The sequence below is a fragment of the Eubalaena glacialis genome, chromosome 13 (genome assembly GCF_028564815.1).
Source record: "Eubalaena glacialis isolate mEubGla1 chromosome 13, mEubGla1.1.hap2.+ XY, whole genome shotgun sequence".
In the NCBI taxonomy this organism is placed as follows: domain Eukaryota; kingdom Metazoa; phylum Chordata; class Mammalia; order Artiodactyla; family Balaenidae; genus Eubalaena; species Eubalaena glacialis.
Genome location: NC_083728.1, coordinates 7625793 through 7697881, shown reverse-complemented (window position 1 = coordinate 7697881; position 72089 = coordinate 7625793). Strand labels below are relative to the sequence as shown.

General features: G+C 39.8%; 2 pseudogenes; one reads left to right on the top strand and one right to left on the bottom strand.

Annotated features, from left to right (window-relative positions):
- Positions 1–38981: 38981 nt before the first annotated feature.
- On the bottom strand, positions 38982–40446 carry LOC133103350 (adenylyl cyclase-associated protein 1-like; annotated as a pseudogene).
- An 8353-nt stretch (positions 40447–48799) lies between these two features.
- LOC133104000 (plexin-A1-like) lies at positions 48800–49679 on the top strand (annotated as a pseudogene).
- Positions 49680–72089: the final 22410 nt, after the last annotated feature.

The window sequence follows — 72089 nt, the reverse complement described above, 5'->3', positions numbered from 1 at the left end:
TATTGAGGGAAGTTTGTTTGTGTAATACCCGGTAGTCAAGGAGAAAGTTATTTATGGTATGTGTTTAAAAATAATTATATAAGATCATAAACATAACAATTTTTTCTTTTGACTAGGTAAATTAAACTGGTTTTCATTAAAAGTTAATTAATGTACTGTACTTCTGGAGAATAATATAGATATTAGTCAATACATATAATTTATGGATTTTAATTGTAAAAAAAAATAGAAACGCCAAGTCACTTATCATAATGTTCTATTTAAGTATGTTAGACTGTTAATTTATTTCACTTTTCTGCTACTACTGATATAAAAATATTTGAACTTTGTTTAAGAAGCAGCATCCGCATATTGTTCTGATGAAATACCTTTAGTCTGATTTGCTTCATTCACCAACTAAAAATGTATATAAATAGTGATATTTAGTGAAAATTTAATGTGAAAACCAATTTATAATAAACACCTAGCTGGACATGTTCCTGAATGGGTACATTACACTTCTTATTATAGAGGAAAGAAACTAAAAAACAATGTCGAGAAATCCAACCTGTCAGATCAGTAAATGGCCATCTACTTTCAAGAAGCTGAGGTTACACATAAAATACGTATTCTCGGACTTCCCTGGTGGCGCAGTGGTTAAGAATCCGCCTGCCAATGCAGGGGACATGGGTTCAAGACCTGGTCCGGGAAGATCCCACATGCCATGGAGCAACTAAGCCTGTGTGCCACAACTACTGAGCCTGCGCTGTAGAGCACATGAGCCACAACTACTGAGCCCACACGCCGCAACTACTGAAGCCCACGTGCCTAGAGCCTGTGCTCCGCAACAAGAGAAGCCACCACAATGAGAAGCCCGCGCACCGCAACGAGGAGTAGCCCCGCTCGCGGCAACTAGAGAAAGCCCGCGCACAGCAACAGAGACCCAATGCAGCCAAAAATAAATAAATAAATTTATTTAAAAAAAAAATTTCGGATAATAAGAAACCAGAGCCCCGTCTGTTCATCCTCACGGAACAAATAAATAGTCTCTCTGAATTTGGAGAGTAAGTGGTCATCGGAGATTTTTATTTTCATAAATACATTTTTAACCTCGCAAATAAGATAATGTTCACATAATTCAAAGGAATAAAGACCAAAACAAGGTATTCAGTTCAAACTTTGGTCAGCAACCATTTACCCACGAGCCTTTCCAGACAATAAAGTAGTAATTTGTAAAATAATGTATTTCAGCATCAGGTTCCTGTATACAAAACAAAAGGCATTTTCACAATCCTCCGGGACAGTCCCTTTTTCTCGTGTTGAACTTTCTGTCAACCTGCTTTGAGCTGCAGGCTGTTGGAACAAAATTATTCACTACAACTCCAAAGGGCTCCCCACTCTACATAATGATACCATTTTACAACTGGCATTTGCTGGGATAAATCTACCTTGGAACAGCTGACTTGTCAGTCAGTACTGAGGAAAGGTCAGCCCTACAATCAAAGAGAAGGCTCCTTGCAGTGTAAGATCTGAAGGCTTTTATGAGACTTTTTAATTAATAGCATAACATGTACTGAAAGATGCTTAAGCTAAAGCAAAATAGGTTGTTTTTCGTTATGTTTTCATTTGTCGTTCTGTTGGTAGAGGGTAGAGCAGACCTTCTTGATGTTCCCGAGCATGTTAGAGTGAAATTTGTAGGAGCAGTGCAATGACACAGGCACAGAACAGATGAGTTTTACAGTCTAAAGTTGATAAACTTACAATTAACTTAGGACACTGTAATGCCATTTTTTTTTCTATGTGTATTTAGTGATGATGTTTGGCCATCAGGTCAACTATGGATCAATGAGAAATTCCATTTCTTAGGTCTCTTTCCCATTATTCTGCACATACTTTGCTCTGGGGACATTGCTAACTGGTTGATCAACCTGTAGGTCAGAGAGAGATAAATGAGGTTATTGTGTAGGGCAGAGTCGAAAAACTATGACCCCACCCACCCCCAGGCCAAACCTGGCCTCCCAGCCACATGATTTTTGTAAATAATGTTTTATTGGAACGTAGCCATACCCATTCATTCACTTATTTTTTGTAGCTTTGTTTGCTCTACAAGAGCAGAGTTGAAGAGTTGCAAGAAAGCCCCTCTGGCCCACAACTCTAAAAGATTTACTGTCTAGCCCACTGAAGAAAAAGTTTATTGACTTGGTGTAAAGTGATAACATTTCCCTGTTAGCTGGGTTATGTCCCAGTAATGCCTTCCTATGAAGATGTCCAAGAAACTCTCCTCAGAAAGGGAACATTTAAGTAAAAATAAATACACCTGACCTTTGAGCAACAAGGGTTTGAACCATACGGGTCCACTTACACGCAGATATTTTTCAATAGTAAATACTACAGTGCTGCATGGTCTGTGGTTGGTTGAATCCAACCATGGTAGATGCAGAGAAACTACAGATACAGGAGGGCCAACTATAAGTTATATGCAGATTAATTCCTGTGTTGTTCAAGGGTCAACTGTACATTATATCTATTTTGGGGAGACCATTACTTCAGATACTTCTAGGTTTCCCCAGTGTTCTATCTTCCTACCTGCATCAATAAAGATTACACCTTTCCTACACACACAGTTTTCATTGGGATTATGACTGTTAAGAATAAGGACTAAATTCCCAACCTGCCTTACAGATAGATTTGACCAGGTGACCAACTTTGACCAAAGGACACAAGCTCATGTTATGAATGCAATTTCTGCTAAGTTCGGTACATGCCTTTTTGTTTTCCTCGCATTTTTTCTGCTGGTTGGAACATGGACATTATGGTGAGGCCAGCAACCTTCCTGGACTTTGTTAACAAGGAACACACCATCAGGAAGATGGGTTAGAAATCTGCGAGCTTCTTGGATTCTTAGCAGGGATTGCCATGCCAGCTCTGAACCACTGATCTCAGACTCTTTCTTTCTTCGTTCCTTCCTCCCTCCCTCTTTCCCTCCCTTCCTTCCTTCCCTTCCTTCCCTTCCTTCCTTCCTTCCTTCCTTCCTTCCTCTTCTTCTTTTTTTTTTTTTTTAGCATAGCAGGTTGAAACTACATGGATTTAAGTCATTGCTGATTTAAATTTTGAATTCCATGGTGCTAAATGGAAATTTACTTTAGTGTGTGTAGCTGGTGCTTATTAAGTCTGCACTTTGGCCTTTCCTTTCTGGCACTTCCTTCCTCTTTCCCCTCCATCTACATGGATACAGCAAGAACATTTATTATTATAAATTGAGATACCCCCTTGACAGAGTTGATTGCACCAAGAGTGGGCAGAAGACCCTAATGAGGCCAAACTTGTCTGGGAATTGTTTCTGCTGGAAAACTAGGAAGCCTCTCATAACCATATTTTCTAATATCTGAACTTGGAATAGGAGTCAGAGAAAGTCTATATGAAAAAAAAAGAGAGTTGTAAAAATGTAATTGGGAGAACACTTATGAAAGGAAAAATCCTGCGAACTTGAAATCCCTGCTTTCATTTCGTCTTTCCATTTCTTCTGGTACCATGATACACACCCATCTTTAGTGGGTAAAGTTATTCATTTACCAATTCAGAATTGAGAAGAGATGTAACTTTCTGTATTGTTTTCCTATACCTAAAATTAAATTCTGTTTTGAGAACCATTCCTGCCAGGTCATAGAAACTTTTTTTTTTTTTTAAACTTATATAACTGTGCCTTGATTTATTTATTTATTTATTTATTTATTTATGGCTGTGTTGGGTCTTCGTTTCTGTGCGAGGGCTTTCTTCTAGTTGTGGCAAGCGGGGGCCACTCTTCATCGCGGTGCGCGGGCCTCTCACTGTCGCGGCCTCTCTTGTTGCGGAGCACAGGCTCCAGACGCACAGGCTCAGTAATTGTGGCTCACGGGCCCAGTTGCTCCGCGGCATGTGGGATCTTCCCAGACCAGGGCTTGAACCTGTGTCCCCTGCATTGGCAGGCAGATTCTCAACCACTGCGCCACCAGGGAAGCCCTCTTTTTATATTTTAATTTAATTAATTAATTTTTTTTACACAGCAGGTTCTTATTAGTTATCTATTTTATACATATTAGTGTATATATGTCAATCCCAATCTCCCAATTCATCCCACCACCACCCCCACCCCCGCTTTACCCCCTTTGTGTCCATACATTTGTTCTCTACATCTGTCTCTATTTCTGCCTTGCAAACCAGTTCATTGTACCATTTTTCTAGATTCCATATATATGCATTAATATACGATATTTGTTTTTCTCCTTCTGACTTACTTCACTCTGTATGACAGTCTCTATACATGTCTCTACAAATGACCCAATATCATTCCTTTTTATGGCTGAGTAATATTCCATTGTATATATGTACAACATCTTCTTTATCCATTTGTCTGTCAATGGGCATTTAGGTTGCTTCCATGACCTGGCTATTGTAAATAGGGCTGCAATGAACATTGGGGTGCATGTGTCTTTTGAATTTTGGTTTTCTCTGGTTATATGCCCAGGAGTGGGATTGCTGGGTCATATGGTAATTCTATTTTTAGTTTTTTAAGTAACCTCCATACTGTTCTCCATAGTGGCTGTATCAATTTACACTCCCACCAACAGTGCAAGAGGTTTCCCTTTTCTCCAAACCCTCTCCAGCATTTGTTGTTTGTAGATTTTCTGATGATGCCCATTCTAACTGGTGTGAGATGACACCTCATTGTGGTTTTGATTTGCATTTCTCTAATGATTAGTGATGTTGAGCATCCTTTCATTGGTTTGTTGGCAATCTGTATATCTTTTTTGGAGAAATGTCTATTTAGGTCTTCTGCCCAGTTTTGGATTGGGTTGTTTGTTTTTTTGATATTGAGCTGCATGAGCTGCTTATATATTTTGGAGATTAATCCTTTGTCAGTTGCTTCATTTGCAAATATTTTCTCCCATTCTGAGGGTTGTCTTTCTATCTTGTTTATGGTTTCCTTTGCTGTGCAAAAGCTTTTAAGTTTCATTTGGTTCCATTTGTTTATTTTTATTTTTATTTCCAATACTCTTAAGAGGTGGATCAAAAAAGATCTTGCTGTGATTTATGTCAAAGAGTGTTCTTCCTATGTTTTCCACTGAGCGTTTTATAGTGTCTGGTCTTACATTTAGGTCTCTAATCCATTTCGAGTTTATTTTTGTGTATGGTGTTAGGGAGTGTTCTAATTTCATTCTTTTACATGTAGCTGTCCATTTCCCCCAGCACCACTTGTTAAAGAGGCTGTCTTTTCTCCATTGTATGTCCTTACCTCCTTTGTCAAAGATAAAGTGACCATATGTGCATGGGATTATCTCTGGGCTTTCTATTCTGTTCCATTGATCTATGTTTCTGTTTTTGTGCCAGTACCATACTGTCTTGATTACTGTAGATTTGTAGTATAGTCTGAAGTCAGGGAGTCTGATTCCTCCAGCTCTGTTTTTCTTTCTCAAGATTGCTTTGGCTATTCGGAGTCTTTTGTGTCTCCATACAAATTTTGAGATTTTTTCTTCTTGTTCCATAAAAAATGCCATTGGTAATTTGATAGGGATTGCATTGAATCTGTAATTGCTTTGGGCAGTATAGTCATTTTCACAATATTGATTCTTCCAATCCAAGAACATGGTATATCTCTCCATCTGTTTGTATCATCTCTGTTTTCTTTCATCAGTGTCTTATAGTTTTCTGAGTACAGGTCTTTTACCTCCTGAGGTAGGTTTATTCCTAGGTATTTTATTCTTTTTGTTGCAATGGTGAATGGGATTGTTTCATTAATTTCTCTTTCTGAGCTTTCATTGTTAGTGTATAGGAATGCAAGAGATTTCTGTGCATTAGTTTTGTATCCTGCAACTTTACCAAATTCATTGATTAGCTCTAGTAGTTCTCTGGTGGTATCTTTAGGATCTTCTACGTATAGTATCGTGTCATCAGCAAACAGTGACAGTTTTACGTCTTCTTTTTGAATTTGTATTCCTTTTATTTCTTTTTCTTCTCTGATTGCCATTGCTAGGACTTCCAAAACTATGTTGAATAATAATGGCAAGAGTGGCCATCTTTGTCTTTTTCCTCATAGAGGAAATGCTTTCGGTTTTTCACCATTGAGAATGATGTTTGCTGTGGGTTTGTCATATATGGCCTTTATTATGTTGAGGTAAGGTCTCTCTATGTCCATTTTCTAGAGAGTTGTTGTCATAAATGGGTGTTGAATTTTGTCAAAAGCTTTTTCAGCATCTATTGAGATGAACATATGGTGTTTATTCTTCAGTTTGTTAATATGGTGTATCACATTGATTGATTTGCGTATATTGAAGAATCCTTGCATCCCTGGGATAAACCCCACTTGATCATGGTGTATGATCCTTTTAATGTGCTGTTGGATTCTGTTTGCTAGTGTTTGGTGGAGGATTTTTGCATGTATGTTCATCAGTGATATTGGCCTGTAGTTTTCTTTTTTTGTGACATCTTTGTCTGGTTTTGATATCAGGGTGATGGTGGCCTCATAGAATGAGTTTGGGAGTGCTCCTTCCTCTCCAATTTTTGGAAGAGTTTGAGAAGGATGGGTGTTAGCGCTTCTCTAAATGTTTGATAGAATTCACCTGTGAAGCCATCTGATCCTAGACTTCTGTTTGTTGGAAGATTTTTAATCACAGTTTCAATTTCATTACTTGTGATTGGTCTATTCATGTTTTCTATTTCTTCCTGGTTCAGTTGGAAAGTTATACCTTTCTAAGAATTTGTCCATTTCTTCCAGATTGTCCATTTTATTGGCATAGAGTTGCTTGTAGTAGTGTCTTATGATGCTTTGTATTTCTGCAGTGTCCATTGTAACTTCTCCTTTTTCATTTCTAATTTTATTGATTTGAGTCCTCTCCCTCTTTTTCTTGATGAGTCTGGCTAAAGGTTTATCAATTTTGTTTATCTTCTCAAAGAACCAGCTTTTAGTTTTATTGGGCTTTGATATTGTTTTCTTTGTTTCTATTTCATTTATTTCTGCTTTGATCGTTATTTCTTTCCTTCTGTTAATTTTGGGTTTTTTTTTTTCTTCTTTCTCTAATTGCTTTAGGTGTAAGGTTAGGTTGTTTATTTGAGATGTTTCTTGTTTCTTGAGGTAGGATTGTATTGCTATAAACTTCCCTCTTAGAACAGCTTTTGCTGCATCCCATAGGTTTTGGATCATCGTGTTTTTGTTGTCATTTGTCTCTAGGTATTTTTTGATTTCTTCAGTGATCTCTTGGTTATTTAGTAACATATTGTTTAGCCTCCATGTGTTTGTGTTTTTTACGTTTTTTTCCCCCTGTAATTTATTTCTAATCTCATAACGTTGTGGTCAGAAAAGATGCTTGATATGATGTCAGTTTTCTTAAATTTACCGAGGCTTGATTGGTGACCAAAGATGTGATCTATCCTGGAGAATGTGCCATGTGCACTTGAGAAGAAAGTGTAATCTGCTGTTTTCGGAGAAATGTCCTATAAACATCAGTTAAATCTGTCTGGTCTATTGTGTCATTTAAAGCTTATGTTTCCTTATTAATTTTCTGAGTGGATGATCTGTCCATTGGTGTGAGATGTTAAAGTCCCCAACTATTATGGTGTTACTGTCAATTTCCTCTTTTTTAGCTGTTAGCATTTGCCTTATGTATTGAGGTGCTCCTATGTTGGGTGCATATATATTTATAATTGTTATATCTTCTTCTTGGATTGATCCCTTGATCATTATGTAGTGTCCTTCCTTGTCTCTTGTAACATTCTTTATTTTAAAGTCTATTTTATCTGATATGAGTATTGCTACTCCAGCTTTCTTTTGATTTCCATTTGCATGGAATATCTTTTTCCATCCCCTCACTTTCAGTCTGTATGTGTCCCTAGGTCTGAAGTGGGTCTCTTGTAGAAAGCATATATATGGGTCTTATTTTTGTATCCATTCAGCGAGACTGTGTCTTTTGGTTGGAGCATTTAATCCATTCACGTTTAAGGTAATTATTGACATGTATGTTCCTATTACCATTTTCTTAATTGTTTTGGGTTTGTTTTTGTAGCTACTTTTCTTCTCTTGTGTTTCCCACTTAGAGAAGTTCCTTTAGCATTTGTTGTAGAGCTGGTTTGGTGGTGCTGAGTTCTCTTAGCTTTTGCTTGTCTGTAAAGCTATAGATTTCTCTGTCGAATCTGAATGAGATCCTTGCCAGGTAGAGTAATCTTGCTTGTAGGTTCTTCCCTTTCATCACTTTAAATATATCATGCCACTCTCTTCTGGCTTGTAGAGTTTCTGCTGAGAAATCAGTTTTTAACCATATGGGCGTTCCCTTGTATATTATTTGTCATTTTTCCCTTGTTGCTTTTAATAATTTTTCTTTGTCTTTAATTTTTGTCAATTTGATTACTGTGTGTCTCAGCATGTTTCTCCTTGTGTTTATCCTGCCTGGCACTCTGCATTTCCTGGACTTGGGTGGCTATTTCCTTTCCCATGTTAGGGAAGTTTTTGACTGTAATGTCTTCAAATATTTTCTCAGGTCCTTTGTCTCTCTCTTCTCCTTCAGGAGCCCCTATAATGCAAATGTTGTTGTGTTTAATGCTGTCCCAGAGGTCTTTTAGGCTGTCTTCATTTCTTTTCATTCTTTTTTCTTTATTCTGTTCCGCAGCAGTGAATTCCACCATTCTGTCTTCCAGTTCACTTATCCATTCTTCTGCCTCAGTTATTCTGCTATTGATTCTTTCTGGTGTATTTTTCATTTCAGTTATTGTATTGTTCATCTCTGTTTCTTTGTTTTTTAATTCTTTTAAGTGTTCTTTAATTCTTCTAGGTTTATGTTAAGCATTTCTTGCATCTTCTCGATCTTTGCCTCCATTCTTTTTCTGAGGTTCTGGATCATCTTCACTATCATTATTCTGAATTGTTTTTCTGGAAGGTTGCCTATCTCCACTTCATTTAGTTGTTTCTCTGGGGTTTTATCTTATTCCTTCATCTGGTACATAGTCCTCTGCCTTTTCATTTTAACTATCTTTCTGTGAATGTAGTTTTTGTTCCACAGGCTGCAGGATTGTAGTTCTTGCTTCTGCTGTGTGCCCTCTGGTGGATGAGGCTATCTAAGAGGCTTATGCAAGCTTCCTGATGGGAGGGACTGGTGGTGGATAGAACTGGGTGTTGCTCTTGTGGGCAGAGCTCAGTAAAACTTTAATCCACTTGTCTGCTGATGGGTGGGGCTGAGTTCCCTCCCTGTTGATTGTTTGGCCTGAGGTGACCCAGCACTGGAGCCTGCAGGCTCTTTGGTGGAGCTAATGGTGGACTCTGGGAGGGCTCACACCAAGGAGTACTTCCCAGAACTTCTGCTGCCAGTATCCTTGTCCCCATAGTAAGCCACTGTCACCTAACGCCTCTGCAGGAGACCCTCCAACACTAGCAGGTAGGTCTGGTTCAGTCTCCTATGAGGTCACTGCTCCTTCCCCCGGGTCCTGATGCACACACTACTCTGTGTGTGCCCTTCAAGAGTGGAGTCTCTGTTTCCCCAAGTCCTGTCGAAGTCCTGCGATCAAATCCTGCTAGCCTTCAAAGTCTGATTCTCTGGGAATTCCTCCTCCCATTGCCAGACCCCCAGGTTGGGAAGCCTGACGTGAGGCTCAGAGCCTTCACTCCAGTGGGTGGACTTCTATGGTATAATTGTTCTCCAGTTTGTGAGTCACCCACCCAGCAGTTATGGGATTTGACTTTACTGTGATTGTGCCCCTCCTACCTTCTCATTGCGGCTTCTCCTTTGTCTTTGGATGTGGGGTATCTTTTTTGGTGAGTTCCAGTGTCTTCCTGTCGATGATTGTTCAGCAGTTAGTTGTGATTCCGGTGCTCTCGCAAGAGGGAGTGGACACACGTCCTTCTACTCCACCATCTTGAACCAATCTCTCCAGGCCATAGAAACTTAATTTCAAGCATTTCAAGGTTTCCCAATTCTTTTTGTATGGGGTTGCATCTCACTTCCTGGAGTTTCCTGTAAAGTGTTGGAGACTGTGGTTTCTCAGTCAGCGCCTTGGTCCACGTTGAAATATGCCTACACAGCATCATTCTTAAATTTAATGGTTGGTGGTATCAATTGCCCTGTATTCCCTTTGTAGCAAATTGTATATCCATCATCATTGAGTTGAATGAAATCCATTGTAGTGTTGTTTTTTACTCCAAAATGTTTTCTTGGGATAACCAGCATTATACATTTTCTAACCCAGTGATTCTTACATTTTGATGGGCACGTGAATCACCTCAATATCTTGCTAAATGTGATTTAGCTAAATGCTAAATGCAAAATGTGATTCAGTAATTATGGGGTGGGGTTGAGTTCCTGCATTTCTCACAAGCTGCCACGTGATATTCATTCTGATGGTCCTTGGCCCACAATTGGAATAGCAATGTTTTAACACATGTGTAAACATGAAACGTCCCTTTGCTTTATACCTAGTTATATACATCTTAGGCTTCTTAATGAATGCATCTCAGTTCCTCAAAATAGGCCATTCAATATATTTTTTTTTATAAGTTTTGTGTTCATTTTTGTCACTACAAACTGAAAGCATCTATAGTTTAAGTAATGTATTTTTTTAATCTTCTTACTTACCGTGCTGTATGATGTCTTTCGGCAGACAGTAAAATATTGTACTGAGTCAGGATGAATATATTCAAGTATAGATTCTACTGTACTCAAAATATGTCCTTGAGTCAAATTCACTTCTTGAGTTTATTTTCTAGTTACTGGGGGTGACATTTGCCCCATTTATTCCCACAGTGTTGTGAGGTTGTGAAGGGGAATAGTAGACATGAGAACACGCTTTCAGAAAAAGTGCCATTGAACCTTACCTTTCTAGTTGATGCTCTTTGGCAACTGGCAGCTGTACATTTCCAGCTGTTTTCACTGCTCCTACTGTGACCCCAGAGTGTTGGAAATCTTGCTCGTGAAAATACTGAATTACATCTTCCTTTGTGACTTCACAGTCACTGCCAATGTCTTATTTAGATGGGCTCTGGTTTGTGTAAACAGGCCAATAAATAGTTTGTTCTGAATCTTTCCTCTGGGAATTTTCCTTAGAACTGCAGCCTAACATCTCATTTCAAAGGGGGCAAGGAGGGGGCTGAGTCAAGATGGCAGACTAGGAGGATGCAGAGTTCACGTCTCCGCACAACTAGGGCACCTACCAGACACCGGTGGGGGACCACAGATACTTAAAGGGATGGGAGGAACCCTCAGTGACTGGGTAGGACGTGGGGGGGAGTGAGGGGGGAGGAGAAGTGGAGGCAGGATGGGACCTGCGCCCCTGAAGGGCGGCTGGGGGAGGGGAAGGGATCCCACGCCTGGAGGGGGAAAGGGGGGACCATTGGGAGGGTAGAGGATCAAAAGGGAGGGTGGCCAGTGTTTCCCCTGCCCACTTGGGCCCCTGGGAGCCTGCTGAGATCCTGGGCCTGATCCTTTGCCCACTGAGCCCCCCTCCAGCCATGCCTGTCCTGAGGGAGTGAGAGGGAGGGAAGGGAGAGGAAAAGTAAAGGCCAGACCTATGGGACTGGCACCCCTGAGGGGCGGCTGGTGGAGGGGAGGAGTTCCTACACCCAGAGGGGTCCACCCACAGTTAGAGGCCCAGCAGCGACGTGGAGACCCTGAGGGGTGGTGGAGGAATGGAAGGGAATATGGCCAGCTCTTTCCCTGCCCACTTGGGCACCAGGGAGCCTGTTGGGCTCCCGGGCCTAATCCTCTGCCCTCGGAGCCTCCTTCCTGCTGTGCAGAGCCCAAGCGCCACCCCTCCACCCCCACCCAGGGCCCTACTTTTACACGTGGCACTCGGCACTTGGGGGCCCCCTCTGAGACCCCCACAAACCATGCTGGGGCTAACCCACACCCACACACCCGAATAGCCAAAGCAATCTTGAGAAAGAATAACGGAGCTGGAGGAATCAGGCTCCCAGACGTCAGACTATACTACAAAGCTACAATAATCAAGACAGTATGGTACTGGCACAAAACCAGAAATATAGATCAATGGAACAGGATAGAAAGCCCAGAGATAAACCCACACACATATGGTCACCTTATCTTTGATAAAGGAGGCAAGAATATACAATGGAGAAAAGACAACCTCTTCAATAAGTGGTGCTGGGAAAACTGGACAGCTACATGTAAAAAAATGAAATTAGAACACTCCCTAACACCATACACAAAAATAAACTCAAAATGGATTAAAGACCTAAATGTAAGGCCAGACACTGTCAAACTCTTAGAGGAAAACATAGGCAGAACACTCTATGACATAAATTACAGCAAGATCCTTTTTGACCCACCTCCTAGAGAAATGGAAATAAAAACAAAAATCAACAAATGGGACCTAATGAAACTAAAAAGCTTTTTGCACAGCAAAGGAAACCATAAACAAGACAAAAAGACAACCCTCAGAATGGGAGAAAATATTTGTAAATGAAGCAACTGACAAAGGATTAATCTCCAAGATTTACAAGCAGCTCATGCAGCTCAATATCAAAAAAACAAACAACCCAATCCAAAAATGGGCAGAAGACCTAAATAGACATTTCTCCAAAGAAGACATACAGGTGGCCAACAAACCAATGAAAGGATGCTCAACATCACTAATCATTAGAGAAATGCAAATCAAAACCACAATGAGGTATCACCTCACACCAGTCAGAATGGCCATCTTGAAAAAATCTAGAAACAATAAATGCTGGAGAGGGTGTGGAGAAAAGGGAACCCTCTTGCACTGTTGGTGGGACTGTAAATTGATACATCCACTATGGAGAGCAGTATGGAGGTTCCTTGAAAAACTAAAAATAGAACTACCGTATGACCCAGCAATCCCACTCCTGGGCATATACCCAGAGAAAACCATAGTTCAAAAAGAGTCATGTACAACAATGTTCATTACAGCACTATTTATAATAGCTGAGACATGGAAGCAACCTAAATGTCTATCAACATATGAATGGATAAAGACGATGTGTCACATACATACAATGGAATATTACTCAGCCATAAAAAGGAATGAAATTGAGTTATTTGTAGTGAGGTGGATGGACCTAGAGACTGTCATACAGAGTGAAGTAAGTCAGAAGAGAAAAACAAATACCGTATGCTGATACATATATATGGAAACTAAAAAAGCGGTACTGATGAACCTAGTGGCAGGGCAGGAATAAAGACGCAGATGTAAAGAACGGACTTGCAGACACAGTGGGGGAAGGGGAAGCTGGGACAAAGTGAGAGAGTGGCATGGACATATATACACTACCGAATGTAAAATAGATAGCTAGTGGGGAGCTGCTGCATAGCACAGGGAAATCAGCTCGGTGCTTTGTGACCACCTAGAGGGGTGGGATAGGGAGGGTGGGTGGGAGGCTCAAGAGGGAGGGGATATGGGGATATATGTATATATATAGCTGATTCACTTTGTTGTACAGAACAAACTGACACAACATTGTAAAGCAATTATACTCCAATAAAGATGTGAAAAAAAAGGGAGGGCAAGGAAAACATAAGCTACTGAAGGGCACTGCATTATTTTTTTAATGTACAACTTAAAAACATTGCATCTGGTTTGTATAGAAACACATCTGTCTGTGCAACTGTCGCAGTGGGTCATGCTCTGTACATGCGCAAGTGGTCACACATAGGATCCATGTGGCTCTGCTTGGTATTTCTGGGGTTTGGAAACCATAGCCACGAATGCTCTTCCTTGTATAATACCTACCTTTTGATGCTAAAGATTCTATATTAAAGTAAAGCAAAAGTAGGTTTGTATATCCTTATTTCCAAGTCAGTTATTGCTGCTGAAGTCTGGTAAACCAGTTATAAAGCCAAGCCAAGCAGATAAATAATCAAAGCAATAACAAACATGCAGGCATTTTCTCCTCTGCCTGCCACATCAGAGAGTAGCACAGCAAAAGCCCTTCTGATTGTTTGGTTTCAATTTTAAAAAGGTACAGCTTTCTCAGCCCCTTTAGAAGGCAGAGATGAGAAAATGTCATCTGACCCAGAAAGTAGAGTTACAGCTACATTGTTTGATCAAGAATGAAGAAGGAGGCCTCTGGGGTGGTGTTCAGTAGCCAAGACAACAGTCTTTTTCAGCACTAAATGCCCTACAGCTGCAGTCAGCAGTGCCTTGGGCAAGGCAAAACATCTGGCATTCTGCTTCTACTGCTGCTGCTGGCACTTTGCTGGCAGCCACAGGATCCTTCCTTCCTAACCTGGGGAAGTCACAAACTCACCAGGATTCACAAAAGATTTTTTAGAGGTTTTCATCAATTTCTTGAATTGTGCACCCATGCCATTGACTGTTTTATTGTTCTCAAATATGATCTATGAAGGTAGATTTAGATTTTACACAACCCATTGTTATATGAGTTCCCTGCCATTCCTAATTTGCTCATTCATTTATTCAAGGAATATTCATTGAGAGCCAATATTCCTACATTTATTGGTAGAGATATATAGATGCAGAAGATACAAAGGTAAAATAGACAAGATGCCCTCCCAGAGGAGCAGTGCTGTCATACCTACATTCCCACGGGGAACTCAGACACCCCGCCCTCCAGTGTGGTGACAAGGCTGACCACTTTTTTTGTCTGAATAGGCACAAACTTTTTGTGAGTACTCCATTTGAGGCCCAGTTTACATCTAGTCTCTCAAATTCTGCAGACACATCGGCTCATTCAAGCCTTTGTCCATATTTTTTAAAGTTATTTTCAACCCTTTCTCTAATATCTAGGAACTCTGGGGACCCTGCAGTGCAGGAGTGCTTGTGCATCAAGACACAGGGGTCTTCAGAACAGAAATGTCAGGTCTGGATCAAGGGTGCCTCCATTCTCTACTCCTTTGTCCATGGTAGACATTGGTGAGAGTTTAGCATACACTTCCTCACTGAACTTCAGCACTGCCTTTGACCTATTCTCAACATACTGGTCCAGGCAGCCAAATAAATTAGTACTGACCCAGGAGATGAAATCTATGTGTCATCCTTGCTTGGAATCCTTTAGGTCTTTTCCTACTCCTTGGATGGTCCCATTGATCTACATCCATAACTGAGTATTCACAGCACCCACAGATGCAAAGCCCCATAAAATCACTCAGATCTTATCCATTTGGATCCCAGAAGGCACTGTTGTCATCAGTACCTGATGACTTCATTTTAGGATAAATCCAGTCTCTGTAAACTCCATCCATAGCCGCAAGTTCCACAACCTCAAGTCCTTTTAAACCTTGGTCTTATACTCACACTCAAGAATCCCCAGCCTTTATTACTTGCAGTACACTAGCTGGCCAAACAAATCACACCAAGTTAGTTGAATTATTGTTCACATCACAGTTTAATACAGGTTGGTGGGATGTGTTGGAGGGGAGGGCCTCTACTCCATAACATCATTCAGGCACCCAAGCCCTTGCAACCAACGAGCGTTGTTATCTTCCAGGGTCTCAGAGTCATCTACCAGATCTCCTCCATTGAGCCAGTGAGGAAAGAGAAAGAAGGTGGGGAATCACACATAGTATTTTTTAGGGTTGAGGCCCTGGAAGTGACATGCATCATTTCCACCACATTCCACTCACTTAACTGCAGGGGACACTAAGAAATAATGCCTAATAATTCGACTAAACTAGACAGGCTATTCTAGGTGACAAATAATTCCACAGATTCTTGACATAAGAGAAGTTAATTTACCATTTGCAGAAATTCTAACACGTAGGATCGGCCTAAAAACAGTTGGACAACCCTCTAGGACAGTTTGCCTCCATGCAGTGACTGACGATCCAGAATGCTTTCATCTTGTGGATCTACATCATGGTCTCCATGGTTACTTCCAAAGGGAAAGAAAAAATGTAAAGATATACACCAGGTTTAAATGCCTCAAACTGAGAAGCAACACACCTCACTCTGCCCACATTTTTTGCCTAGAAATAGTCATGTGACCTTACCTAACTGCATAGGGGTCTGGAAGGAAGTCTTCATGTGCCCAGGAAGGAGAGGAGTACATGGTGGTCACTAGGTACTCTGCCACATGTGGACTAAATGTGTCCTTAGGAGGAGATGGAAAGAGAATGTGGTAAACACAGCATTGCCTCAGCCACAAGGCATCTCTTTCCCTCTTCTCTCATAATGTCCTAGAAGACCTTGAGCCTATTAAAAAAAAGAAACAATATATATAATTTTAATAAATGCCAAGTGCTAACTGGAAAGTAATTAGGATGTAACTTTTTAAAGAAACTGATATTATGTGATTTTTCAAAAAGTGACTATTTTTAAGCATATCCTGGTTTCAGAGTTTGCAGTTTGAAGGTATGCATAAAAGAGAAATTTCTTGGTCAAAAATGAGATAAACCTAATTTGAACAGTCGTGAGCGAACAAAGGGATTTTACTCGTTCGCGTAGTTGAAAGCTCTTGGCATGGCTGGATCCAGGTGCATAAATGATATTGTCATGAATCTGTGCCTTACCCTCTTCCAGCCCTGTTTTCCGCTTGCAGGATTCACTCTCAAACAGGCTGTCCTTAAGTTGTGGCAAGACAGCTACCAACAGCTTCCGGCAGCCCCTGGGAAGAGAGAGTGTGTCTCCCCCAGTGATTATAACAAAAGTTGGGGAGATGATGCTCACCGAACTGCAGTAGGGGAGCTGTCCATTCATTTAACCGATAATAGGTAATAGAATAGACATAGATAATAGATAATAGAATTGGCCGGGTTTGAAATCAAGTGTTATATCATCCCCATCTAAGCTGCAAAATAGAGATGGGAGGCAAGTAGTTTCCCAAAGGAAAACCTGATTGTTAACCAGAAAACAGAACCAAAAATACCCACACAGTGTTCCACTGTATGACAAAAATAGGAGGAGATTGCCTTGCTGTCTAATTAGGGTCTTGTGGTGACTTTCCCACCCAAAAAAGACACTGTGGCCCAGAGTCTGATCATCAGATTTGCAGATCTAAAGACCCCATTTGTTGTCGCTGCAAGAGACATTTGGTCTCTGGGATAATGGCTGGTGCCAACCCACCTCGTAGGGACTGATCCGTAAACTAGAACTCTGGCTTGTTCATGTCCCTAAGAAATATAACTTCTTAGTGGACCAGAAAAATTTCAGCTACACTGACCAGCTTCTTGTCAGCTACACTGACCAGCTACACTGACCAGCTCCTTATATATTAGTTGAGCATGAAATCAGACTCGGGAAATTAGTTATATAAGGACATGGTGTGACATATAACTGTTATTGCCCAATAAACACATTCCAGAGTCATGACATACCTGCGTGGAAGGCTGTCATTCAAATAGGCTCATCTGCACACTCCTCTCCACACCCACCTGGGTGACTATTGCTAAATTTTGCCCTCTGACGTTGTAATTCCTATCACTGTATTTTCACAAGGGCCATTTCCTTTCATTGACACCTTATTTAACTGAATTGTCTTCATTTGCTTTTTGATTAGGTAACAGTCCATTAATAATTACTAAAAAGTTAATAAGACAAAGCATCAGAAATCTCAGCTTCTGTATTGATTACAAGTGTTTAAATAGCCACTTATGAGAATTTTCTCTCGAATTTCCAAGCATTATAATTGGTTAAGCTCTTTAAAATCAATATAGTAAGCAGAAAATACTTCCTGGATTTTCATGTTTTCAGAGTCTTGCCTTTCTTCCTGGAATTGTCCAAACCACATTGGTGAAGTTTGTCAATTGAGAATTTTCTCTTTTTATATTTGAAACAAGTTCAAAATGAGGTTATAAAGTATGATCATTATTTTGATACCATTTCAAACTTACATCAGGTCTCAGGAATAGTACAAGCAACTTCCCTTTATCCTTTTCCCACATTCATCGATTGTTTATATTTTGCCCCACTAGCTTTATCGTTCTCTCTCTACAGGGTTAGTTGAAAACATTGTGCCCTTTTCCCTAGATTCTACAGAGTGCATGTCCTAAAAACAAGGACCTTTCTTACATAGCTGTAGTACAATGATCGAAATCAGAAAATTTAACTGTGGAACAATGCTATTATGTAATCAACAGTTTGTTTAATTTTTTGAAATTGCTCCAATGATGTTATTTTTAAGCTATTTTCTCGCTGGCTCAGGTTATATCCAGTATCATGCATTGGATTTAGTCATCTCTTCTTTTTGGAATTCCTTATCGCTGAACAGTTGCATTGCCTTTTTCTGTCATTTCTGACGTTGAGCTTTTTGAAGAGTATAAATCTAGTTATTTTGTAGAATCTCGCTCAATTTGGGTTTTTTTCTGACTTTTTTGCATAAATTAGATTCAAGTTGTATACTTTTTGTGCATCTTGTTCTGTCTTTTTTACTGCATCATGTTAGGATGGCCATGATATTGGTTTGTCCCAATTTTGATGGCAATTTTGATCACTACCTTAAGATGGTGTCAAGGTTAAGATGGTGTCCATCAGATTTCTCCATTGTAAAGTTAATTTCCTTTCTGTTTGTAGTTAAATAATTTGGGGAGAAGGTTTTTTTGAGATTATGTACAAATCCTGTTTCTAATATCGGCTTCCTCTTTTACTCCTCCCAATAACTTGTGTCAAGTAAGTACACGTATTCTTAGTCCATTTGATATGTGAGTGAATGGAAGCAAACGGGTTAAAGGAATTGTCCTAACATATGCTAGATATGGGGTTAGAACCCAGTTTTTGTATTCCTTTATGTGACATTTCTCCCACTTACTTTTTGTACAAAATCTTGGTCACCTGCTCTGCTGCTTTAGAACATAACATCTTATATTTGGAACAACTTTGGAGGGTCAGTTAAACCTGGGATGGAGCTTGACTGTCACTTGTGGGCTGTGTAATCTTTGTAAAGTTTTATAAAATTCTGAATCTCAGCTTCTTCTCCATAAAAAGAGATAATATTACTCAACTTTCAATGTTGTTTTGGGATTAAATGAGACTATATTTTTCTCATGCACTAACATAACATCTATAATACAGTAAGTGGTTAATAAATGTGGATCCTTTCTCCTCTTGATTCCTTCAGTTTTTTTTTCTCTTCTTGGTTTTTAAATGAATAACATTTGCTAGGCTCTGTTTATATTCTGGGGATGTAAACCATTAGTTTTTGCTGAAACAGAAAGAGAGGGAACATTCACTGACAAAGTGAAGCTGTGGGTCTTGTAGGTATGGGGGAGAAGAGAGTGCCGGCTAGAAGAAACAACAAGATCAAAGGACCTGGATGGTCGTATTCTTGACATCTTTGAGGAAGAATAAGGAAGTCAGTATGGCTGGAGCAGAATAAGTGAGCTGAGAATGAGAAGGATGAGATCAAAGAGGTAGTTGGGGCCAGATTGTATATGTCAACATCAGAGCTGGAGGTTTATTCTTAGGGAGATGAAAGACACTGTAGGATTTGAGGCAGAAAAGTGATTGGTTCCTTCTCTTATTTTAAATGAATCACGGTTGTGTGTTGAACTGTGTCACCCAATAAGATATGTTCAAGTCCTAATCCCCAGTGTTTGGAAATAAGGTTTTTGTAGATGTAATCAAGTTAAAATAAGATCATACTAGATTAAAGTGGGACCTAATCTAGTATAACTGCTATCCTTGTAAGAAGAGGGAAATCTGAATGCAGAGATGAAGACCATGTGAAGAATGAGGCAGGGATTCGAATGATGCATCTACAGGCCAAGGAACACCAAGAATTGCTGGTAACTACTAGAAGCTGAAAGAGCAAGGAAGAATTCTTCCTTAGAGCCTTCAGAGGGACTGTAGCCCTGCCAAAACCTTAATTTGGGACTTATAGACTCCATAACTGTGAGAAAACACATTTCCTTTGTTTTAAGCCACCTAGTTTGTGGTAATTTGTCATAGCAGCACATGTTATGGAAGATTATAGAGGACAGGTGTGGAAGCAGGGGGCTATTGCATTGTCTGTATGAAAGACAAGGGTGACATGAACTAAGGCAGTAGAGATGGAGATGCAAGATGTGGCCAGACTCTGGTTATGTTTTGTAGGTAGATAAACTGTACTTGGCATTGGATTGGGTGGCCCAAGCCAGGAACACTTTCCAGTGAAAGGAAGTGCTACTAATAATAACACAGGGACAACAGGCAGAATCTAGGGTGTGTGATTATTGAACTGATGAACTGAATGTAAAAATGTGAAAGAGAAGAGTCAAGAATGACTCTAAGATTTGACCTAAAGTCTGGGATGAATAGAGTTAACCACTTATGAGATGAGGAAGACCACAGAAGGAGTGGTATGGAGAAGGAAATCATAAATTCAGTTTGAGATCTGTTAAAATTTGAGATATCTATTAGACAGCACAAGTGGAGAACTGAGTAGGCAGTTAGATGAAGGAGCCTGGTGTCCAAAGGGAAAAGTTCAGTGTAGATATATAAGTTGGGTTGTTAATAATGATATTTAAAGCCATGAAACTGTAGGAGATCTAAAAACCTAGAGAATGAATGATAGAGAAGGTAATGAGTCCTCCATATTTTCCTAGTAATTATTAGACTGCCAAAGACAATAGGAGGTGCTTCTGTTTATATCTGTTGATTGTTTGAAGGTGAAAACATAATAAATTTTGATAAGTTGAATCAAATTTGTTCAATTTGAACAATTTGTTAATTTGAAACAAGAGATTTGTTCTTTATATTGGTAATGCTCAGTGTTAAGGTGCCGGGGAATTATTCTAGATAAGTGTTAAATATCAAATTGCTGCCCCTCAATCCCATGCATTCTGTTTCCATAGCTACAAGATGAGGTCCAGAATTCTTAGTTTGTGAAAAATAAAGTAAGAAATTGTGATGCAGGGAATCACAGGCTACGTTTTTAGAGACACTTCTTTGACAAATTTCTCTGGTTAAGTTTTCTCTTGTAGTATTCACACCCAATTTGTATGTTGTGTGTGTTCAAGTTTTTGTGCATTTGATTTTCTTAAATTGTGCCACTACCATAGCAGCTGCCTGAATCCTATAAACAATCTCAGGATGACAAATGTGTATAAAAATGATGTCAGTATTTCTGAATTTGTAAATCTGTCTTGAACAGAGAAGCTACAGTAAAACAAGTGAGTGATGTAAGGTTGGGTGAAAAAGGGTCAAGAGGATGAGAGCCATCCACTGTCTAGCCATGCTCAGTATCAGACATCCCTCCCATGATTCTGCACACCAGGAAATGCAGCTGAGAATTGCCCAGCCTGGAAATGTAAGAGCCCCCATCTCGTACTTTTGATTTCCTTTTTCCATCTGCTTCTTGTGCCTCTTTGAAATATGTTGGCTCTATTTTACCTACAGCTCTAGCAATTCCAAATTGATTCCTAATCAGAAACGCAGCATGACTCCCTCCAAACTCTGTCTATTGGTAATTGGCTCTTTTTATATTAATACAATCCCCATGAAAATATATTAAAAATGTGGTACAGTAACAGCAGAGTATCTACAACTTCAATTACATTAAAATGCTCTTAATGGGAGAGACCTTCAAGACGGCAGAGGAGTAAGACGTGGAGATCAACTTCTGCCGCACATATGCATCAGAAATACATCTACATTTGGAACAACTCCTACAGAACACCTACTGAACGCTGGCAGAAGACCTCAGACTTCCCAAAAGACGCCCTCAGGCGACCTACACGCAGAGGTGGGGCCAATCCAAAGCTGAACCCCAGGAGCTGTGTGAACAAAGAAGAGAAAGGGAAATTTCTCCCAGCAGCCTCAGGAGCAGCAGATTAAATCTCCACAATCAACTTGATGTACACTGCATCTCTGGAATACCTGAATAGACAACGAATCATCCCAAAATTGAGGTGGTGGACTTTGAGAGCAACTGTAGACTTGGGGTTTGCTTTTTGCATCTAATTTGTTTCTGGTTTTATGTTTATCTTAGTTTAGTATTTAGAGTTTATTATCACTGCTAGATTTGTTTATTGATTTGGTTGCTCTCTTCCTTTTTTTTTAATACATAGATATATATATTTTTTCCTTTTTCTCTTTTTGCGAGTGTGTATGTGTAAGCTTCTTTGTGTGATTTTGTCTGTATAGCTTTGCTTTTACCATTTATCCTAGGGTTCTATCTGTCTATCTTGAGGACATGGGGAGGGGGAAGGGTAAGCTGGGACGAAGTGAGAGAGTGGCATGGACATATATACACTACCAAATTTAAAACAGATAGCTAGTGGGAAGCAGCTGCATAGCACAGGGAGATCAGCTCCGTGCTTTGTGACCACCTAGAGGGGTGGGATAGGGAGGGTGGGAGGGAGACGCAAGAGGGAGGAGATATGGGGATATATGTATATGTATAGCTGATTCACTTTGTTACAAATCAGAAAGTAACACACCATTGTAAAGCAATTATACTCCAATAAAGATGTTAAAAAAAAATGCCCTTAATGTGCCCTCAATTAGCTAATTACAGTCTGTGCATGATTGGAAGAATGTTATAGGTTAAAATACTTTGTAAACACTATGAAGGTAAGAGAAGATGGGAGCATCTCTGATTAGATTTTAGAATTGTGCCCTCCTTGCAACACTAATTGTAGAACTAGCATTTTTGTTTTTAAAGAAAGACCATTAAAAAGGAGAAAGAAAAAAAATTTAGGAAAAATTCCTCTCTTAACTAAAAGATTTTTTATTTTAAAATATCTAAAGTGTTTTTATTTTGATCATTTAAATACATTTTATCCAAAACTCTTCTAACAGTTATACTTAATGCTTGACCAGAAATGTTTTTGAAATTATTTTACAGCACTAAAGAGTTATAATTGAGAAATAGAAATTAATATTTTTAAGGTATGTACCATGATGATTTAATGTACATATACATTGTGAAATGATCACCACAATCAAGTTAATTAACATATCCATCACCTCACACAGTTAACCTTTTTTTTTTTTTTTTGGTATAGTGAGAACACTGAATATCTATTCTCTTCACAAATTTCAAGTAAACAATACAGTATTAATAACTATGGTCATTATGCTGAGTTCACTGAGGAGTTTCAGGTCTGGAAATCCACAAAGAAAGAAAACACAGCCTTGATAGCTCTACTTTTGTGTTAATTACACATGAAGTCATAAGCCTTAACTCATTCATTCATCTGTTACACAAATGAGCATTACTATGCTTCAGGTACTAGTCAAAAGATAGATGGTTGAAAAACTAGATATGGCTCTCGCACTTATAAGATCACATTAGGGGTACTTTCTTGGGATCATCATATTTCAAGCATTTCAGAAAGACAAGGATTGGAAAATGGACTTTGGGATATGTCAGGATCAGTATCCACTACACCAGATCTCAGACTTTGGAATTTCCTTCACAGCTTTTGTGGAAAAGTATGTGTTTTAGTCACAGTTCTCCAGAGAATCAGAACCAGTCTAATATATTATACATAGAAATATAGAAAGAGATTTATTATAAAGAGTTGGCTTATGTGATTGTGGAGGCTGAAACCTCCCACAATTTGCTCTCTGCAAGCTGGTGGCCCAGGAAAGCCGGTGGTGTACAGACCCAAAGAACCAGGGGAACCAGTGGCCTAAATCCCAGTCTGAGTCTGAAGGCCCTAGAACCCAGAGTGCCGATATCCAAAGGCAGGAGAAGATGCATGTCCCAACTCAGCAGAGAGCAGATTTGCCCTCTCTCCACCTTTTTGTTCTATTCAGGCTCTCAGTGGATTAGGTGATCACCACCCACACTGGTTGTATACCTTCTTTATTCAATCTATGGATTCAAATGCTAATCTCTTCCTGAAACATCCTCACAGACACAGCCAGAAATACTCTTTTACCAACTATCTGGGCATACATTAACCCAGTCAAGTTGACACATAAAATTAATCATCACAAATGCTGAATATATATGTTTTTTCATATGCTTATTTGCTATCCATATATCATCTTTGGTGAAATGTCTGTTCAAGACTGTTGCCCATTTTCTAACTAGATTGTTTGTTTTCTTACTGTTTAGTCTAGAGAGTTCTTTATATATTCTGGATATGTAATTTGCAAATATTTTCTCTGCATCTGTGGCCTTCCTTTTCATCATTGTAACAAAGTCTTTGGCATAAAAGACGTTTTGAATTTTGATGAGAACCGATGTATTAACTTTCACTTTTATGTATCATGACATTTGGTGTCATGTCTAAGAACTCTTTGTTTAGTCCTAGGTCATGATTTTCTTCATCATTTTCCTCTAGATGTTTGATAATTTTACTGTTTATATTTAGACCTATAATCTATTCAAGTTCTTTTTAGGTATGGGTTTTTGTTCCAGGTTCTTGTTTGTCTGTTTTGTTTTGCCTGTAAATGTCCAATTGTTCAAGCACCATTTTTTGAAGAGACTATGCTTCTCTGTTGAATCACTTTTGCATATGGGTCAAAAATCATACTGTATGTGGGCCTATTTCTGAATTCTCTATTCTGTTTCATTGATCTATATGTCTATTCTTTTGCTAATATCACGTTGTCTTGATTACATAGCTATACAGCGTCTTAAAAATCAACTAGTGTGATTCCTCCAACTTTATTCTTCTTTTTCAAAATTATTTTTGCTATTCTAATTCCTCTCCCTTTCCATATAAATTTTAGAATAAATTTATCTATATCTACAAGGAATCCTCCTGGGGTTTTTGACAATAATTGTGTTAAAGCTGTAGATCAATTTATGGAGAACTGACATCTTTACTATGTTGAGTCTTCCATTCTATGAACACAGGATGTCTCCATCTATTGATTTCTTTCATTAGCATTTTGTAGTTTTCAGCTTACAGATCCTATACATGTTTGTTAGATTTATATCTAATATTCTTTTCTGCTTTGGGGAGTGATTGCAAATAGTAACAAAAATATTTTAGCACCAAGTATTAAACATATATATAGCTCTTTGAAAATACATGAATTTTTTGTTACATTTCCCATTTTGCAGATAAAATGTCATACAAGGACAAGTGTTCAGAATCTATTGTTCTAAACACAAGCTCCAAATATATAGGATTGGGTCTCTTTCACTGACCCAGAATAGGGTCTAATATGTAGTAGGTACTATAAATTTGTTGAAGGAATGAATAAATAAATTTAAAACATTTTCAGATGTTTTAGTTACTTACTTTTCAATTAATGTAAATGTGATGGTGAATCACACACAAAAAACCCATGAATGCATATACATATTACTTCTCAGAATTTCTCTACAGGGTGGGACATGCCCCAAGGAAATCTTAGCAGAACATCCAAGAGAATAAATATGGGCTGAAAATGCTCTAAAATTTTAAGTTTTCTGAGGGCCTAAAATATAAGTCCCTTGTTCACTGATGATTATTGCCTGTGTCTAGTGCACTCTGTGGGACAAAGCCACAGCTCAGTGGACATTTGTTGAATAATTAAAGAAATGTATGACTGAGGGAAGGAATAATTAAGATAATAAAAAATATATGACCTCTAACTGTTCAACATGGTTTGTATCATTGCATTCTCTATATCTAGAGATATGGTTTCTAATTTTCAAGTTTGGATCATACAATATTAATTTTTTTTTTAATTAAACTGATGAGTATATATAAGCATTTCCTAAGTCATTAAAAATTCTTTTTATATGATATTAATAGGTAGGCAATATCCATTAATTTCTATATCATATTCTGATATGAATAGTCTATCATTTAAAATAACTCAATGTATATGCTGTTTTCTAATTTTTTCACATGTGTAATTAATAATTACATACATAAAATACATATATATTTATGTATTTGGTTATTTCCTTAGTATATCTTGGTGGGAGAATATTTATTTACTTAATATGCACACATATTTTAAGATAAATGATACATATGCAAAATGGCCCTCCTGAAAGAGTTTTCCAATTAGTCTTTGCCAAGTGGTGTTAGGGTGTTGTTTATCTTAAACTTTAGCCAATGCTGAGAAACATTGTTGTTTCCTATTTGAAAGTTGAAAATGAAATCTCCTTATTCTTTTCATTCTTATTTCTCTAGTAACTTGGAAAGATAAAAATTTTCGTATAAGTTCATTGACATAAATGTGTCAAATTGCTTTTAGAGTCTATATGTCACTTTTATCCTGCTTCCTCATGTTTGCCTCTAAGAGAAGTATTTGCAAATTGGCAGTTGCATGGATTCTCCTTACTTCCCTCCTTGATGTACATGCAATTCACACTAGAATCCTTCTTTCGAATCTTAAGATGAGGGATGTGGTTGTACATATCCCTTAAAAAATTTCTGGAGTCACTGTGGGGCTGCACCTGATGTATGTATTGAAAGATTATTGTGAGTTGGCTGAACTATTGGTTGGGAGAAAGGTGGAGAGTAGACAGGGCAGGAATGGGGTGTGTGCAATAGTATGCTTGTACGAGCAAGCTCAAAGGGGTGGCAACAAATTTGGTGTGTCTGTCTCATGGCCTGTGTCCTAGGGAGCAGGGAGAGATAACTAGATGTGATGTCTTACTCTGTTTCTTAAAGTATGTTGGATGTGACATTTTATGGTCTAAAAATACAACTACAGATTGTCATCTTATTTCCTGTGGATAGCTTTAGGACTGGCTTGACAATGTCTATTCATTTTGTAAACTGAATAATTTAACTTCCTTTTATTAGTTTTGAAGTTTCTACATAAATATCTACTTTTTCACTTTTGAATACCCTCAAGTTTAAAAGACTGATGTGAGGATACTAGGAACTTCCCATTAAAATGAAGAGAATATATTAATTTAGGAAGTTATGGGGTTTGCTTTCAATAAATAAAATTTGGAAATCTTAAAAGCCAAATAATCTTTTGGATGAATTTTCTACAGAAAATACCTATTTATATAGTATGTAAACACAAACATGCATATGGGGGGGGTTTGTTTATTTATTTATTCAGAAGTGAACCATTCGACAACCATAATAGCCTTTGCATTGAAGGAACAATTTTCAGGAGGCATCCATATCCTAGAAATGGCAACAAAATAATAGCTCTGGAAATAACAGAAAGTGGAATGAATATAAGACCTATATGCTGGTGACACCAAAAGCCTTGCTTCTAGGGAAGTTCTAAGCACTTAAATGCCATGGTGAGCCTCTGACAATTCTCAATTGCTAGATGATAATTCCCCACCCCCCCACCCAACCACTTTTCTTCCTCCTTTACATTTTCACCTTCCCCGCTCACTTATTTCAATTCTTTCTCTAATCCTTGGATCTCTGTTTCCACCTTTCTTCATAGGCAGTTCTCAGCCATCCAGAACTACCTGGTGACACTGGTAGCATTTGGGAGACTCTTCTAGTTACCATACTAGGTTTATTAATTTGATAATCCCTCCTCTGTTAACCTTGGGCCTTAATATACCCTTAATACCCCAGATGTGGAGACATTCAACGCTGAAAATGTAACATGAGGGATAAGAAAAGCAAGATAGTTTATCTGTGGTAGAAAAAATACTGAACTGGGGGTTAGAAGACATTCTTTGTAGACCAGTACAGTCACCAGAACCTTTCCAATGTTTATATGAATGTAATGTTTCCTACATAGTTATATTTATACTTATAGATTATAAATGCTATTTAGGCAAGTCTTAGCTAATGCAATAGGACAAGGAAGGAAATGAAAGGTATACTGATTAAGAAGGAAGAAAAGACTGTCCTTTTTCACAGATTACATATTCATCTATGGAGTAAATCTGAATCAACAAAATAACTCTTGGAATTAATAAGCAGTTATATCAAGGTTGCAGGACACTAGGTTAATACACAAAAGTCAATTGCTTTATTATATGCCAAGAATGAAAAAGTGGAATTTGAATTTAAAAGCACAGTACTACTTACACTAGTACCTCCCCAAATGAAATACTTAGGTACACCTCTATCAAAATATGCACAAAATCTATGTGAAGAAAATGACAAAGCTTTGGTGAAAGAAATCAAAGAAGAACTAAATGAAATGGATAAATATTTCATGTTCATGGATAGGAAGACTCAATATTGTTAAGATGTGAGTCCTTGCCAACTTGATCTATAGATTCAATGCAATCCCAATTAAAATCCCAGCACTTTATTTTGTGGATATCAACAAACTAAATCTGAAGATTATATGGAGACACACACACACAAAAAAAACAGAATAGCCAATACAATATTGAAGAAGAACAAAGTTGGAGGACTAATACCCCGGACTTCAAGACTTACTATAAAGTAAGTCTTACTTACTTACAGTAATCAGGACAGTGTGACATTGGTGAAAGAATACACAAATACATCAATGGAAGAGAATAGCCCAGAAATAGATCCATGTAAATATAGTCAACTGATCTTTGACAAAGGAGCAAAGGCTATACAATTCAGAAAAATAGTCTTTTCAACAAATGGTGCTGGAATAACTGGACAAAAAAATGAATCTAGAGATAGACCTTACATCTTCACAAAAATTAACTCCAAATGGATCACAGACCTAAATGTAAAGTGCAAATCTATATAACTCCTAGAAGATATAGAGGAAAACTTAGGTGACATTAGGTTTGGTAACACTTTTCAGATACATTACCAAAGGCACAATTCATGAAATAAATAATTGAAATATGGATGTTATTATAATTAAAAACTTCAGCTCTGCAAAAGACAACAGCAAAAGAATAAAAAGACAAGCCACAGACTAGGAGAGAATATTTGCAAAAGACATATCTGGTAAAGGACAAAATAAAGAATTCTTAAAACTCAACAATAAAGAAAATAAACAACCTGATTTTTAGAATGGGCCAAAGACCTTAACAGACACTTCACAAAGAAGATATATAGATGGCAAATAAATGTATGAAAAGATGCTTCATGTCATCAGAGAAATGCAAATTAAAACAGCAATGAGATACAACTACATACCTATTAGAGTAGCTAAATTCCAGAGCACTAACAACACTAAATGCTAGCAAGGATGTGGAGCAATAGGAATTCTCATTCATTGCTGGTGGAAATGCTATATGGTACAGCCACTTTGGAAGAGTTAGGCAGTTTCTTACAAGCCTAAACAGGCTCTTACCATATGATCCAGCAGTCATGCTTCTTGGTATTTAGTCAAAGGAGCTAAAAACTTATGTCCACACAAAAACATGTACACAGATGTTTATAGCAGCTTTATTCACAATTGCCAAAATTTGGAAGCAACCAGGATGCCCTTCAGTAACTAGTGAATGAATAAACTGTGGTACCTATAGACAATGGAATATTATTCAATGCTAAAAAGAAATGAGCTATTAAGTCATGAATAGACATGGTGGAAACTAAATGAACACTATTAAGTGAGAGAAGCCAATCTGAAAAGGCACATACTGTATAATTTCAACTAAAGGACATTCTAGAAAAGGCAAAATTGTGAAGACAGTAAAATAATCAATGGTTGCCAGGGATTGGGGGGAAGGTAAAATGAATAGGCAGAGTACAGAGAATTTTTAGGGTAGTGAAACTATGTGTAAGATACTTTAATGTCATTATACATTTGTCCAAACCCATAGAATGTACAGCACCAAGAGCGAACCCTAATGTAAACTACAGACTTTGGGTGATAATGATGTGTCAATATAGGTTCATTAATCGTAACAAATATCCATTCTGCTGGACAGTGATGATAACGGAGGAGGTGAGGGGTATATGAGAAATCTCTGTACCTACCTCTTCATTGTACTGTGAACTTAAAACCTCTCTAAAAATATAGTCTTAACATGCAAAAAAGGAGAAAGATTTACTGTATATTTTTTCATCATAATGGAAGCCCTTATAAAGATCTGATGATATGACCTAGCCTGGTCCTGAAGCTAAGGGGTTATTTATGATGCTAAACTTGGGCTGGAATAGTGCCAGCAGAGCCATCATAGGGTGGTATATCCACAAATAGATGATGTAACTTCAGAGACAGGGGTTGGGAGCAATAAGACTCAGCTACCCCTCTCTACAATGTCATTCTCTTTCCTTGTTGACTAACACATTTCTGGGCAACATTTAATTTTGAGAACTTTCTTCATTAAACCATTCATTCACCCATCTCAAATTCAGCAAATACTTAGTTGAGTAAGTAGAAAGTGCTAGGCGTTAATACATTCAACAAGTATCACTGATCATCATTGTGTTTCAGATACAACAGTGACCAAGACTATTTTCCTGCCCTCGAGGTGCATTTAGTCTAATATACTTATTTACACATCAAAAATATAAGTGAATGTCATACCAAGTAGAGTATAATATATGAGAATGATAAAGTGATATGGAAGTTCATAGAAGGATGACTTTTTCATGATTGTGGGTGTCCAGACAGAATTAAGCAAAAAAGGGTGAATTCAGAGATGAATAAACAAGTTAGGTGTGGGAGAACAGAGAATATTTTAGTGAGGGGAAAAGATAATAAGTTGTACAGAAACAGGAGGGCAGAAGCGTACTAGGAATAGGTATATAGTCCACTTTGACTAGAAAAGAATATTGAATAGATGAAAAAAGTAAGAAGATTGAGGTAGACCAAGGTCAAATTACAGAATGATAAAGTCATGGTGACTATGAATCTTAAGAAAACAAGGGAAAACGCTAATAGTGAAGATCAGAATGAAGGAGAAAATGTTCTTAATGAAATCTCTGCTGGATCCCCTAAGGCTAAAAAGTATAAGTGAAAATAATCATTTTAGATGTACAGGAAACCCAGAGAAAGCATTATCACAAAAGATCATTTCTGAAATTGAGACTATTAAGTAAAAAGAAGATAATCCCCACTTACATGGAAGTGGTAAGTAAATAGGTACAATTGGCCAAAGATAGGGATATTTATTTCCATACTTACATTTTACGTTAACAGTTCTTGAAATGTGATGCATAAAGAGATGAATAGAATCTGATTGAAATAGAAAATTGGCTGTGGAGTGGCAATGCAGAAGGAAGAATGGATTTAATTGTAAATAATATAATTTCAAAATTTCAAGGAATCTTTTTATGCATCCTCCACTACCCACCCCACTACTCGGATATATTTTCGATAAAAAAATAACTTGGGAGAGTAAATGAGTTAATATCAAAGGGAAGTGATTCAAGCTGTTAAGAAAGGCACTCTACAACACCAACCTGTTATTGCTAATGATCACAATAATAATGACAAATTGCTGCACAGGTCGGGGGTCTGCACCTTGTCTTTGAGAGGGAGGAGAAAAGAAAGAGCCAGTGTGTTCACACTGCCTATAGCACTACATGGTATGGGAGCGAGGCAGGTAGGAGAGTAATTTTTCCCAATAGCTGAAATTCACTTCTGGCATCTTTAGACATAGAGAATCATCAGATAACAGTTAACAAAAAAGTAGTAGGAGGAGCCCAAATGCCCACTAAATGTAAAAGCCTCAGCATTGTGCTGGGACACAACTGTCAGTATTAGACTCTGCTGTTATGATAATGGCACGTATTTGGCACTCACCTATGCCACCCATCTGTTGGCTGTTCTCAGGATGGAAGCAAGACAGCGGGCTGTTTTCTTTCCTATTCAAAGCATGAGCAGTTTTCCACTCCTCATTTAGGATTTAATGTGCATTTTAGGGCAATTGCTCCTAAAATGCAGAAAATGATAAGGTAGGGAAGGAGAGAACAGCTCTTGGAGACCACAGATTATTCAGAGCCAGCAGAGAGAAGAGCTGGTGAAGATGTTCAGTCTGAAGGCAGCCAGTTAATTCATATGTTTGAGGAATTCTGTGGTGAGCCTTGCTTCATGCCAGGGTTGGAAAAATAAGAGAGACTAAGAGCTTCTTCTGAACACAAATTTATTTTCTTAATACAATGGAAGTCTGGCCCAAAGATGCTTGGTTATTATTGTTTCCTTGTCATCTCCTCAATTCTATTTGTATTGTGAACTAGACAAAGCTCAGACACAGGTCCTGAAAAATATTATAATCAAGTCTGATGAAATGCTGATTTCCTTCTAATATCTATTTGATCAGCCACTATAAATGCCTATTTCTGTATTTCTTTCTGCTCATTAGACTATGTACTCACTGAAAGTAGGGGCATATTCATCTCAGTATTGATGATGTCTAACACAGCATCCAGCATGGAAAAGATAAAAGCAAATATTTAAAGAAAGAATGGCAAGAAGGCTTAAGGGGGATGCTTTACCCATAGCCCAGGTCTTTGATCAGGTCCTTGTGTCCAGTCACCTGAGATGACAATGTAAGTGATTGGTACCTTGGGAACCTTATGCAAAAATCTCATGGCTCTCAGAGAAGCCACACTGTAACCATCAAATAAGTATGTGTGTATTTCCAGGGGGAGAGGGGAGGCAGGAGGCTTCCCAACAGCACAATATGGTAGCCAGAGGACTCCAAACATCCAAGTGTTATTTAACTGATGCCATGGCCGGAACCAACCAGGAGACCATGATGACACTTCAGTTTGATAACCTGGAGTAAGACGGTCATCTCCACCACTTGGCCATTGGAGACAGTTAAGGATCTGACACACCGATTTCTAGGAGACTTAGATATACTTTATGCCAACTCATCGTCCACCAAGACTGAAAGCAGGACACGTACTGATGAAAAGTGGTGGGACTGTGACTCAGCCTGACCCGCAGCTGTTGATTGGCGTTCTGGTATCAGGCGGCCCCTGAAATTTTCCTGGAGTCTCTATGTACAGCACCTACAGACAAGTAGAGTGATGGCCATATCTTCCCAGAGATAATTTATGGTGAAGTCTCTCTTCTAAGGAAACTTTTTTCACAAAAGTTTAATTTGACAATGATTCTTCATAAGATGTAATTTTTCCTGAATGTTCTTTGCCTTTAGGCACCTGTTCTGGAGCATTCTTCCCTCTGCTGTGGTGGTGCCTGAGAGAGAAGAGTCTGCAGCCCAACTACTGCTGCAAATAATGACTTTTACCTCCCAGTGTAGAATCTCAGGCTTCTGAGCCCCACAAAACTTAGAGAAAGGAAAGGAAAAGTTAGAACTTAGAGAAGGGAAAGGAAAAGATGGAATAGTGGATGGAGAGGTACTTTGGAACCAAGGAAAGAAAGAAGAAATGTCCTTTGAGTAGAGATAACCCCAGCTGAGGAGGAAGAAGATTCTTATCTCTGCCTTATTTTGTGAGGTCATAGAGGTGCCTTCTGACCTTCAATTTCTTCTTATATAATATATTGCTCCCTTAAATATTCAACAAATAAGTCTTGGGTACCTACTCTATACTATGGCCATTGTCTCCCAACTCTCCTCGAGGAGAAAAATTTCTTGTCTCCCAGAAGTTCTACACATAGGAGTATGTCTTCTTCACCCTCCTTCATCTAGCCTGAGGATTGAGCTCTACTTTGTGGGGGAAAAAAAGAGAATAAAAACAAAAGCAAAAGAAAGAATTATGAATAAATAAGCCTCAGCTATTTTCCACTCTTATTCCAATCTTTCATAGACGGAATGATAATCGTTTATTCATCCATCCATCCATATATTCAAAAAAAAATTTTATTGAGTGTGTAGTGGGAATGCATACTGCTCAAAGGGATGGGGATGTAAAAAGACCTTAGAATCACTAGTTCATGGTTCTCAGTGAATGGACAAAGATGTAGTGTATCTGGAAGCATTGTCTCCAAAATAACTTATGTGGAATCCATTTTCTCTCAATCCCTACTTCCACCTGTGTTTTGATTTATATAATTTCCTGCCAATTCTACATGCATAAGTTATTCATCTGCTTATACCACTCCTGTCCTTCACATCAATAAGCTGTATATGTTTGAAATTATTGTGATCACCAAAAGTACGCCAATTACCTCTAAACACACTGAAGAGCATCCTAGAAATGTTGATCAAGAAAAAAATAAATGTGCAATATACAAGTTTGTTATCTAAAAGCTTGGAAATCTAAGATTTACCTTTGATTCTTCTCTCTTACTTCAACATCAAATCCATAAACAAGTCCTCTTAGATATACCCTCAACTATATTCGGAATCCATCTCTTCTCTCCATCCATACCACCACCATCCTCATTCAAGCTTCCATCCTCTCCATCGTGGGCAACTATGATTGTGTCCTCAGTGATCCACCTGCTCTGTCATTCTATGGTCTTTTTCCACACAACTGTAAGAATAATCTTAAGGTAATCTAAATTTGATTATGCAACTTTCCCACATTAACCCTCCCTTGGTTTCTCATTACACACGTTACTCAACTCAAGCCCCTTGTCATGACCTATAAAGCCTGTATGATCCAGCTCCTACTTCGCTCTCATCCTTATCCCAGACCACTTATTCTTTAGATCTTTCTGCTCCAACCATATTGGGCACCTTACTCTTCCTAGAGTTTTTCAAGTTCATACCATCTTATAGACTTTGAATTTGCTGTGATTTCCTCTGATTTTAAATATTATCCCTTAGGCCATTATACGGCTGCCTTCGTATCTTCCAGATTTCAGCTCTGCTAGGAGAAACCTTCATTGACTATCCAGTCTACAATGCCCTCCTAACTCCAGTCACTGCCACCTATCCTGATTGATCTTCTTCCTGGTAATTACAACGATAATTTACATGATTCTTGTCTGCCTTTGCTGATGAGAATGTGATCTCTTTGGAGGTGAGGTCATGCCCATCGCATTCCTATCTATAATCCTCAGAATCTAGAAGAAGACCCACAACAGAGTAGGTGCTCAATAAATATGTGTTGGATTTTTTTTTAATGAATTAATTCATTAAAGAACAGTAGCCTGAGATAGATGGGCACTCCCAGACCCTTAACCCTGAGGAAATTTCTCCTGTCCCACTTGTTGGCTAAATAAACAAGAACAAACTATAAAACCAAAAATCAAACAAAAAACAGACAAATTAACAATTGAAAGCATTTTAACTAATTACTGCAAATAAATACACCAAAAAACCCCCCAAATCAACAAATAAACACACACAAAAAATCAATAACCACTGATTTTATCTAATTTATTGCTGTTTGCTCTTCCTGTTGCAAGACCCAAGTATTTCCTGAACTGAGGGCCATCTTCAGCTCTTTCAGCCACCACTGCCTTTCTCAGGTGATCCATTTAGTGGTTTCTTCCACCTGGAGTAATGTTTTCCCCAGAATTCTACCACCACAGGCTTCAGTAGAAATATCTGTGACACACAGATATTACAGCCATTTTTCTCCCGAAAGTAAAAAGAACTGCTGTCTTCTCACAAGGGGCCCCCAACACTTCCAAGGTGGCATCTTTTTTTTCCTTTCCAGCGACATGAATGCAATCTCAGGCACACAATAGAAGCAGTGCCAACAAAGTCTATTCTTCTCAGCCTCACAAACAGCCTCATTACTTGCTAACTGCAAACATGGTTTGAAGCTGCTGCTCCTGCCAAGCTGAAGTCTTCAAATGCCGGGGTTGAGTGATTGAAAATTCCAGATTATAGGCAGAAGGGGATGAAGAGTTGTTTAGAGCTCTTGCTTATCCGCTAAAAGCCTCTGGCCAGAAACAGCTCTCTGCTTGAAGGAAAGTAAATTTCTTCCACAGCTGAAAATTAATGTGTTTTGAGGGAAATCTAGGCAGGACTTGTGGCAGGGAACGTGGCTTACAGGCCTGGGGTAGGCATGGGGAGTGATAACTAGCAGTCATTCCTCAAACCAAGGAGGTCCCTGTCTGGCAATAACCAAGGCTGGGAGCCCTAAGATTTAACTGTTTGTCTCAATGTGAGATGGGATTAATTATGCCATTGCAGAAAAACACCTCTGCAGGTTGATCATGGCTATAATTCTAATTGTATCATATTTGATGTGAGGGCTCTGTTTTATCTGACATCTTGAAAAACTGGACCACACATCATTGGACCTGGAAGTGCCAGGATTCTGGTTGAATATTCAAGGATATAAGGACTTTAGCTGGGTTACTGAAATCTCTTTATCTTGAATCGTCTTCAACACCAAACTGTTCTTGAATTACAGATTCAAGTAGGAGGAAGAAACAGGAACAAATTTCCTCTATTCTCTATCACATTCTCTCAACATTCAACATATACATTCATTCATTCATTCAATTATTAGAAATTATGAATTGAATTCTTTCTGACACATGTTAGGTGATGGTTATGCAAAGTATCTGGAGCAATTCAGTAGCATGATACCTGCTGTCAGCTGCCTCATATTCCCCCTGGGGAAACAGAACAGACGCTTAGACAAATACTCATGATGGAATGTGATGAGTCCCATAGTGTAGGTAAATATCAAGTGTTGGAGAGCCCAGATGTTGGAGTGATTTGTTGCACTTCCTTTTGGAAAGGACTTGAGAAAGGTGGAAACCATAGAAATTAAGTAGAATGAGATTTCCAGGTCTAGATTGGGGATGGAGGAATTGAATAAGTGTTTTTCTAAATAAATAAACACAAACACGCAAACATCTTTAGAGATTATTAGCTCTGGGGGTAAAGTTGTGGGCAGACCCTTTGAAGAATATAAGGAAGATTTTGCCTTTCTCACTCAAAAAATAATGCCCATAAACATACCATTTTAAAAAATGTAATTCCAAGGAGATCACAGAAGGCTCCATAGCAGGTACAGATTAATACTTTAGGAAAACTTTAGTCTAAATCCCTTTAGTTCATTTTCACCTTTAATGCAGTATTTCTCAAAGTAAAGGCTGGGAGCCAGCTACATTAGAAACACCTGGGATGTTTGCATAAAATGCAGATTCCTGGGGCCCCATTTCAGACCTATTAAAAAAGTTTCTCTAGTGTGGGGTTCAGGACTCTGCATTTTAACAACAGTTGTGTGATTCTGTGCAATGAAAACTTTAAAAGCTCCTGGGAGATTCTGGTGCACACATTCTAAACCCTGGAGCATTTCCTGTTTATTTGGACTCACTGTGACCCTTTTAAACTAGGGACGTTGCCCACCTACATCCGCTGAGAGGCCTAAAGGACTTCACTCACAGAAAATCACCTATTTAGGATACGCTGATTCCCATCCTTCCTGCGAGTTCCACATAGTGAAGTTCAGCTTTTGGCATCAAGTGCCATTTATGCCTACCTTGTTCCCATGGGTGTGTCTTATCTGCCTAACAAGACTGCAAATTCCCTGGGCTGTTGGGTCCTTGCTTTTCATCTTGTATCCTAGATGGCTGGGTGCATGGCACGTGCTTAATAAGTATTTATTCGTTGGTTATGGAATCAGTGTTCTTTCCTCTTATTCCTTGAACACAGCTGGCCAGCCTCACTGTCATTCCATCAGGATCCAAATGGTTTCTATTTGTGGTTTTTTTTTTTTTTTGCATTTTGTTTTCAGCTGGTCTTGTACACCCCTGTGTCTACATCATCTGGTCTGTTTTATGAAGAAATGTCTTGTTAGATTTATCCTCAGCTTCGCTTCTCCCTCCCTGGCCTCCCTGTGGTTCTTTCACAGAAAGCCCTTTGTGTTGAGCAAACAGGCTCTAATCTGCACATCTTCCTCTGCACTCCAACAGGGCTGCCAGGTGAGCATCCCGACACCGGCCTGGAACAGCTGTTCAAGTGGTCCTGAGCAGTGGGCAGTGATTGTGTGTGCAGTTCTCTTGTCTGATGGGCCCTGGGTCCAGCACGCTCAGGGAGGAAACCACAAGCACAAATGTTTGCCTTGCTGCCTGGAAGCCCTAAAAGCAGCTGCCTGCTGATTGATGATAACTTGCATAATGACACCGAGTGTTCAGATGCTGCCAGGCGTGAGCGAGACCCTGTGAGCTCCCCTGTGCAAGCCCTGGCTGGTTGGCCAAATCCTTATCTTTCAGCCTGCAGGCAACAAAGACGGCAAGAGCCAGAAGGTATCTGATCCAAAGATGCCCATTACAACCCCGATGGTTTTAACACATGGAGAGAGCGAGGGAGCAGCTTGATGCTTTCCGCTTGCAAAGTCACTAAGAAAACTACACACAGGGGCTCAACACAGACATGGTGCCTCTATATCGGAATATCAGGATAGGATGTACTAGTATTTTTATATTTTATGGATAAAATGGAGTCTATTATGGAGCTAGTAGAATTGGCTTCTAGAAACATTTTTTTTTTTAGGTTTTAATTTTATTCTATTTTCTGTATAACTTTAAGTACATAAAGGTTCATTTCCACAGGCCTCAGGAAATGGGTAGAAATCACAGGACAATCTCTCTTCCCACCAAAAGAAGTTGCATATTTTGGTAAAGTGTTTGTCCTAGAGGAAAAACTGAAATTTACAATAGCAATTCTGTGCAAGATTTTTACACAAGACCTAAAACCAGCCTGCAATGGAGATTTTAGTCCTCTGTTCAGGTGCCCAGACAGAAGCCAACAGCTGTTGAGCATGACAGGGCAAAGGAAGCAACGAAGATGGACGATGGGCACCTAGCATGGAAGGAGAAAGGGAAGCCAGATTCCTGGGAATGGTGTGGTTTTCCTTTTTTTTTCTCTCTCTCTTTTTAAGTCATCTCTGTAGGAAGGTGGTGGGCAGGGGCCCCAGAGAGAGGAAGGGTCCAAGACTCCTTTAGCTGGCCTGGGTGCAGGGCATCACCCCAGCAGCTAACACAGGACAACCTACTATCTCAGGTTCGGGCAGATGCAGGATGGAATGCAGAAGAAAAGGAATGCTTATAGGAAATCATTTTGCTTAGAATGCTATATGGCCAAGCTTCAGCCTTTGGTCCTGTGCAACCCTTGCCTCACTTGTCAATAGTGAAAATTAGTTTAAGTTAGAAGAACCAACTAGGATCACACCAGGTTCTGCTACCTTCACGCTCATTGTTAGAAAAAGATTAACTTGTGTGAACATTCTGATCTGTTAATTCCTGGGGACTGCTTTATTCTTCCCCAAAGACTATTTGTTGGTCAAATAACCCCAAAGGCTGAAAGCTAAAACACACCTGTCCTGATGTGCAGTTCCTTACGAATGGACTGGCTGTATGGTTGAGCTGATACGGAAAAGCTGCACCTTCCTGCAGAAGATCAAAGACCTGCTGTCCCACCCAAATCTCAGCCTGGGGTCTATGTCAGTGAAGGCAGGCAGCTGTGCTTCTCAAAGCAGAGAAGCAGTTTCAGAGCAGAAAGGTAGAGGAAGTCTAGAAAAGAACCATCTTGATACAGATTTATCTCACGGTGTGAGGGAGAGGGCAAAGAACCCAGTGGCACTTCACTTATCCAGCAATTTCTGTCACTGTGGTGACCAACTTCCGCCCATTCCATACGGTCTTGAACTGCCCAGGGACTGGGAACTCACTGAAGTCACCACCTTCTGTAGGAATGAGTACACTCATCTCAGAAGATCTGGCACTGACTGTCTCACAATCCAGGGAATTCTTGCTCAGGTAAACATGGCAGCCATCTGTTTTGTTGATGGAAATGGTTTGCACTTTACCCATTACCTGAACTTTGACATCCCTACAATTGATTATCTCCACAATGCCCACCACGTCATCGAACACCAGACCGAGTTTCTTACAGTTATCTACTGTAGCAGAGTTAATTTTGCCCTTGATTTGCAATGTTGAGTTGACACACTTGAATATGTAAGCCACCTGTTTCAGCTCTGTGTCATCTTTCACCAGGTTGGAAACATTCTCCTGATTTTCCACTCTCCACTTCTTGCCCTTCAGTTCAAGTAGAGCTGGCTCCTTCTTTGTGACTGGTTTGGGGGATGGGCTGACTCCTGGTGTAGATGCAGAGAATGGTTTGGGGCCACTTCGTACTGGAGCACTCTGAGCGTTCAAGGCAGGGTTCTTGTGAGTCTTCATGTCATCAGATACATGTTTCAGGGCATGTGTGATGCTCTCCCCTGATTAATCTGTGCAAACAGTGCTGAGCGGGAAGCAGAGTCATCTGAGCCTGAACTGGTGGGGACTCGGGGGGAGATGGGCCTGGGGTGGGGGGGGAGGAGGACCCGATCCAGCAGAGGGTCCAGACGGCAACCCACTCAGTCCTTTTGCCACGGCCCGGTTTTGCTCCAGGCCAGTCCAGTGGTATGGAACTCCTTAATGTAAGCCTGCAGCTCTGTCCATATACTCAAGTAAGCTTTGACCCAGCCCACATCTTTGTACTCCTTGAGGAGTCAGTTTGTATAAAACATGGCAGCATCATTCATTTCCTTCACTCAGGGACCAGACTTGGGAGCCATAGCCACCCAACCCAGGGCCTGGATACTTTCGCTGACAGCTGGCAGGTGATTGAACAACTTGCTGACTCGGTTCTTCTCCCGAAAGGTTATCACTTCTTGGTTCTGCTCGGAGATGGTGCCAACAAATCAGGAAGCTTATTGCCTGCTGGCTTCTGGCCTTGAGAGGCTGTAACCAAGAGCGCTCGCTCCAACTTCAGACCTGTGTGGACCATCTCCGCACGCTTCTGCACATCTCCCCCAGTCTCTTTACTGATCTTGAGGTACTCTGCCACAGCACCGGCCAACAGTGAGCCAAACACTTGCACCTATGGAGTCGTTCCTGCTTTTGCAGCACTGTCTCTACACCCACGGTGCGTGCCAGGGGCATGGAGCCTGCCTTCAGGCGGCCCACCGCTCTCTCCCATCTTTCTACCAGATTTTGCGTGTCAGCCATGATGTAGTGCCTGCGCAGAGCTCTGCCTCACCTCGGGGCTGTGATCAGCCGCTCTCCCTAGAAACATTTCTTAAGGAGACTTTTTCTTCTAGTGAGGCCAGATTCTAAGCCAGCCACACTTATGTTCATTACCTTCCCATAGGATTTGGCTCACTGATGTGAAAAAAACTATGCAGTCTTTGAAATTAAAATGGCCTACCAAAGTGGTCAAAAATGGCAACGAAAAGTGGAAGAATACCAATGTACAATCTTGTGCATCAGCATTTCTCAAATCACTCTATTTCATCCATTTTTATTTCTACTGATTTAGTCGAAACCCTTACCACTTCTGTTGCGATCCTAACAGGTTCCCTTACCTGCGGTCTCACCCTGCTGTAATTTACTCTCCACATGGCAGAGAGATTTCCCACAGTCGTCGTGGGTCAGGTTATTCTTCTCATTAGCTCTCTTTGGTTGCCTGTGGGGGGGAAATGTCCAAACTCTCTGTTATAGACTAGAGGGTGCATCGTGATTCTCCACTTCTCTCTAAATGCAGATAAACCTCCTCAACCAAGGGGCCTATAAGCTGCAACGTCATCATGTTTCTGTCTACATCTCCACAGGCAGGGGACCCTTCACTCTTTACCCCTCATGTTGTTCTGTCTACCCTGCCTTGGCCTGCCTTTTGTGTCGGTAGCCATTACATTTATCACATTGAATTCTGCAGAATGTAAGCCATGAAAGATGTTAACTGGAGCTGTTAAAAAAATTGGTCAAAGAAATTTGAGAAATTGGTGAATATTAAATCACACTATCATACTAAAGTCTGAACATCCTATTCTAAAAAAAAAAAAAAGCTTTGCTTAACCAAACATTTCCCAAACATAGCTGAACTCAGAATACCTTTTTTTGGAAACACACCTGGGTAAATCTGTTTCCTGGGTCAACAATCTGGAAAATTCACTCTTAAAGCTCTTTGCATCCTGGTCTCTCTTTTGCCCCCTCCCATACATACACTGATGTGAATTCTTCTGTTTTCTTTACGTCATACACCCATCACCCTTAGCACAGTGCTCTATCATTTCCTCTCTCAAGATTCCTTTGGATATAATTTGCAAAAAACAAATTCAGATTAGTTTTAGCAAATGGGGAAGATTTCATATTGGCAAATATAATGGTGGATGGCAATCTTGGTTATAACTTAGAAGTTCCCAGTAGAGGGTGATTTTGTCCCTCCACCTGCTGTCCCCCAGGAGAAATCTGACAATGTCTGAAGACATTTTTGTTGTCACAACTGCAAGAAAGTGGGTGCTACTGGCATCTAGTGCCAGGTAGAGGTCAGCACCCTCACCACCACCAGGAGGAAGTATTGAGCCCAAAATGCCAGTGGTGCCAAAATTGAGAAACTTGACTAGATCCAAACACTCAAGTTATTAGGAATTCTTTGTTATTCCTCTCTCATTTCTCCTGTCAAAGCTTGATTTTATCTATGTCTGCATAGCAGGAAATATGCCTGGTGTCCATATCAGATTCCCTTAAATCTAGTTTTATGACCTAATAGAAGAAAAGTCTTCTTCACTAGTTTCAACCAGAAAAATATACAAGAATTTATTTAATTGGTCCAGGTTTGGTCATGTGTTCATTACAAAATCACTCCCTGTAGATGTTACAATGATCCCAACATAGGCCATGTTCCCATCTTTGGGGAGATGGCATGAGAATTGGGGTGGAGTGGGCAAAACTGTATTAGTCAGACAAAAGCAACATTTATCACACTTTCTTAGAATTCACTTCCTCATTTTTAAAATAGAAATGATAATTTATTTCATAAAACATCATTGTGAGACATTTTTAATGTATGTAACGAGTCTAACAGAATGTTTGAAATAAGAGAGATGTTTAATAAATGGTAGATATGATTCGTAGATTCTTTTTAATGTTTTTACTGTGGCAAGAACACTTAACAGGAGATCAACCCTCTTAACACATCCTTAAGTACGCAATGCAGTATTGTTTACTACAGGCACAATATTGTATGGCAGATCTCTAGAACTTATTCCTCTTGCATAACTGCAATTCGATACCCTTTGAGAAGCAACTCCCCAACCCCCCTTCCCTCAGTCCTGGTAACCACCATTCTACTCTCTATTTCTATAAGTTTGACTATTTTAAAGACTTCATATAAGCAGAATCATACAATATTTGTCCCTTGTGTCCAGCTTACTTCACTTAGCATAATGTCCTCCAGGTTCATCCGTGTTGTCATATATGGCAGGATTTCCTTCTTTTTCTAAGGCTGAGTAATATTACATTATATATATATATATGTATATATACATATATATATATATATATCTCACACTTTCTTTATCCATTCATCATCAACGGACATTTAGGTTGTTTCCATATCTTGGCTATTGTGAATAATGCTGCAATGAACAAGGGAGTGCATGTATTTCTTGCAGATCCTTATTTCAGTTCTTTTGGATATATAGCCAGAAGCAGGATTGCAGGATCATAGGGTAATTCTAGTTTTTAATTTTTTGAGGAGTCTCCATACTGTTTTCCATAGTGGCTGCACCATTTTACATTCCTACCAACAATGTATAAGAGTTTCAATTTCTCCGCATCCTCACCAATATGTGTTTTGTTTGTTTTGCTTTAAAAATAGACATTCTAACAGGTGTGAGGTGATATCTCGTTATGGTTTTATTTGTATTTCTCTGATGATTAGTGATGTTGATCACCTTTTCTTATACCTGTTGGTCATTTGTATTTCTTCTTTGAAGAAATGTCTATACAAGTCCTTTGCCCATTTTTTAATGACTATTTTATTTTTGCTGTTGAGTTGTAGGAATTTCTTACATAATTTGGATATGAGTCCTTTATCAGATATATGTTTTGCAAATATTTTCTCTCATTCTGTAGGTTGCCTTTTTGCTCTGTTGGTTGTTTTGTTTGCTTTGCAGAAGCTTTTTAGTTTGATGTAGTCCCATTTGTCTAATATTGCTTTTGCTACTTGCGCTTTTGGTGTCATATTAATTGGTAGCTATTTAATGATGATGCTGATTAGAAGACAAATAAGAAAGCAATATAAATAGTCAATCTCTAACATGAAAAAAAATCAATATCATATGTAGTCCAGAAATCAGAATAGAAAACATAATATTTATCTTTGGTTTTGTTTTTTATTTTTAAGTGTCAGCAATTGGGCTTTTAAATTTGCTTGCTTACAAAAGTATACCACAAGCTGATAAAATATATCTGGTAGCTGTGGTGTCAGGAGTCCCTTTAGAGTTGTGAGATATACACAGTTTGAAACATTTGGTGTCAAAGTAGCATTTAAATCCTCAGACCAATTAAGTCTAATTATTGAGTGAATAGTAATACTTTTCTTCAACAATGTGAAAGTTAAATTAAAACTTATTTTCAAATTAGAAGGTAACACCTACTACCTGTCAGTCAGTCAAATGTTTGTTTGAGGATCTGGTTAGGAAAAAGATAGAGATTAAAAATACTAACGTAAAGTCAAGTCTTTCTTATATTATGAGCATTATACTTAGATTATACAAAACTCTTGCTTTTTAAACCAGTACTGTGGCAAACCTAAAATAAATTTTTCTGAAACTCATGAACAAGGTCTAGTTAAAGGTGTCAAGCATGTGTGAATTGTAGGTAACTCATGGGCTTGGAATGGCAGAAACATCCCATCGGTTGTTGCCAACTGACAACAATCTCATTGTTCTCTCCAGCTATATTAAAATTACATAATATTTCTCCTGTTTTATGTGAGTTCTGATGGAGAGCTATAAAAAGTAAACAGATAGGTAAGAACTTGGCTACAGAGATTAGCACAGGAGGAAAACCTTACCATGGCAGTCAGCAAAGAAAAGCATCTTGTTGGGTATAAAAATCATGAGTAAATACACACAGGGTATACACACATATATGAAGAATATTCCAGGCTTCACCCACTGTGCTACAGAAGCTAAAATTTTGCTCACTGGGTTATGGATAACATATGAAGGGTGCTGTGCAGTGTAGAAACAAAGATATCAGAAATGGCCAATGTGAACCACATTTTCTGATGATCAATAAATATGGAGTAGGCTCAGTTTTATATTCAACTATATTTTTTTCTTTTTTTTAACATCTTTATTGGAGTATAATTGCTTTACAATGGTGTGTTAGTTTCTGCTTTATAACAAAGTGAATCAGCTATATATATACATATATCCCCATATCTCCTCCCTCTTGCGTCTCCCTCCCACCCTCCCTATCCCACCCCTCTAGGTGGTCACAAAGCACCGAGCTGATCTCCCTGTGCTATGCAGTTGCTTCCCACTAGCTATCTATTTTACATTTGGTTGTATATGTAAGTCCATGCCACTCTCTCACTTTGTCCCAGCTTACCCTTCCCCCTCCCCGTGTCCTCAAGTCCATTCTCTATGTCTGTGTCTTTATTCCTGTCCTGCCCCTAGGTTCTTCATAACCTTTTTTTTTTTTTTTTTGATTCCATATATATGTGTTAGCATACGGTATTTGTTTTTCTCTTTCTGACTTACTTCACTCTGTATGCCAGACTCTAGGTCCATCCACCTCACTACAAATAACTCAATTTCATTTTTTTTATGGCTGAGTAATATTCCGTTGTATATATGTGCCACATCTTCTTTATCCATTCATCTGTCAATGGACACTTAGGTTGCTTCCAGGTCCTGGCTATTGTAAATAGAGCTGCAATGAACATTGTGGTACATGACTCTTTTTGAATTATGGTTTTCTCAGGGTATATGCCCAGTAGTGGGATTGCTGGGTCATATGGTAGTTCTATTTTTAGTTTTTTTAAGGAACCTCCATACTGTTCTCCATAGTGGCTGTATCAATTTACATTCCCACCAACAGTGTAGGAGTGTTCCCTTTTCTGCACACCCTCTCCAGCATTTGTTTGTAGATTTTTTAATGATGGCCATTCTGACTGGTGTGAGGTGATACCTCATTGTAGTTTTGATTTGCATTTCTCTAATGATTAGTGATTCAACTGTATTTTTAATAAAGGCATGCAACAAATTAAGAACAAGTACTAGACCCTACTATCCCATTTCATTACCCACATGAATAAATCATCTTGGGTTGGCCTCTCCGATCACACCTTCTCCCTGCCCTTACCCTTCTTATGATTCAACATAGTGTTTCCAATATTTGTTAATGTTAATATATGTAGCTTTAATTCACACAACCTATGACTTAAAAAAAATTATGAATATCACTGCACCCCCATCAATATACCAGTCACTGTGCTAAGCCATTTTACTTTTTCTAGTTTATATAAACTTATAATAAACTTGAGAATTGATATTATCTTTCCTATTTTCTTTTCTTGCATATTCGAGAAAAATGAGTCTTAGAGAATATAAACAACTTGCCAGGATCATACTCTGTAATACCAAGCAACAAATCAAGTTCAAATATTCAAGAATATACTCAACTTTGGAGGATAAGTGTGTGCTGTTTTATTCGTTATAAAATATACTGTATGTTTCTATTTTTCTATGAAACAGAAAAATTGATTTAGTATAGTTGAATATTAGAGATTGCCATTGCACACATGGAAGTTTTCAGGTTTAAAGAATCAACAAGACCTTATTCCTGTATGTTGCATATACATACAACTCCATAATAGCTATTTTACTGCAGAAAGTGGGAAATAGAGAGCATTACTATTGACTATTTCATGCTGTGAAATATTCAAATTGGCTGTATGCATGTAATTTTATGAATCCTATATATTCAAGCCCATAATTAAGTGGGATCATTCACCATTTAAAAATCTGTTTTATTTAACACAAATATCATACTAAAGCAACTCCTCCTATCCCCAAGTATAGCCGATCATTAAATTTTGATGGTCACTTCCTATGTTCATAACAATCACCTTGTAACAATTCACATATGTCTAAATTGTGTATGAAAGAGTGTTTTAAAATTATTAAAGCCGATTTAAGAAACTACCACTTGTGACAGCAAAATAAACAAAAATTGTTAATTCCTCAAAGGCATGCATTTGAGAGATTGTATTAAAATTTTGTTTTGGTTCTGTTAATGTTTTCTTCCTACCCTTTCCCAACCCCTTCTCCCCAAAAAGAAACTTTTAGGGTGAAGTTTGGATACATAGGTGTACCAAGCTATATATTGATAAATGATTCACTCCTGGCACAAAATCTGTGTTCATAAGATATAGATATATATATATAGATATATAGATATACACACACACACACACACACACATACATACATACAGTTAGATGGCCACCTGTGTAATTTTCACCGTGTCCTCTATAAATTATTCATCCCCTTTCTAGGTCAAACAAAATATATTTTCAAAGTATATATGAAATAACTTACTTTTCTTCATAAAAAAAGAAATTTAAAGTATTGATTTTTTTTTTTTTTTTTTTTTTTTTTTTGGCTGTGTTGGGTCTTCGTTGCTGCGCATGGGCTCTCTCCAGCTGCGGCGAGCAGGGACTACTCTTCGCTGCAGTACGCCAGCCTCTCATTGCAGTGGCTTCTCTTGTTGCAGAGCACGGGCTCTAGGCATGTGGGCTTCAGTAGTTGTGGCATGCGGGCTTCAGTAGTTGTGGCTCGCGGGCTCTAGAGCGCAGGCTCAGTAGTTGTGGTGCAGGGGCTTAGTTGCACTGAGGCATGTGAGATCTTCCCAGAACAGGGATCTAACTCATGTCCCCTGCATTGGCAGGCGGATTCCTAACCACTGCGCCACCAGGGAGCCCTAAAGTGTTGATTTTTACATTCAGGTCAATACTTGCTCTTTTTCTGAAGGAAATTTTCAGAAAGTCATAGCAATGGAAGAAAGAGGACTTGGGTTGGTTTTCCTGTAATGAAACTTTACATAGCCCACCTTAATCCTCAAACCACATTGCCACTGTCAGGCTCACAACCCAGGGTACTAAATATAAGTCAGATAGTGATACTAAGAGCACTGGAGTTCTCTTAAATCCCTCTGCCCACTCACCTTCCCTCATTTATTCTTTGGTGCCTGCAATTCTGTAATTTAATATTCTTGTTTTCAATTAAAGAGTAGGTTCTAACTGGCAGCCTCTGGACTTCAAAAGGTTGACAAAGGTAGTAATGGGAAACAGAGTCCTTAGCATAGTGACTAAACATATTAAGGCTTCTACACAGTGAGACTAAATTATGTAAGTGTACTTGTTTGACTAGGAGTTTATTATCTCAAAGTTGAGTCATGCTTTTCAACCTTGGCAGTAATGATGTTTGGACCAGACAATTTTTTGTCTCGGGGGGAAGCATACTCTCCTGTGTATTAGAGGATGTCCAGCAGCAACCCTGGTTTCTACCCGCTAGATACCTGTAGAACTACCCCCCCCACCCCCGTCCTACTTCTAGCAAGCTGTGACAACTGGAAATCTCTCCAGACATTGCCTAACGTCCACTGAGAACAGATTGCCCTGGAAAGCAAATCACTCCAGTTTGAGAATCATTGAAGCAGTCTTGATAAGAAACATGGACTGGAAACACTTCCTCTTTGTGCCTTTATTTAGAACGTAAGCATCTTGTGGGCAGGGAGTTTGTCTGTTTTGTGCAGACCATATCCCGGGAACTTAGAACAGTGCCTGCCATATAGCGAGTAATGGGTAAATATTTGTGAAACTAATGAATGATTGAAATGTCCAACACAAATGATGCTCCATTTATAAAACAGAATATTATCCAGCTGTTTAAAAATGAGGAGCTTAAAATGTTCATTAAAATGGTTAGGTGCTCATGAAATATTAAGTAAAAAAAGCCAATTTTTTTTTTATAGATCTTTATTGGAGTATAATTGCTTCACAATACTGTGTTAGTTTCTGTTGTACAACAAAGTGAATCAGCCATATGCATACATACATCCCCATATGCCCTCCCTCTTGAGCCTCCCTCCCACCCTCCCTATCCCACCCCTCTAGGTAATCACAAAGCACGGAGCTGATCTCCCTGTGCTACGCTGCTGCTTCCCAATAGCTAACTATTTTATATTCGGTAGTGTATATATGTCACTGCTACTCTCACTTCGCCCCAGCTTCCCCCTCCCCCCGCCCCCCATGTCCTCAAGTCCATTCTCTATGTCTACGTCTTTATTCCTGCCCTGCCACTAGGTTCATCAGTACTGTTTTTTTTTTTTTTTTAGATTCCATGTATATGCGTTAGCTTACGGTATATGTTTTTCTCTTTCTGACTTACTTCAGTCTGTATGACAGACTCTAGGTGCCAATTATAAAAAGTATGTCTAATTTATTCCTATTCTGTGGTATGAAAAAATATACATCTTGAAGTATATGCAAAAATTGTGGCTGCCCAAGCAGACGTCCGCCTACAGTATCTCCAACTCCTCCACCGTCACCAAGTCCCCCAGCAGATAGGAGAGCATGCCGCGCACAGCCAGCTGCCCCGACAGCCGGCGCTTGCGCACGCCCACGATCATGCCCGACCTGGAGAGCGCACCAAGCTGTGGCACCTGGTCAAGAACCGCGGCCACCTGGACCAGCGCGAGGGGGACAGCGGCAGCGAGGTGGTTTGCGAGATCTACCTGACGCGGCCGCTGGCCACCAAGGGCACGCTGCAGAAGTTCGTGGACGACCTCTTCAAGACCATCTTCAGCACGCAGGGGCTCGGCCCTGCCGCTGGCCATCCAGTACATGTTCGACTTCCTGGACGACCGGGCCGACCAGCACCAGATCCACGACGCGGACGTGCGCCACACCTGGAAGAGTGACTGCCCGCCCCTGAGCTTCTGGGTGAACGTGATCAAGAACCCGCAGTTCGTGTTCGACATCCACGGGAGCAGCACCACTGACGCTTGCCTGTGGGTGGTGGCCCAGACCTTCATGGACTCCTGCTCCACGTCCGGGCACAAGCTGGGCAAGGACTCGCCTTCCCACAAGCTGCTCTACGCTAAGGACATCCCCAACTACAAGAGCTGGGTGGAGAGGTACTACACAGACATCGCCAAGATGCCCGCCATCAGCGACCAGGACATGAGTGTGTACCTGGCTGAGCAGTAGCGGATGCACCTGAGCCAGTTCAACAGCATGAGTGTCCTGCACGAGATTACTCCTGCATCAGCAAGTGCAAGGACGAGATCCTGACGGCCCTGGAGAAGGACGAGCAGGCACGGCGGCAGCGGCTCCGGGGCAAAAGCTGGAGCAGGTGGTGGACACCGTGGCCCTGAGCAGCTGAGCCATCGGCCACGGCTGCCTGGCCAGCAGGAGAGTGAGAGGGCCCTCGGGGGCGGCCCCTGTGTGGCAGCCAGAGCTGGGAGGTCCACGGAGGCAGCCGCGCCCCAACCATGACAGGTGCCCTGCGCTGGGGACCAGGTGTGCAGTCCTGGTCCCCCCCACTGCCCCTGTCCCCTTCCCGCCTGCGGGGGTCCCGGTTCTTAATTGGTGTGGGTGAGACGGTGCCTGCAGCACCCTCCACGCCCAGAGCTGCTCGCCATGGGGCTTGCCAGGTGTGACCAGGGGCCTTCTCAGGACAATAGGTGACTGCTGAGGCCCGGGGGGTGAGGCTGGAGCCCTCCTGTAGGGAGAGGTTGGGCTGCCGAGGCCAGGAGAGCCAGGCCCAGGGGCTGGGAGGGGGCCAGCTGTGCCCGGCTCTCTAGGCAGAGTCTGAGGGCTGGGGCGTGGCTGGCAGCCGGGAGGGGAGGCTAAATGCCCAGGGCCCAGCCACGGTGAGCTGAAGTCAGGCCAGGCGTCACCACCTACCTGCCACGTGCCGGCAACCCCCCACTGACCACTGCACCCCCGCCGCCATCCTCCGATTCACCGCGTGCTCTCCGCGGCCGAGGCCAGAGCACCACGTCGACCTCGCCCAGAGAGAGGCCCCCTTCTCTGTCCTATGGAGGGGCTGCAGGACGGCTCCACACAGGGCCCAAGTGACTTCCAGAAGGACTCAGATCCCGTTCCGTCCTCAGGGCTGTGCCTCTGGGAGCCGCTGGGGCCTGGGGCTCCGGGTCCCGCATGCACGTTCCCCTTATTCATTCCCCCCACCGCGCCCGCCCCCGTCCCGGGCTGAGCTCTCGGCTGTGGAGGTCCCGGGAACAGCCCCGAGCGCCCTGCTCCCCCTTCCCCAGCCCCGGCCCGCCTGCCAGCGGCATCAGTCTGGCCCCTCAGCAGCGTGCCGGCCCCTGGGAGCGGGGGGTCATCTGGGGGCTGTTGCTCGTCTTTTAGGGGAGCAAGGGGGTCCTGCTGTGCTCCCACTGGCCCGGCCGGGAGCAGGACGCAGTGACCAGGGGGCCTGCAGAGCCGGTCTGCCCACCTTGCTCTCAGCGAGCAAGAGAACACGTTTTTAATTAAACAGTCTGTACATATATATATATGTATATATATATATATATATATGGCTCTAGCCTGTCTCCAGCCCCAGTGGGGCCCTGTATAGTTAACTGGAGGAGGAGAAATTTTACACTTTAGAGTAAGAGAATTAAGGGAGCAGGAAAGCAATACCAAATGGTCGTGGAGAAAGTGGCCAGAGCTTCCCCGCTGGAGCACCCCCGAGGCCTCCGCCCTCGACCTGCCGGTCGTCTTGTTTTGGTTTTGACGTGAGAAGGAGAGGATTTCTCGGGCCTAGAGCTTGCTTCCCGGATGCGGGCCGTGGATTCCTGCATGACTGTGCTAGCGTTTAGTCTGACTTGATCTTTTTAAAACTGCAAGTGCTGAATACTAGAGGTTGTTAGGCTTTTTTTCCATGTTTTTAAATTAATCAGTCACTTGTGAAGGCAGTGGCCTGTTCCCTTTTCAATTCACTTTTTCGACGGTACTACGGATCCCCGCGGACTTTCAGGGGCAGCTAGTTGTGGCCGGCCCCGCGCCCCCGGCCGCCCGTCTTGGGCCCCCCCACTAAGCAGCGTGAGCCAGACAGCGCCATCAGCTGAGGAGCCGCTCCCTTGGGGAGGAGGGGTGAAACCCGCCACCTCCTGACTCAGGGAGCTCCTGGAACCGGGGTGCAGGGGTCCCTGGGCCCCGTGGGCACTGAGCGGGGCTTGGGCCCCCCGCGCCGTGGGTGTCCAGCGGGAGCTCAGGCCGGGCGGGCGCTGGCCGGGGCCGGGTTCCGTCCGGGTTCCGTCCGGGTGCGGGTCTCGCTCCCCCCGAGTCTTCCCTGGAGCTGCTTCTGATCGAAGCCGCCGTTCTTCCAGCTCCGCTCGGGCCAGGGGGCTCCTCGGCCGCTGCGCCGCCGTCTTCAGCATCCAGTCCCAGCCCCCCTTCCTCGGGCCTCCTCGGCCCCGTGCTTGCCCCTCGGGCGGCAGGCTGGGCGGTGCTGACGCAGGAGGGGAGCCGGCCCTGCGGGCGCGAGGCCTCGTGGAGCACGTGCGCGGGTCAGGTGCGAGCATCAGCGCCGGCTGTTTACACACGAGCGAATCGCTGACCTACGCCTGCCGTCCACCCCGCAGCATGGCCGCCCCTTCCTCTCCCGGGGCTGGAGTCAGGCCAAGTCCTCCTCCTCGCTCGTCTCCAGGGTCCTGCTGGCTCCACTGCGCCTTCGGCACTGGGCCCAGGCGCCCGCCGTCACCTCCCCGTCCTCCTGCCGGGCACTCGGACCCCAAGCTCCGGCTCTGGCCGGAGTGTGGCGTGGGAGCGCTGCTCTGTGCAGGTGGGCGGCCCCCAAGGCCCCTCTGCAGCCCCAGGGCCGGGGGTCTGGGCCGCAGTGTGGGGCGGTGTGCCAGGATGCCTGCCCACCCGGGCCCCCTCCCGCCCTCGCCCGCGCGTCTCAGGAGCGCCAGGACGGCTCGGCCTCGGTCGGGAGCCTGGCCTCTCCGCGTACCTCGAGCTTGCACGCGCGGCCTGACCCGGGCCCCAGACCCACGGGGCGCCCCGTCCCGCCCTCCCCGCCTTGCCGTTGCTGGGGAGCCCCACCTGGCTCTCCCGCCAGTGCTGGAGCTGAGGGCTCACGCCGTTGGTGCTACTCAAGCTAGAATAGATAGAGAGACACGAAGCCCACTATTAGGTGTCCTTTAACGCTGCAGAGCCGCCACCCAAAAGAAGAGCGGTCGCTCGGCAGCCTCAGCGGCCTCTCTGCAGCCGCCTCTCCCGTGGCCGGTGTGGCCGATGGCGCTCGGCTCGCAGGCTGTGTGATACACGGCTATTTTCTGTTTTACTGTCTCAGATTTAGTACTTGTAAATACACATTAAGGAGAGAGTAAACATTTTTGCTAAAAAAAAAAAAAAAAAAATTGTGGTTGTACTAGGTGGCAGGATTGCAGACTATTTCTATTTTCTTATATTTAATTATACTTTATTATGTGCAATATTTTTATTATGCAAAGTTTGGTTGTTAGTTTACAGAACACAAAACAAAGAGCAGAGTAAGCCAAGCACACCAGAGAAAGTCCTTTCATAATTCTAAAATCTGCAAAACAAGGAGCTCTAACACACTAGATTTCTGACCTGAGAGGAATGAACAGTTCTCTGAGAAAGCTGCTCTAGATAACGCCTGTGTTTCTAAAAATCATTATCTGTGTGCCCAGTATTGTCCTGGGTACCATGGAGATCTAGGAAAAAGTTCAGAATTCCAATGCTTGCAAGTTTAAAATCTAAATGGGAAAATAAGACCTACACACAGGACATTGCCAAAACAAAATGAAACAATATATAATGAGATGTTAAATAGTATGCTATGAACCATGCTTTAGAATTTCATGGAGGAGAGGTATCAAGAAATTAGCCCACTGAAGAAGATGGGACTTGAGTTATCAAGGGTAAATAAGACTCAGATAAAAGGAGAATGGGAAGGGGCATTCCAAGGGGGAGACAAGGCAAATATTGTGAATAAAGGCACAAAGGGAAAAGGTAAGTACAGGTGGAAGGCATCAAAGATGCTGATCTCATTAGAACAGAGAAGTGTAAGGATCACCTACCAACAGAGATGCAGCTGGTGTCTTGGGAGGGACAATTCTTTGTTAAGTAGAAATGTTCCAGGCATCAGCAGAGCTTTTCGTATCTTTGGCCCCTAACCTCAGATGGCAGAAGCACCCATTCTCAGCAAAAGCAATTTTAGGCCACAGACCCCTTTCAAGACATTGGGTTCCAGTAATTGTTACCCGTTTATTCTGTTTCTCCATGACCCTGAATAACACTCAGCCATTACAATAAGGAGCTACCGACATCTTCCCAAGTGCTCCCTAGAGGGTGATAGCAACCCGGTTGAGAACTGCCGCGACTCTACAATCTATTTTCTGATGTTTGGAAGCTGGCTATGTGTTCCTTCAACTTCCTACCCAATTTCATGTGATTTCCAAAAAAGTTGTGAATCTCATTGTGGGAGAGCAAACTCCAGTCAAATAGACTGGATTCGAATTTAGGCTGTTCTATTTTCTGGGTGTATAATTTTTGGCAATTTTCTCTAATTATCAGTTTTCTCATCTGTAAATAGGGCTACTGGTGAATGAGAGGTGTGGGTTGAACTGTGTTCCCCCCAAAGATATGTTGAAGTCCTAACTCTCTGAAGAGGTGACTCTTGAGCTGAGACCTGGTGACAAAGAACCAGCCACGCTGTTATCTTTTCTTTCATATTTTCTTCTGTAGTGTCAAATCTGACGAACATATTATCATCATTCTTCCAAAGACCTGTTTGGTTTTCAGCTAATTTTTAAATGATTTAATAACTACTTAATGTACTCTATTTTGGGGTTTGATTTTATGCATTAATATAAACCATTGTCTTGCCTCCTTTTTCCTGTTCACAAAGTTATCTAGTTATCCCCATACCATTTAAAAATAATCTTCCTTTTCAAACTAATTAATTAATTAGAATGAGGCTTTACTAAGATAAGCCATTATCTTAAAGTCTGGAACCTAATAAACACATTAAATGTTAGTGATTTTTATAACAGCACCACCACTGTCATCATCATCCTGATAGAATCTATCACAGCAGAGAGTTTTGCACCTAGTACTTGCAAGATCTGAGTTATTTGGGGGGTAGTAGGGACCATATTTAACTTTTCATAACTGTTTTTCTCAATGCTGGGCCAAGTTTTTTGCACATAGTAGGGAATCAGTAAATATTTGTTAAATTAATGAAAGGAAGAATGTGGGTCCTCAGTGAGTATTTGATGAATTACTTAGCTGAACCACTTACCTGCTGATTTCCAGTGATCTGTGGCTCATGGATGATATGTCCTTTACTGTGTATTCTCAATTAGATGACAGTCTTTTCAAGGCCCCTTTGAATTAAATCATGATTTTTTTGCATTCTATGAATGAGAAGTCTTAGGGCAAAAGGGAGGCTGTAGATTGTCATGTATAGATTTTGTATCTATCTGAGTGAGACAATGTATTTTTGATAGAATGCATCTACTTATACAGGGCCATGGCTGAGTTGTGTAAAATACCCATACATATTTCATGTTATCCAAGCCAAGGCTTAGAAATGAAGTTTGTGCTGTCAAACTCAGAATTGCGGCAGGCATTTTGATACAAAATCTGTCAACAAAGAGAATTAGTGTGCCCAGAGTGAAGGAGACACAGCAACAGTTAAAAGATATCTTCGGAAAGAAAGTCCATAACTCAACTGTGTCTTACACATAGTAGGTAGCCATTGAAATTTGCTGAATAATTCTGACTACAGACCTCAGCAGTAGAGAGATGCAAAGAAATTTGGTGACCAAGATAGTAAACAATAGTATTATATAGTGTTAAAACAAGTATGCTTTGGGAATAAGATAACTCAAATTCAGACCATTCTATTTCCAAGTTATGTTTCCTTGAGCAAGATACTTATTCTCTCTGAGTGAAGTCTCAGGGTTCACAGCTCCACAGAAACTTAACAAGGTAAGACTTTTTGGGGCTCTTATCAGTATTGCATTAGAGAATAAGCACATAGTAAGGATTCCATATACATGACTTGTTGGTTCTGCTATTTTTACTATTTTTATTATTAAATGTTCACCAATTCAATCATAAACACTATATTTTGCACGGAAGAGTTAATAAAGCATTTCCAATTCCACCATAACAGAATAATGGGTAACATGCACCAGATTTACCACCATGACCCACTGCAATGAATAAAACCATAAAACTGGGTAAAATATGTGAAGCTATCAATTCAATTCAACTCATTGACGGAAAAGGGGAAAATTATATAATCGTCACAATAGACAACGAAAAGTGTTGAACAAAATCAGAGACTTCCTCAATCTGTAAGACTTCATGATGAAAATCTATGAAAAACATACAGGCATCATAATATCTAGTCATAAAAGACTGAGAAAGATCCTCTTTAGATTGGGAACTATGCAGAAATATCTGTTCTCAACCCTTTTATTCAACATTGTACTGGAGGCACTAGCCAGTGCAGGGCCATAGTAAATAAATACGTATATAAATACTTGGAAAAATAAAGAAAATTTTAAAATAAAAGCTATAAAAATTAGAAATAAATAAAAGCATCTTCATTTGCAGATGGCATAATTGTTTATATAGATTATTTCTAAGACTGCTAAATCTAATAAGAAAATTTAATAAGATTGTAAGATCCAGTGTCAGTGTATGAAAAGAAATTATATTTCTCTATACTTTCCAAAGGTTGGAAGATATTTTTAATTACCAATTCCAATAGAATCAAAATATATAAAATAATTAGTGATACATTTTATGAAAGATGTGCAAGAAACACATACTAAAAACTACAAAGTTTTTCTGAGAAAAAATTAAGAGGAACTAAATAAGAAATATAACTATTTATGTTTTGTAAGACTCCATATTGTTAATTGCTAAATGCACTTATAGAATCAATGCAAACCTATTTGTAATCCCAGCGAGTGTTATTTGTTTCTGATAATTTGGTGGACAGATTCTAAAATTTATATAGTAATGCAAAAGATCTAGACCTTGACCTATTTTGAAACAACATTTTAAAATATTGAAAACAATATTTTTTTAAATAGCAAAAAACTTTCCCCTGTCTGATTTTAAGACTTGCCATAATTCTACACTTATCAAAGTAGCATGGCATTGGCACGAAAATAGGTAAATGAATCAATAAATCTGAATAGAGAATTCAGAAATAGACACATATGTGTATATGGTTATTTATTTATTTATTTATTGGCCAGGATACCATAACATTTCAATGGGGAAAAAAAGTCTGTTCAGCAAATGATGCTGGAACAATTGGATATACATGTGGGACAAAAGATGAACCTCCATGTCTACCTCACTCACAATGTAAAATTTAAATCAAGATAAACAGAGACTTAAACATAGGAGTTAAAACTAAAATGTTTTAAAAAATAAAGCATTAGAAAATATCTTTATGACCTTAGCTTAGGCAAAGACTTCTTAGGACACAGAAACACTATACAAGCAAAAATTTGATACATTTGACTTCTGTTTATTAGACATTATTAAGAAAATTAACGTGCGTGCCATGACAAGGGGAATATATCCAGAATAAATGAAGAAACCCTAAAATAATAATAAAAGGGGAATGAACCAATAAAAAATGCAACCAGGTATTTCAGAAAGGAAAGTATGAAAAATGGCCAATATGCACGTGAAAAAATGCTCAACGTCATTAGCCATCAGGAAATGCAAATTAAAGCCACAATGAGATACCACTGCATGTACACTAGAATGGCTAAAATAAACAAACCATCTGACCACCACTAGATGTTGGCAAGGGTACACAGCAACTGAAACTCTCATAGGTTACTGGAGGGATTGTAAAATTATGCAACTACTTTAAAAACAGTTGGTACTTCCTTATAAAGTAAGCCAGAAGAATGGATAAAGAAGGTGTGGTACATATATACAATGGAATATTACTCAGCCATTAAAAAGAATGAAATAATGCCATTTGCAGCAACATGGTTGGACCTAGAGATTGTCATACTGAGTGAAGTAAATCAGACAGAGAAAGAGAAATATCGGAAGACATAGCTTATATGCAGAATCTAAAAAAAAAAAAAAAAAGATACAAATGAACTTATTTACAAAACAGAAACAGACTCACAGACTTAGAGAAGGAATTTATGGTTACTGGGGGGAATGGTGAGGGGAAGGATAGATTGGGAGTTTGGGATTGACATGTACACACTGCTATATTTAAAATGGATAACGAACAAGGACCTACCGTATAGCACAGGGAACTCTGCTGAATACTCTGTAACAACCTAACTGGCAAAAGAATTTGAAAAAGAATAGATACATGTATATGTATAACTGAATCACTTTGTTGTATACCTGAAACTAACAAAACATTGTTAATCAGCTATACTCCAATATAAAATAAAAAGTTAAAAAAATAAATTAAATTAAATTAAATAAACCATACACCAATTCTGGGACCCTACAACTCCACTCGTAGGTATTTACCCAAGAGTAAAATGTTCACATAATGAGTATTCAAGAATGTTCATAACAACTTTACTCATATCCCCAAATTGGGAATAATCCATGTAGCTATCATCAGAAGAATGGTATTTTTTTTTAACATCTTTATTGGAGTATAATTGCTTTCCGCTGTTGTGTTAGTTTCTGCTTTATAACAAAGGGAATCAGCTATACGTATACATATATCCCCATATCTCCTCCCTCTTGCGTCTCCCTCCCACCCTCCCTATCCCACCTCTCTAGGTGGTCACAGAGCACCGAGCTGATCTCCCTGTGCTACTATTGCTGCTATTGCTAAGTAGTATTCCACTGAATGAATATACCACATTTAAAAAAATTTCATTAAAAAATACCATTCTTCCATAGAATGGAACAAAGTAATGTATACTGCAACATTGGTATATCTCAAAAATATTCCCATACCAACACCAATAACCTTGGTGTTTCATTGACCAATAATCCTATGAATTTGCAATATTACTTCCCCCTCCTCTCATATCGCAAATGTGGAAGCACAAGCCCTTAACCACTAGGCTGTATAGAGACTGAATTCATGCCTTAGAGCTGGTTCTCAATACCTGCTTACATATCTAAGTGGTTAGTAACTCCAAGCTAAATGAGCTAATCAAATTTAGGAGTATTTTGAGTATACATAGATTGTTGTTTTCCAAGTTCTGTGGGCATGGAAGGAGAGCTGTGTTCTTGACTCTTTGAAAAATAGAGAGTTAGGTTTATCAATTCAGAAGAGCCTGTGTTTCTACTCTCTAAATAAGAGACTGTTAACAAATGTCATATCATTGTGGCAAAAACTTTCTTACAATATGCCAAATTCCTTTGCTTCACTCTCTTGTACCTTAAATAGACTAGTACACTTAAGCACTCAAAATCAAATCATTGGAAGATGTTTTATATAAAAAGTCTCTTAGTGCTTTTCCCCCTCCCTTCTTATTAAAATGTCAACACCTAAGTCTAACCATGGAGAAGGTATTGTTTGCTGGATGAATAATCTTAGCCAGTGAGTGGTCCTTTCCCTCATGCCTCCCTCCTTCAAAAGGAGGATTAAGCCATTGTTCCCTCTGAATTCAACAATTAAAGTAATAAAAATGATGTTTTTCTTTATAAAGTCAAGAAATTACAAGTTTACTGGTTTTCTGGGTTCAAATTATAACCCTCAACAACCCTGTATGGCATTCCTGAGAGGGTAAACCCATTTTCTTTTTCCCAAATGATGACAGGAAAATTCTTCTTTCAATGTACCAGAAAAGGCAGAATTAATACAATATTGGTAACACTGAAAAAGAGAAAAATAAAGAAAGAAAAGAAAAACAAAGAAAAGCAACAAACAATCATTAATCATTGAGCATTTTACAACTACTACCTCATTTATCCCTTCATTGGTAGTGGAAGTATTACCGTTATCACAGATAATTGTGGCTCTATGAGGTGATATTATCTACACAAAATCACTCAGATGCTAAGAGGTGAAATTGGGATTTAAACGTAAGTCATTTTTGACCCCATATCCCTTATGTGTGTACATTCAGCCATATGAAGTATTTCATCAAAACTCACTTCTTTGCTCTTTTCTCATAAGTTTAAGAATTACTGGATATTAACCTGGTAACCTTTTATTCTTCCTCACAGAATGTTATTCTTAAATAGGGAAAGGAAAATAAAATGTGCCCTCAGGAGGCAAAGTTGTTAGGTCTAGTTTACCCTACTATGTTTCCCCCCCAACTTTGTCTACTCAACTTCCATTCCATGAGTTGAAAAGTCCTGCTGATAAAATAGAAGTTGTTAACAATGGAATTCAACATCATACTCTAGTTTTTCACACTGGATTGTTGAACATCAGGATTCCAATCTAGTCCCAATGTTTTTTCTATCTGCTTTCCTTGGGTGACCTCATTCATGTCCATGGGCTAAATTATTATATCCGTGCTGCTTGTTTTTGGATCTCACTCCCCAGCCCATATGTCTTCATTGTGCTCCAAATCCTTGAGTCCAAGTACTTCTTCTTCATTTAGAGATTTCACTGGCGTCTAGAATTCAACAAGTCCAAAACCAACTCAGTCACCTCTCTGCGAAATAAACATTATAGATGTGATAAAGAAAGAATGAAAAGGAAATAAGGAAGGAGGGAAGGAAATAAGGAAGGAGGGAAGAACCAGTTCCACATTCTGTGTTCCACTTTTCATTGAAGGGTACCACCAGCCATCCAGTGGCCAACCAAACACCAGAGCACCACATTTGACTACTCTTCATTTCTTGTAGCTGATTGATCTCCAGGGCCCACTGGCTTTACAGTCTATATATTTCTCAAATAGTCATCCTTTTTGCCCCTAATGTTGTTCAGTCTCTGGCATCTATTTTCAGGAATCAATCCACTAGCTTTCTAAAGGGGTTTCTATTCAGTCTTTTTCCTTGTGCACTCCTACAATCTGAACTGCATGCTGTAATACGAGGTAAACATTTAAAAATGAGTATCTGAACATGCCAATCCCTGTTCCTGCTGTAGTACTATAGGGTTTAAGGCACGGAGCCAGACTGCCTGGGTTTGATCCTGGCTCTGTCATTTATGACCTTGGGAAAGTTACTTAACCTCTCTATGCATCAATTTTTTTTTTTGTAAAATAAGGATAATAATAATGATAACCTTATGGGATTATTATGAAATTAACCACATGAAATGCATACTATGTAAGTGCTATATAAATGTTAGTTGTTTTAGTTTTTTCTTATTATTGCTGAAACACTTCAGTAAAGCCCAAACTCCATTACAGGACTTCCCAGGTTTTTTGTGTTCTGACTACCATGTACCTCACTGGTCTAATTCCTCAACACTTTTCACTCTCACTGCAGAAGCTCTGGCTATAAATTTCTTTCACTTCTTCCAGTGTATGCTGCTTTCTTTTATCTCTGGCTAGTCCTTATGTCTGGAACACATTTTCCTAACCACCCACCTCCTCTTCTTCCTTAAGGTCTCAGTATAGGTATTTCTTCCTCCTGGAAGCTTTCCTTGAATCCCTAACCTGAGTTAGGTGCCCTTCCTCAGTGATGCTACGACATCCCACAGCTGCTCCGTCTACACTTACCATATCTCTCCAGAACACTGTGACTGACCATCTACGTATCTGTCTTCACCACTAAATGTGCAGACACCGTGAGTGTGGACACACTGTCTTCCTTGTATTCTTTGACATAGCATCCAGTGCAAAGTACATTCTTTATAAATGTTTATTGAACTTGTTAACTAAATAGACTTTTTGCACTTTGTTGATGTACAAATGTTCACAATCAAATATGCTCCCTACCATACCCAGTTTCTAGTGGAAAATATAAAGAAAATAAATAAATTCGTTAATTCTAAACTTGGTAGATTGGGATGCGGAGGAGAAACATCTCCCTGCCTCCCAACGACTTTGCTATTTTTTGCTACAGTTCCTGAACTCATCAGTGAAATATTAGCTATAGTCGTAATTTTGATTCGATTCTTTTTCTCCCATTGTCACTTGTTAGGCACTCTATTGATTTCCTCAAACTTAATAAAAATTACTGTATTTCATAACCATTATGGTGTAGATTATCAGAGTCTCAAGACCCAAAGATTACTGAAGAATTTTAATTTGAAGAGCGATGATTTATTAGTTATAGCAGTTTTATTTAAATAAACAAGAGAATATAAGATTCCTCTTAAATTCATTTACAGTTCCAAAGAAATTTCCACAAATATGTGTGAGGAACAGTCATAATCACTTATTTATGCTTCTACTGTATTCAAACCACTTTTAATGTTTGCTTGAATCAGTTTTTCTTCTTGAATTGCCAGTGGTGATAGAAAGTACCACATTATATTTGAAAGTGCAGGGAGAATTTCTTCAATAATCCCAAAGGTAGTGAAATAAACTACTAAACAAGTATAATAAGTAACAGCAAAAGTACCATAAGTAATAAGTTATAGCAACATTTTCTAAGCTAATTTTCAACATATTAAGTTGTTACAAATATTTTTTTGCTGAAACAAAAGAAAATAAAAAGAATAGAATTGGATAGGAATTTTACAAAATATGATTTGATCGAAAATAGGACAATTTTAAATGCACAAAAGATTGCCCCGCAGTCTCCACACTGTCTGGAAAAATAAGTGACAAGGGAAGACTATAAAGTAACTTTTCTAATCGCATCCCCCAGTTTTCTGTTCGTTGACTGGACAAATTTTAAAATAAAAGCCCTGAAATAAAAACCAGCTTTTCCTTTCTTCTTTACTATCCCTGAGGCCACTTTAATTCTTTACATGCTAAGAATAGCCCCCAAAATAGGTAAGAATTTTCCAATGGGAAATATTATTTGAATTTTCTTCATTCAATATCTACCTCCCCTATGTCATCTAAATTCTAATTCTACAAAATTCCTTTATGTCTTTGCTTATGACAGTACACTGGTGATTTAATAACTCTCTTTCCCCCCTCCCTTCCTTCCCCCTTTCCTTCCTCCCTCCCTCCCTCCCTCCTTCCCTCTGTCCCTTCCCCCCTCCCTCCCTCCGTCCCTTCCTTCTCCCCTTCCTTCCTCCCTCCCTCCCTCTCTTCCTTCCTTCGAATCTTTAGCACAACCTGGTACTGTGCTACCAATTTGTTTATGACCCTTAATTTCCCCCTTAATGAACCATGGTTCACACCAGGAGAGCCTAGGTGCGGTGATGTTTCTCTCCATCTGTTGTTTGTCATGTTAAATTTAGATATCTCTGGCAGTGCCCAGATTCGATAATGATAGGTGAGGGCGTGTTATATATGTGCTAACAGAAAGCTATTTTATGATTCCTGCATGCAATTAGTAATTTTCATCCCAGTTCAATCTTTCTTGCTTGCAGTAAACCTTAACTACAAAATGCTCAGCTGGAATTACTAACAAAATAACCTTTTCAAGTGATGCCTTTTTTTCTTTACCTGGTATCATTTGAAGCGTGATGCCCAGTGAGGTAGAACTTTAATTTCTAAGTATGTATGTATGTATTTAAATAAGAGAGCTTGCACATAAAAATTGCTTGCTTCTTTTCCATTTCTAGAGATAGTGTTGTCCATTTATCTTGGGGTAAATTTTCTCTTTTTCCCACCTTATAGTTTGGTGAAAAAGTGGACACATTTGTGTATGGAGCCCAGAGGCTTGCTGGGAGTGGAAGGATAATGATCTAGATTCCTTCCCATTGAGTTTCCATGTTTTTAAACCATGTCTGAAGGATCTGGAGCTATGACTGAGACCTACGAATCCCTAAAGGGAGATAACTGTAATGAAAAGAGGAATTAGGGTTAGTGTCCCAGACACAACACCAACCTATAAGTTTTTATGTCAGGTTATGTAACAGGTGAGTTGTTCCCTTTCTGACCCAGTTACTCAGGTACCATAAGTGTGGTTGAAAGAAGGAGATCCTCTGTACAATCTGTTTTACATCTTAAGACTGCTGGCCCTCCCAATTGGGAAGAATGACACACAGAGGTAGTAGCAGCAGCAATGGAGAATGAAGTCTCACCTTCCTTTCTATTATGACCGTCAGCACGCCAAAGCTACTAGATCCTGGGAGTGAGAAATGAAGTGTGGACTTCCCCAAATCAGTGGGATGAGGGGTCGAAGGCATTTAATCTGAGTATATAAGTAAACTCTTCCCCTATTGTGTAACTTCACCTAGAGAACTGACACTATCTGGTAATATAATTTACATGGACTTTATTATTCCAGTTGAGTGATCCGAGCGTAAATCAGATATTTTTGAGGTTGGAGGAAACAAAATAGACTCATGGTGAAGGAAATGTATGCCTTATCTCAAGTTGATTTAAATGTTTGAACTTCTTGAAAAATTTCCAGTCCAAAAATTAGGCAGTAGTTGCCCCTGTTGGCTTTGTATGTGCTGATGTGGCCTGGTGGAACCGCGTCTCCTGGAATCCCCTTCTGTGCAGGTGTGTGGTCAGGGAGGGCCAGAGAGAGATCCTCGTGGGAGATCAGGAGGGTGAAGTGGAGCTGTAGCCCTTTTGTGGCTGGTGACACACATTGTCACCACTCAACTGCTGGCTCACCTCCTTGGCCTGAGCCACCAGCTGGGTCAGCTATCGATCCAGTTTCCCTGGTTTTTCCTTCAGCTTCTTTGACCCCTGGGCCAGGTATGTGTTCAGCTCCATGATGAAAGGTCCAGCTTCCATAGGACACCCTACTCATTATGGTCAGAGGCAACAAGAACTGAGGAGGGTTTCTGTGCGTCCTTGTAGGTTCCAGCTTGTTCTCACTCCCACCCACTTTGCATCAGCTTTCCTCCCCCAAACCCAACTTCTGTCCAGCAGATATCAGCTCCAGCATCAGAAATGGGGATAACAGCCTTAGAGAAGCTAAGTACTCAGCTTCCACAATTACTTATGGCCAAATATGTACTAAATCCATATATATCTGATCTACAGTTCTGTTTCTCTGATTGAATCCTTACTGATACACTGTCATCTGGCACCATAGACTTAAGACTATGGCAGTCACATGGACACCCCTGGCAATATTACCTTTCAGTGAGTCTTTTAGAGGCGTATATACTTAGGCAACTATTTCCCTCACTCTTCAAATTTGAAGAGATCATTTTAACAAAGGTAAAACTCATTCTTCTGACAAACATGTTCCCGATTCTACTTCCTCACCCTCTTTTTAAGGCACTGTCTCTTTCCATCTTTTCCCACCTTTGTTAGATAAAGATCAGGACAAAATATTTGAATCTGAAGTTCTAGAAAGCTAAAGCTTATCTGTTTCTCAAAAGATTGGTAGTGGAGCATTTATCACACTATTTTTAGATGGGTACTTCTTTAATAAATCCGTAATGCAAGTGCAAGGACAACTTGATTTGGGGATTTTTTTTTGCTGACCAAGGTTTTAAATCTCAAAGACATCAGTGCATGGAAATCTTTATCAAGGTGCATGTTACTTCAGCACCACCTTCATCAGAAAGTTGGCAAGAAAAGAAAGAAAACATCTAAGAAAGTAAGAATGAAAATGGAGCTTGATTGATCGCTTAAAAAATCATCAGTACACGTATTAAGCCTGAGCTTTTTCTGGGTTAGAACCACCTCTCCTTCCACCCTGTAAAACTACCCTTAATCATTAGATTCCACTAAATGAACAAAAACCATAACCATATTTCAAACACATGTAGAAAATTAACTCATAAGAAAAAAGTGAAAATGCTTCATTAAGGAATTTAATTTCTAGTAAAGTTCTTATTAATGACATACTGAGTCAGGAGTAGTGACAATTTATTATAAGATAAACAAAGCAACGTGCTACCTGATGTTGGGAAGCTGAGCACAAAGAAAGGTTCCTGGGATAGCCTTTGATAGGATCATTTCAACAAAAAAAATCTGAAATTAAATGCCAAAAATATCGTATATGATATGATATCAAATATAAATATATACATGATATTTGGGGCACTTAATTTAGTATAAATATGCAAATATATATAATATATAATTTAATATATATGCAAAACTACTTAATTCTTTATAAATTTTAGAAATATATTTTTGAGAATAGTAATGTAGCAACTATAATGAAAATTAGGAGTATACATAAAGTTGGACACTTAAGTGCATTTGTGATCTAAGGTGAGTTAAGACCTTCCCAAAACCACAAACAGGCCTCAGGAAACAACAGAGTCTGAATTATTCATTTTACAGATGAGGAAACTGACAACCAAGGACATAGAGACCTGTGGTGGTCACTGCAGGTCAGAGGTCCAGGGTCTCCTGACTCCTAATCCAAAATGCTAACAAACTAGTGGTTATCAGTAGGGTGAGGGTGAGGGGCAAGACAAGGTAGGGGGTTAAGTGGCACAAACTACTAGGTATAAATTAAGATACAAGGATGTAAAGTACAGATTACAGCATAGGGAACATAGCCAATAGTTCATCATAAGTGTATATGGAGTATAATCTATAAAGCTATCAAATCACTATGTGGTACACCTGAAACTAATATAATACTGTAAGTCAACTATACTTCAATTAAAAAAATATAAAAATAGATAAATGCTGACCCCGCACACTGGCCCCTCTGTAGGGAGCAGCTGGTTCTTGGGTAAAACAAAAGGGTTGTGTTCTAACGCTGTGATCACTGCAGTTTAGTTGCAAATAAAGTGCACTTTCCCCACTTCACATAAAAGACAAAATCCACACACTAAGAATATCCCTGTTGTCGGTGTGAAGGGAGTGATTGCACATTTCACAAAATGACGCAAACTCAGGCACACGTTCCTGATGCCTGCTCCCTGCAGGCTCGGACACCTCTCCAAGTCCAAATCCAGCTGCCGTGTCTCATTTTGAAGCTCATATAACCACCTTCTACTAACAAAAGTCATGCTTATTCTTTCGATTTTTTAAAGTTATGTGTGAAAAGTAAGAGATTAAAGCAGATGAAGACAGAGCCATGCACATAGCAGGGGCAACTTGTTACTACAGTGAGGCACAGGCTGGGAGTTAAATGATTTACTATTTCACTTTTAGAGTTGCTAGAAAATACAGCAAGAGGAAAATACTGAGAATCTGGGCACAGGTCTCTGGATTTGATGTTTAAAAATTTGCTTAAATGATTCATACTGGCCTTTTAACAGTCACTGCATACCTGCTAACCCAGTTCCACCACTTAGCAGCTTGGACCTGTTGACCTCTCTGTGCCTCAGTTTCCTAATCTCTACAATTGGAGTGTAATAGTATCCACACTCCCCCGTAGACTGGCCTATGTTAGAGTCCTGGAAATACCCCCTTACAAAGCGGGCAAACCACAGTAAAACCTTGACCTTTCTGCCATCTTTTCTGTTCTACCTTCTGTTCAAAATACTGTGAAGATTGAAAGAGAATAAGATCTAAAGGGCTATAGAGACATGGGGGATGGTTACAATGCTCTGTCTATACTGTTCCTACCCTCAGTGATGTGATCTCCAAATGCCAGCACAGGTGACCAAGTTTACCTCTATGATATTGAGCTTAAGACCCTTTCACTCTGTAGTTGTGAACCTTAGCTTCTAGGGAAAAACTCGCTGGAAAAATATTAGGACATTTTATTTGTCACAGGATGACACTCCCACCCCAAGCCATGGAAATCAGGTAATAACCCAGGCTGTCTTATGATGGTTTCAAAGTATCAGTGCTGGGAACCCATTTCAAATAAACTACACACACACACACACACACACACACACACACACACACACACAAGCTCACAGAAGTTGGATCCAGAAACTCGGGGCATGTTGTCATGTCTCTTCCATACCCTCTCCCATAGCCAAAGCACCTACATGATGTCTACAACATATTAACTTCTCAAATTATTGAGTGACGTCTTAATCTACTATACATGTCTGCTGGCATATTTTCTTTTTTTTTTAAAAACATCTTTATTAGAGTATAATTGCTTTACAACGGTGTGTCAGTTTCTGCTATATAACAAAGTGAATCAGTTATACATATACATATGTCCCCATATCTCTTCCCTCTTGCATCTCCCTCCCTCCCACCCTCCCTATCCCACCCCTCTAGGTGGTCACAAACCACCGAGGTAATCTCTCTGTGCTATGCGGCTGCTTCCCACTAGCTAGATATTTTACATTTGGTAGTGTATATATGTCCATGCCACTCTCTCACTTTGTCCCAGCTTACCCTTCCTCCTCCCTGTATCCTCAAGTCCATTCTCTAGTAGGTCTGAATCTTTATTCCCGTCTTGCCCCTAGGTTCTTCTGACCATTTTCTTTTTTTTTTTTTTTTTTTTAGATTCCATATATATGTGTTAGCATACGGTATTTGTTTTTCTCTTTCTGACTTACTTCACTCTGTATGACAGACTCTAGGTCCAGCCACCTCACTACAAATAACTCAGTTTCATTCCTTTTTATGGCTGAGTAATATTCCATTGTATATATGTGCCACATCTTCTTTATCCATTCATCTGTTGATGGACACTTAGGTTGCTTCCATGCCCTGGTTATTGTAAATAGAGCTGCAATGAACATTTTGGTACATGACTCTTTTTGAATTATGGTTTTCTCAGGGTATATGCCCAGTAGTGGGATTGCTGGGTCATATGGTAGTTCTATTTTTAGTTTTTTAAGGAACCTCCGTACTGTTCTCCATAGTGGCTGTATCAATTTACATTCCCACCAACAGTGCAAGAGGGTTCCCTTTTCTCCACACCCTCTCCAGCATTTATTGTTTCTAGATTTTTTGATGATGGCCTGTCTGACCGGTGTGAGGTGATACCTTATTGTAGTTTTGATTTGCATTTCTCTAATGATTAGTGATGTTGAGCATCCTTTCATCTGTTTGTTGGCCACCTGTATGTCTTCTTTGGGGAAATGTCTGTTTAGATCTTCTGCCCATTTTTGGATTGGGTTGTTTGTTTTTTTGATATTGAGCTGCATGAGTTGCTTGTATATTTTGGAGATTAATCCTTTATCAGTTGCTTCATTTGCAAATATTTTCTCCCATTCTGAGGGTTGTCTTTTCGTCTTAATTATGGTTTCCTTTTCTGTGCAAAAGCTTTGAAGTTTCATTAGGTCCCATTTGTTTATTTGTGTTTTTATTTCCATTTCTCTAGGACCTGGGTCAAAAAGGATCTTGCTGTGATTTATGTCATAGAGTGTTCTGCCTATGTTTTCCTCTAAGAGTTTGATAGTGTCTGGCCTTACACTTAGGTCTTTAATCCATTTTGAGTTTATTTTTGTGTATGGTGTCAGGGAGTGTTCTAATTTCATACTTTTACATGTACCTGTCCAATTTTCCCAGCACCACTTATTGAAGAGGCTGTCTTTTCTCCACTGTATATGCTTGCCTCCTTTATCAAAGATAAGGTGACCATATGTGTGTGGGCTTATCTCTGGGCTTTGTATCCTGTTCCATTGATCTATATTTCTGTTTTTGTGCCAGTACCAAACTGTCTTGATTACTGTAGCTTTGTAATATAGTCTGAAGTCAGGGAGCCTGATTCCTCCAGCTCCATTTTTCGTTCTCAAGATTGCTTTGGCTATTCGGGGTCTTTTGTGTTTCCATACAAATTGTGAAATTTTTTGTTCTAGTTCTGTGAAAAATGCCAGTGGTAGTTTGATAGGGATTGCATTGAATCTGTAGATTGCTTTGGGTAGTAGAGTCATTTTCACAATGTTGATTTTTCCAATCCAAGAACATGGTATATCTCTCCATCTATTTGTATCATCTTTAGTTTCTTTCATCAGTGTCTTATAATTTTCTGCATACAGGTCTTTTTTCTCCTTAGGTAGGTTTATTCCTAGATATTTTATTCTTTTTGTTGCAATGGTAAATGGGAGTGTTTTCTTAATTTCACTTTCAGATTTTTCATCATTAGTATATAAGAATGCAAGAGATTTCTGTGCATTAATTTTGTATCCTGCTACTTTACCAAATTCATTGATTAGCTCTAGTCGTTTTCTGGTAGCATCTTTAGGATTCTCTATGTATAGTATCATGTCATCTGCAAACAGTGACAGCTTTACTTCTTCTTTTCCAATTTGGATTCCTTTTATTTCTTTTTCTTCTCTGATTGCTGTGGCCAAAACTTCCAAAACCATGTTGAATAATAGTGGTGAGAGTGGACAACCTTGTCTTGTTCCTGATCTTAATGGAAATGGTTTCAGTTTTTCACCATTCAGGACAATATTGGCTGTGGGTTTGTCATATATGGCCATTATTATGTTGAGGAAAGTTCCCTCTATGCCTGCTTTCTGCAGGGTTTTTATCATAAATGGGTGTTGAATTTTGTCGAAAGCTTTTTCTGCATCTATTGAGATGATCATATGGTTTTTATTCAGTTTGTTAATATGGTGAATCACATTGATTGATTTGTGTATATTGAAGAATCCTTGTATTCCTGGGATAAACCCCACTTGATCATGGTGTATGATCCTTTTAATGTGCTGTTGGATTCTGTTTGCTAGTATTTTGTTGAGGATTTTTGCATCTATGTTCATCAGTGATATTGGCCTGTAGTTTTCTTTCTTTGTGACATCTTTGTCTGGTTTTGGTATCAGGGTGATGGTGGCCTCGTAGAATGAGTTTGAGAGTGTTCCTCCCTCTGCTATATTTTGGAAGAGTTTGAGAAGGATAGGTGTTAGCTCTTCTCTAAATGTTTGATAGAATTCACCTGTAAAGCCATCTGGTCCTGGGCTTTTGTTTGTTGGAAGATTCTTAATCACAGTTTCAATTTCAGTGCTTGTGATTGGTCTGTTCATATTTTCTATTTCTTCCTGGTTCAGTCTCGGAAGGTTGTGCATTTCTAAGAATTTGTCCATTTCTTCCAGGTTGTCTATTTTATTGGCATATAGTTGCTTATAGTAATCTTTCATGATCCTTTGTATTTCTGCAGTGTCAGTTGTTACTTCTCCTTTTTCATTTCTAATTCTATTGATTTGAGTCTTCTCCCTTTTTTTCTTGATGAGTCTGGCTAATGGTTTATCAACTTCGTTTATCTTCTCAAAGAACCAGCTTTTAGTTTTATTGATCTTTGCTATCGTTTCCTTCATTTCTTTTTCATTTATTTCTGATCTGATCTTTGTGATTTCTTTGCTTCTGCTAACTTTGGGGTTTTTTTGTTCTTCTTTCTCTAATTGTTTTAGGTGTAAGGTTAGGTTGTTTATTTGAGATTTTTCTTGTTTCTTAAGGTAGGCTTGTATAGCTATAAATTTCCCTCTTAGAACTGCTTTTGCTGCATCCCATAGGTTTTGGGTCGTTGTGTTTTCATTGTTATTCGTTTCTAGGTATTTTTTGATTTCCCCTTTGATTTCTTCAGTGATCTCTTGGTTATTAAGTAGTGTGTTGTTTAGCCTCCATGTGTTTGTATTTCTTACAGATTTTTTCCTGTAATTGATATCTAGTCTCATAGTGCTGTGGTCGGAAAAGATATTTTATACGATTTCAGTTTTCTTAAATTTACCAAGGCTTGATTTGTGGCCCAAGATATGATCTATCCTGGAGAATGTTCCATGAGCACCTGAGAAGAATGTGTATTCTGCTGTTTTTGGATGGAATGTCCTATAAATATCAATTAAGTCCATCTTGTTTAATTTATCATTTAAAGCTTGTGTTTCCTTATTTATTTTCATTTTGGATGATCTGCCCATTGGTGAAAGTGGGGTGTTAAAGTCCCCTACTATGATTGTGTTACTGTCGATTTCCCCTTTTATGGCTGTTAGTTTTGCCTTATGTATTGAAGTGCTCCTATGTTGGATGCAGTAATATTTACAATTGTTATATCTTCTTCTTGGACTGATCCCTTGATCATTATGTAGTGTCCTTCTTTGTCTCTTGTAATAGTCTTTGTTTAAAGTCTATTTTGTCTGATATGAGAATTGCTACTCCAGCTTTCTTTTGATTTCCATTTGCATGGAATATCTTTTTCCATCCCCTCACTTACAGTCTGTATGTGTCCCTAGGTCTGAAGTGGGTCTCTTGTAGACAGCATATATACGGGTCTTGTTTTGGTATCCATTCAACCAGTCTGTGTCTTTTGGTTGGAGCATTTAATCCATTTACATTTAAGGTGATTATCGATATGTATGTTCCTATTACCATTTTCTTAGTTGTTTTGGGTTTATCATTGTAGGTCTTTTCCTTCTCTTGTTTTTCCTGCCTAGAGAAGTTGCTTTAGCATTTGTTGTAAAGCTGGTTTGGTGTTGCTGAATTCTCTTAGCTTTTGCTTGTCTGTAAAGGTTTTAATTTCTCCACCAAATCTGAGTGAGATCCTTGCTGGGTAGAGTAATCTTGGTTGTAGGTTTTTCTCTTTCATCACTTTAAATGTGTCCTGCCCCTCCCTTCTGGCTTGCAGAGTTTCTGCTGAAAGATCAGCTGTTAACCTTATTGGGATTCCCTTATGTGTTACTTGTTGTTTTCCCCTTGCTGCTTTTAATATTTTTTCTTTGTATTTAATTTTTGATAGTTTGATTAATATGTGTCTTGGCATGTTTCTCCTTGGATTTATCCTGTATTGGACTCTCTGTGCTTCCAGGACTTGATTAACTATTTCCTTTCCCATATTAGGGAAGTTTTCAACTATAATCTCTTCAAATATTTTCTCAGTCCCTTTCTTTCTCTCTTCTTCTTCTGGGACCCTTATAATTCGAATGTTAGTGCGTTTAATGTTGTCCCAGAGGTCTCTGAGACTGTCCTCAGTTCTTTTCATTCTTTTTTCTTTATTCTGCTCTGCAGTAGTTATTTCCACTATTTTATCCTCC